General features: G+C 45.0%; 6 protein-coding genes and 5 non-coding genes across 17 annotated transcripts; 7 read left to right on the top strand and 4 right to left on the bottom strand.

Annotated features, from left to right (window-relative positions):
* Nucleotides 1–8,788: 8,788 nt before the first annotated feature.
* armc1 (armadillo repeat containing 1) lies at nt 8,789–17,608 on the bottom strand. 2 transcript variants are annotated; one of them, XR_010878343.1, is made up of 8 exons: nt 17,444–17,608; nt 16,561–16,772; nt 15,769–15,860; nt 13,552–13,744; nt 12,978–13,094; nt 12,148–12,222; nt 10,044–11,097; nt 8,789–10,003 (listed from the first exon to the last, which is right to left on the bottom strand). XR_010878343.1 is itself a non-coding variant. In XM_067252266.1 (7 exons), the coding sequence occupies exons 2-7, from the start codon at nt 16,720–16,722 to the stop codon at nt 10,906–10,908; spliced, it is 831 nt and encodes a 276-aa protein (XP_067108367.1). In that variant the 5' UTR covers nt 16,723–16,772; nt 17,444–17,608; the 3' UTR covers nt 8,789–10,905. The 2 variants fall into 2 exon arrangements, 1 of the variants encoding a protein (XP_067108367.1); XM_067252266.1 differs by having other exon boundaries at nt 8,789–11,097.
* A 469-nt stretch (nt 17,609–18,077) lies between these two features.
* On the top strand, nt 18,078–23,435 carry mtfr1 (mitochondrial fission regulator 1). Its single transcript, XM_067251770.1, has 8 exons — nt 18,078–18,197; nt 18,735–18,843; nt 18,966–19,064; nt 20,360–20,493; nt 20,904–21,142; nt 21,308–21,557; nt 21,682–21,853; nt 21,979–23,435. Exons 2-8 carry the CDS (start codon nt 18,808–18,810, stop codon nt 22,024–22,026), a joined length of 978 nt encoding a protein of 325 aa, XP_067107871.1. The 5' UTR covers nt 18,078–18,197; nt 18,735–18,807; the 3' UTR covers nt 22,027–23,435.
* Nucleotides 23,436–23,667: 232 nt separating this feature from the next.
* On the bottom strand, nt 23,668–40,007 carry pde7a (phosphodiesterase 7A). Of its 5 annotated transcripts, XR_010878320.1 has the most exons (13): nt 38,942–40,007; nt 30,738–30,798; nt 29,320–29,409; nt 27,872–28,029; nt 27,632–27,695; nt 27,132–27,328; nt 26,619–26,750; nt 26,384–26,475; nt 26,105–26,249; nt 25,920–26,016; nt 25,744–25,824; nt 25,276–25,635; nt 23,668–25,072 (listed from the first exon to the last, which is right to left on the bottom strand). XR_010878320.1 is itself a non-coding variant. In XM_067251856.1 (12 exons), the coding sequence occupies exons 1-12, from the start codon at nt 39,077–39,079 to the stop codon at nt 25,358–25,360; spliced, it is 1,533 nt and encodes a 510-aa protein (XP_067107957.1). In that variant the 5' UTR covers nt 39,080–40,007; the 3' UTR covers nt 23,668–25,357. The 5 variants fall into 5 exon arrangements, 4 of the variants coding, with proteins under 4 accessions (XP_067107957.1, XP_067107958.1, XP_067107959.1 ...); XM_067251856.1 differs by having other exon boundaries at nt 23,668–25,635; XM_067251857.1 differs by having other exon boundaries at nt 23,668–25,635; nt 29,320–29,406.
* Nucleotides 40,008–43,452: 3,445 nt separating this feature from the next.
* Nucleotides 43,453–47,542, top strand: dnajc5b (DnaJ (Hsp40) homolog, subfamily C, member 5 beta). The gene is made up of 4 exons (XM_067251909.1): nt 43,453–43,578; nt 45,456–45,669; nt 46,246–46,420; nt 47,285–47,542. Exons 1-4 carry the CDS (start codon nt 43,472–43,474, stop codon nt 47,368–47,370), a joined length of 582 nt encoding a protein of 193 aa, XP_067108010.1. The 5' UTR covers nt 43,453–43,471; the 3' UTR covers nt 47,371–47,542.
* A 181-nt stretch (nt 47,543–47,723) lies between these two features.
* trnay-gua (transfer RNA tyrosine (anticodon GUA)) lies at nt 47,724–47,811 on the bottom strand. Its single transcript is given in 2 exon segments — nt 47,724–47,759; nt 47,775–47,811. It is a non-coding gene; the product is annotated as a tRNA-Tyr (tRNA).
* A 207-nt stretch (nt 47,812–48,018) lies between these two features.
* Nucleotides 48,019–48,091, top strand: trnaa-agc (transfer RNA alanine (anticodon AGC)). Its single transcript has one exon. It is a non-coding gene; the product is annotated as a tRNA-Ala (tRNA).
* Nucleotides 48,092–48,372: 281 nt separating this feature from the next.
* On the top strand, nt 48,373–48,445 carry trnaa-agc (transfer RNA alanine (anticodon AGC)). The gene has a single exon. It is a non-coding gene; the product is annotated as a tRNA-Ala (tRNA).
* A 275-nt stretch (nt 48,446–48,720) lies between these two features.
* trnaa-agc (transfer RNA alanine (anticodon AGC)) lies at nt 48,721–48,793 on the top strand. Its single transcript has one exon. It is a non-coding gene; the product is annotated as a tRNA-Ala (tRNA).
* Nucleotides 48,794–49,074: 281 nt separating this feature from the next.
* On the top strand, nt 49,075–49,147 carry trnaa-agc (transfer RNA alanine (anticodon AGC)). The gene has a single exon. It is a non-coding gene; the product is annotated as a tRNA-Ala (tRNA).
* A 1,089-nt stretch (nt 49,148–50,236) lies between these two features.
* On the top strand, nt 50,237–55,407 carry trim55b (tripartite motif containing 55b). 2 transcript variants are annotated; one of them, XM_067251539.1, is made up of 8 exons: nt 50,237–50,506; nt 50,787–50,956; nt 52,254–52,437; nt 52,662–52,757; nt 53,384–53,617; nt 54,159–54,181; nt 54,289–54,413; nt 54,930–55,407. In XM_067251539.1, exons 1-8 carry the CDS (start codon nt 50,387–50,389, stop codon nt 55,064–55,066), a joined length of 1,089 nt encoding a protein of 362 aa, XP_067107640.1. In that variant the 5' UTR covers nt 50,237–50,386; the 3' UTR covers nt 55,067–55,407. The 2 variants fall into 2 exon arrangements, with proteins under 2 accessions (XP_067107640.1, XP_067107639.1); XM_067251538.1 differs by having other exon boundaries at nt 52,251–52,437.
* Nucleotides 55,408–57,150: 1,743 nt separating this feature from the next.
* On the bottom strand, nt 57,151–58,837 carry crhb (corticotropin releasing hormone b). Its single transcript, XM_067251540.1, has 2 exons — nt 58,757–58,837; nt 57,151–58,263 (listed from the first exon to the last, which is right to left on the bottom strand). Exon 2 carries the CDS (start codon nt 58,241–58,243, stop codon nt 57,743–57,745), a length of 501 nt encoding a protein of 166 aa, XP_067107641.1. The 5' UTR covers nt 58,244–58,263; nt 58,757–58,837; the 3' UTR covers nt 57,151–57,742.
* Nucleotides 58,838–69,304: the final 10,467 nt, after the last annotated feature.

The raw sequence follows: 69,304 nt of genomic DNA, 5'->3' as shown, positions 1-69,304 counted from the left end.
AGGAGAGACAGAAAGATGGAAAGCCAAGAGATGGTGGAGGAAGGATTTGAGATAACAACCGGGAGACAAAAAAGAGAGATGGAAAAGGATGGAAACTGATTGACAGAGAAAGATATGGAGAATAGGAAAGAAAGGAAGAAAGAACAAGATGGAGGTATGAGGAGAACGAGGGAGGGAAAGAGTAAAATATTGGTTTAGTGTATAGCAAGTTTGGGACAGGAGGATAGGAAAATGGAGCGGAGAGGAAGAGATAGGCAGACAACGTCCTGGCAAACAGAGAGAGACTACAGTTTGTAACTACCGATGTTCTTCACTGAATGTTGAATTTAGTGAAGTGCAAATCATGCCCCTCAAAATTACAGAACTGTGCACCAGGGTGGAGACTGAATGAGGATCACAACAGAAACACAGTTTTAACAATCATCCCAGAGAGGTATCCGTGACAACACGTCTCTACCCTGCCTCTCCATGTTGGTTTGTGTCAAGGAGGGAGGCGAGCACCAAGCCAGCCCCCCTGGTGCCACCTCACCCCCTGACCCAGACCGTAATGGCTTACATGTTTGGGGGATGGGGAAGGGGGGAGGGGGGTGGTTGTATGGGTGAGTGAATCGGTCCTACCCTCCTTTTCATCTCCCATCTCTCTCTTCCTCTCTCTCTCTCTTTCTCTCTCTCTCTCGTTGGTTCTCTCTACAAAAGAGGACACTTGTCAGGAGGATTTTACCTCCAAGAACCCCCCCTTCCTCCCTCCACTTCCCCCGTCCTCTCTCACTCCCCCACCCACCCACCCCCTCACATCAGAAGCCATTCTCCAACCCACCACCCATAGAAGCCCCTCACATGCAAATCCGGCCCTTTTATTTCACTTTGAGAGATTGTGAGTGGAATAGTGGAGTGTGCCCCTGCCCTCTGGCACCTAACTCCCCCGCCACCCTCACCCACCTCCCCTCCCTCCCCCAGCTCTTACCCTCTGGATGGGGCCACTCCTCTGAGTCGATTGACTGGGTTAGGATTTAATTAATGAAATGTATGATAATGTGATTTCTTTAATAGAATGACATAGTCTAATGGTGTTGTGTGATTATGATTAATATAGTACTTTAACACGGAGAGGACCTCGGCCAAGGGCTAAACGAGGCCCTCTCCTCACTGTGTTCCAACCCTGGATGTGTTTTTGGGCAGTCCTGGATCCACCCGCAGGTCTGGTGACTCAGTCCCTCTATGCTGCGGACTAAAGAATACAGGCACAAAGGTATATTCTCCTCTTTTGTTTCTCTAGAACATCAGAAGATATCAAACTAGTTGTGAACTCCTACAGTCCTACAGTACATGTTCTGCTGTATATCATCATGCTAGAGCTCTCAATCCTACTTCTGCTCTCTGCGAAACAACTTTGCTTGTCCTAAAGCCCTGATGAACTTATTAAGCCCTGTGATGCATTTCTTCAACAAATGAGATGGGATGTATGTCTCAAACGTCATATCCTGTGATCTGGATGTAATGAATGTTTAACTCTCTGAACACACTCTCGTCCCGTGTCTAACCCCAGTGGGTGATTGCCAGCAGGTCAAAGGTGCCTTAGTCCTCTTTGAAGCACTCAAGCATGATTTCTCTTTTCGTGAGGGTAATGATGTGAATCTTTCAATAGCTACTGTAAGTGACAATAACATTCACAGGCTATTTGATGACCCTTGCATAGAGACTTTGATGAGATGAGACCTAAAAATGTGCTTTTAATGTTGCGGGGGGGGACTTTTTTTTTATTATTATAAAAAAAGAAAAGAAAATTGGTGGGTAAATCAGGATTGATGTTCATTTGGATGGATTGCATTTCAGCAACTTCCCCGACCAACACTGTCCATCATGTCCAACTGTTTGAAGGTCGGCAGAAGGACGCAGAAAGCTGTCGTCTGAAGAAGCAGGAGGTTTCCGAGAGGAGAGTTCCTCGAGAACAGTTTGTCACTATGATACCTGGTAAATGTGATAATTAATACTTTAATTTAACTAAACCCACTCTCCGAGCTCTGTAATTAGAACTGATGTACCTACTTAGCACACCAAGCATCACAGGTGGGCCCAAATTAATCTGCAAATAGAGCTAAATTGCCTCCGCTTAGCGTTTTTCGTCAACGTCACTCAGTTTGGGGGGAAATATCTGTAATTAATTCTGATATAACAAAGTCATAAATTTGAGGTTAAATGCTGCCTTGCCAACAGATGCAGTGACAGAGAGAGACCTCATCTGACGATCCCAGATGGGACCCAAAACTGCAGTCTCTTGGCAGAGACTTACAAAACTGTGGTTTACTATTTTAAGAGACGGATATCTTACATTTAACATGTCTTGTATCTATCTTTTCACAGGCTTCATTCAAATCAGTTTGTCCTTTTTTACAGGGCAAACATAATGTATTGCAATGGATTAATGTGTGAGGTAAAAAGTGAACTAGATCTAACAGTACATTACTCATCTATAGACTTTAATATATATGTCGTAAGACTTTTAGGCAAACCATTGTTTCAGCAGTTTACTGACAGGTCATGTAAGACTGATAAATGAAACATTTAAGTATGGAACTCTGACAGTCGTCATGCCGATGTGCGTTTGATGTTTTTCAGCATGGGGTGTTCTTGCATATCATGAAATAATTTTGTTTTGTTTGGCGTACACAACACTGTTACGGTTTACCCCCCAAATTTAGATTATTCTGAATCACCATCAAATCAAGAAATAATCGCACATTTATGAATATTTAACATGGTCATGGCAAATAAGGGGAGTAATTAGGAGTTTCCGGAAAAATTAGCAATTGTTATTTTATGTTAATGAGAAATCTTCCGATTTTCTTATGAATAATTTATGAATCAACAAGAAGTTTAACTGGGGAAAAAATTAAGTCTTGAATGGTATGTCCAGACACACATTCACAAACACATACAATGAAATGTTGCAGGTTTCAGTGGCAACAAACCAACTCATTCGTACACACTGAACTACCAGTCCTTGAACATGCCTCTCTTGTCATTTCCAACTAAATTACACCAAATAAAAGAGAAGCATAAACATCTTGCAAAGGCCTGGGCCTGCAAGTGGCTGTGAGTTGTGGTTGTTGAGTCGGGTTCAGTCCTTGAGCAGAGAGAATGTGCGGAGCGATGCAGGAGGGAGGCTGTGAGAGGTGGCAGCTTTGGGGCAAGGCGAGGTCAGACAGGAGACCCAGTGGGGTGTGGGGGGGGAGGGGGCACGGGAGGAGAGCTTCAGTCACACAGGGATGATGGGAGGAGAGGGGAGGGGGGGAGAAAGGGGACGGTTGTAGATTGGGGAGGGAAGACCGGCAGGCGGTTTGGTGAGGGGTGATTGTGAGGGTGGAGTGGATGGGAGGTGGAGAGGGGAGGGGGGGTCAGTGAGTCAGAAAACAAGAGCAAAACAAATCTGTGATCTGGAACTTCCCAAGCAGCCACTCAGGGGGGGTTAATGAGGAGTAGGAGGCTGTGAAATTACGTGGCCTTTGAGTGGGGAGAATGGCCCTAGCAGAGCATGGCCCTGAAATGAGGTGAGACAAACTTCACCTGATCCACAATTAACGGCGTCACGCAGCCCGGGGGGTGGAGGGGCTGAGCTGGATGTGTGGGGGGGAGGGGGAGGGGGAGGGGGGGGTCACAGCAGGCAATAGGGTGGGGAAAAAATCACAATTCACAGTGTGGCAAATCATCACCCTCCAAACAGGGGCAACCATAAGAAACTGAGACTCGATCAAGGGAGGAGAACGAGAATTTACACATCCGTTTTATTACAGTGATGGAAAGACAGGAAAGGGAACGGGGGGGGGGGCAGAGATGAAGACAACTGAAAAGTGAGAGCGAGGAAGAAAAAAGACAAAAAAGTAAAGATGGAATAAGACAAGTTGGACAGCAAAGACAGACACAGAAATGTGTGACGAAAAATAGGAGAGACAGAGAGGGTGGGGGGGGAGGCGGGTGGGGGATAAGAGAGGCAGACATCATGGGAGGGGGGAGGGGTGGTGAGCGTCTATTCCGCGGACATGGGAGGACTGAGGAGCCACAACAGGAGCACACATGATTAAATGGTGTTAGGGACCAGGAACACTTGTTTGCCAGGACGATCTTTGTGTGCCTTTGTTGTCTGGCGGCCGCCTTTATCTTTGTGTAATTCTCCGTCTGATGAAATGTGTTTAAAGAGATGAATTGGGATCGGAGGAGCCGTCCTGACGTGATTATGAGGGATTCATCTGCAGCCATCTGCCACCGTTATGAAATGGGTGGGGGGTGGGGGGTGGGTAGCAGAGACAGAGACAGAGACAGAGAGAGAGAGAGAGAGAGAGAGAGAGAGAGAGAGAGAGAGAGAGAGAGAGAGAGAGAGAGAGAGAGAGCAGAGTACAGACCTTCTGTTCAGCAGCTCTGCCATCACACAGGCCCCTGGCTCACACTTCAACATTCGAGCCTCCTTCAGAGTGGAGTCTGGAGGTTAGCGTGGTGATCACTTGGAACATGACCAGTTGGAGCACGTACCAACTGGAATTCATTTAGAAACCTGTGAAAAAGTAAGTAAAGACAGAAGCTATAGTATTGTCTATTGAATTGTATCTGTCTGTATCTACATTTCTCTCTCTCTCTGAATGTATATATACCTACATGGATATATCTATACTGTACAGTTCATACACACACACACATATACATGTTTATATGGGAATTATGTGAAACTTTCATGATCTCAACAGATTAGTACTGTAAATACAACATTTTCACACTGGAATCCAAGGTGTGATGAGTGCGTCTCTGGGCATTTAAAAGATATGAGATCAAAAGCCAGATTGTCCATAAGTCTCTGTCAAGAGTCACAACACCCATGTTTGAAAACTCTACTCCAGGTACCACTGCTACCCTCTGTGGTGGATGGGAAATCTAAACGCCACTTTCACACACCAGTTGGAGGAGAGACCACACCAGATGGGTCCTATGCTCAACTCACCACCACGTCCACTAGCTGTTCTGCGGAAGGCGGAGGCCTCAGCCAACAGCCAGGAGTTGTGTAACAGGCCTCCATGTCACATGTTAAAATAACTAGCTTTCTTTCTCTTCGTCTTCGTGTTTAAAAATGGAAGACTAAAAAAGGCAACAATCCGGGCGCAGGAAATACGCTCGAAGTACATGAAAAGATCTGGGCTTGCAAACATAAATCAAATGGATATGACTGTGAGGTGATTTTGGTTCGCAGAAGCAGGTATCTTCCTCAGGTTTCCTGTATTCTAACAAACTGCCGGTCACACCTCACACCCCCCAAGCCCCCACCTCAATACCCCTAACCCCCCCCCCCCCCCCCATTACGACTCTGCCATCACTTCACATTACAGGTCAACGTTATGGAGCTTAATTATGTGCCGGCTGCTTGGGGCTCCTAATAACCTGTCATTGAGGGGAATTTGAATGTCACACCATATTGTTGAGCCCTAATGGTGGCAGGCAGATCCACTGATGAGCCATTTTGGGACAATTACAGAAAATATTCAAATCACAGGTGGGGCATAGAGTGACCCACCCCACACATGCAAAGACATCTACATTTACATTTAGTCATTTAGCAGACGCTCTTATCCAGAGCGACTTACAGTAAGTACAGGGACATTCCCCCGAGGCAAGTAGGGTGAAGTGCCTTGCCCAAGGACACAACGTCAGTTGGCATGACCGGGAATCGAACTGGCAACCTTCGGATTACTAGCCCGATTCCCTCACCACTCAGCCACCTGACTCCACATCTACACGCGTGTGTTGCCCCACATCAACCCACATGCAGAAAGAGAGACACTGACACACATTGGCCTGCACATGCCTTATTTACAGTACCACGAAATTCTGTCACACGCGCAAACTCTCTTAACCTTTCCTAAATGCGCACACACACACACACAAAGACACATCCATTAAATTTGCACACACACATACACACTTGACATCTCTTGACCTCATAATCCACTGTTCTTGACACTGATAAAACGAATACCTCCCTCCTGGCAGCTGAAATAGTTTAACTGTAGACCTGATCGCTTTTATTATCCTCCTAATCCAGATATCAGCCATTTCATCAGGGCAGCAAGATATGCATATCATGAATTATTTTGACACTGGGACCTTTTAATTTTCGCCGGCAATATTTCATCCCACCAATCAGTGCCTGGAGTCGTTGTCGCCGGGCGGACGTGGTGGTGTCAGAGGACGAGGCTCCCCCTGTGGCAACAAATCATCCAGGGGCTATAATGAGCTACAGACACAATTATGAGCAGTCTGTGTGCACGCATCTCATCAGGGTTTCAGTCACAGGAGGGGGGGATTGCTTCAAATACACACACACATGCACACACACACTTACACAGGTAGTAGAAGCACAATTACAAGCCCACACACAGCAGGCAAGTCATAAACACACACACCCACAGATATTATTCTGTACATAGTACGAAGATCCACACATTTAGCGACCACTTAGCATGGCAATGACATGAACCTAAGCCATCTCTTCCTTCTGTGTCTCTGCCACCCATGGAGACTGAAAGCTCCGTGGGCAGATTGGATCCCTTCAGATTCAGCCTGCGACCTTCCCTCATCCTGCATCTTGACCCCCGTCTGAAGAGAGACATTACATCTCGTTACACAACAACACGCGGCTCGCTCTCCGCTCCAGATAAAGAAAAATGTCTCAATTAAATTTCCACCGGGGCCCCCTCTGCCAAAGAGTTATCGCACCCCAGTAACGCTGATCGCTCCACTCTCACATCCTCAGAAGTTATTTGACATAAATTGCGGCAGTCACATCATTTCCTGCCAGACTCTGAGTGGGATTTACGGCTGATCCCATTGACTAGGAGCTGAACCACCAATAAAATCCTCAAAGAGCCCAATGCAGCCTGGGATATTCTCATATCAGCTCTCCATCAGGCCCTCGTCCCTGCTTCCCGATTAGGCATGCAAATATGCAGGTGGGCTGGTGATATGGACTACGCAGTCACACCAATAAGCAACTGGGATGATATCATCCAGGAACAAGGAGTGTGTGTGTGCATGTCTTATTTTAGACTATGTGAGAGGAGAGCTTATCTGAAGTTTTGTTTTTTGTGGAATCGACTTTGCTGAAAATAAGAATGGAGAACGGCAGACATTATTGGGGAACTCGACATAATCTAGATCTGTAGAAAGGTTTCTCCAGATTAAGTATTAACTCAGCCTTGAGTCAGTTGGTGCATGTGTTAGTGATGCCGCTTCACGTACCTTAACTTGAGGGACTTTGCGGGATCATTTGTTGGTTTAACTTAGCACCTGTTTAGTCAAGGTCATAGGTCATCCTGCAGACGTTCTGTATATGTATTCCACAAGCTATCCGACAGTAAGGAGACAGTAAAGACTGGTATATAAGGAGTTACGATGAGAAACTAGATCCCCCAATGCATGTACCCCTAGAAAGAAAGAATTCTGTGGAAACTATATTTGTACAACTCCATTGTATATAAGTGACTCTGTAAACCTATCCATGTTAATCATTCGACCACCTAGCATTAGGCTTTGATGGACTAATGATCCAGGCATGTCCTGATAAAACCTCTGTAATCAATTCTTTAAATAGGCATCTCGGTTCTTCCTCGACTACCGACATTTACTTCCTGTCAGAAATCATCATAACAGACTACAATAAGGCACACTCGCACCGTCAGAATTTTATCGGATGAGGTTATAAAAACTGGTCACTGATTATAAAGCTAACACATTGTCTAACACAGCAACAGCGTTGCAAAGCTTTTTACTAAGCTAACTGGCTCCCTCTAGTGTCGAGTTCTTGAAGGACTTAGATCCAATCTCACAAATCTGAAGTTTCGCACGACCAAAACAATTACACACATCGTTCACTCTGATCTGCATAAAAACCCACAGATTCATTCAGTCTGATTGTACTCTCTCACACACCCCACACACACACACACACACACACACACACACACACACACACACACACACACACACACACACACACACACACACACACACACACACACACACACACACACACACACACACACACACACACACACACACACACACACACACACACACACACACACACACACACACACACACACACACACACACACACACACACACACACACACACACACACACACACACACACACACACACACACACACACACACACACACACACACACACACACACACACACACACACACACACACAGCATCCAGGTGGCTCCTGAAAGCAGAGCTGCAGACTCCATCCACGCCTGTGGGGGCCCCTGCGCCCTGCTAGACCTCCTCAGAGGTGCAGAGTGATGTGGACCAACATGCCCCCCCTGGGGTGCAACAGCTGGGTCTAACTGCCTCAGCCTGGTTGTCTGGATGTCTGGTTGACTGGATGTCTGCCTGCCTGCTACACCACCAGGGCTGAGGGAGGTGGTGTTGAGCTGGATATTGATGCCCTCTGGCACATCCACTTGCAAGGAAAACAGATTTCTTCATCTGTCTCTCTCTCTCGCCTCTCTCCATTCCAAGTGTGGCTGCTGCCCTCAGCGTTTTGAGCTCTATAACAGGGTGAGGCAGGTTCACAGCTGTTCTGTACTAGGGCTGCCATGACAGCTGCCTAGGTCTTAGGTGGTGGATGTGGCAACTTAGGCAAGAAACAAGGTGGGATACAAATTAAAAGACACTTGAAACTAAATAACAAGTCAGCTTTCCTATTCCTCATTCAATAACAATGACCCACACGAATATATTGAATTTGAAGTTCTTTAATTGCCATTACAGTAAATTGGAATGAACCGTTTCTTGAACTGTATTGTATAATACATTAGAGCAGATACACACTCTACACGAGAAGCTTCCATTCTGAGGATGCTACATGGGTCTCTGCCAATCATCCTGATGTAGTGACTACCAAAACTAATTTAGTAAAATTAAAAGCTCTAACTTGCACACAAGAAAGAGGATTTACAGGTTCCTGAAAAACAAAAAACATGTTCAAGTGTTTATGATATACAGTATAATGTATATCAAATACCAAAATATGTTTCACATGGCAGAAATAAAGACATTGATTCGGTGCACATTAGACAAAAACAAAGGAAGACGAAGGGTTAGATATTAATACTGATGATCTCAATTTCATCCTGTGACTTGTTTAGGATCGTTCTAAAGTGAGGGCTCGAGGGCCAGGTAAGGAGCCTTGTTCAATGTGGCAGCCATGCTATTTTTCCTGCCCCCAAAATTGGTTAAGATTTTACCTCCAGTGATTGTGACATCACAGGACCATGACAACAACGAACTGTCAAGTTAGCATTTTACTCAATGCAAATAATAATAAGCTATGGTTCAGTATGAGTCAAGAGGACTATAAGCATGATGTGAACATTTTACTTAAGATAACCTTCCGCCATCCTTAAACAGACTTTGTAATGGGCTGGTTTATGGATCAGGAACCTCCACTGTCTGGGTATCATTAGAAAACTAAGTAAAATGGCGTGACCACTTACAATGTATCTGAACAAAAAAGTATTCTCTTCAAATAAGAACTAGGATCCCGGGGAATGAGGCACCCTATACAAACATGTACATATCCACAGCCCTGAACACACCGTGACTAACTCTGGTGACAGCTGAAGGGATATGTTGGCATACACGTGTATCTAAATGGATTGAAGGACACTACCGGCTGATGGGGAGGACTCAAATAAAAGAGACAACCGTGTGTAGTGCGTCAAACTACCATGCAGCGACAAAGGATTTAAGGAAAATGAATCACTACATATACTATAAAATAATCATAGGGTTTCCCAAGTCCAGAAGAAAATACATGAATCAATAATTTCCCTTTTCTTGATGTATTAACAGTCAGTGATGGCCTGGCCTGTGTCTATGCTGGTGTCTGAATTACCGTTATTTGACAGACCTGTACCCGGTCTCAGAGAGACCAGAGCTGGAGAACAGACCTGTGTCCCGTCTCAGAGAGACCACAGCTGGAGAACAGACCTGTGTCCCGTCTCAGAGAGACCACAGCTGGAGAGACCCTCTGCTGTCTGGAGAGCCGAGCACCCACCTCGATGAAGCACGAACAGAAGGCTCCGAATCAGAGAACTTTAAATTAAGTTCAAGTAAATTACTAAATAAATAACAATTGGGGTGAAGCATCAAAAAAGGCACACACACACGCACACACCAAAACGACAAGGACGTAAACAAGATGAGGAGAGCAAGGCAGCCAGCTAGATCGGCACACAGGAGAGAGGTTCAGTGTGCATTCAAAAGCGAGGGACAGGAAATTAGGGATGATCAAATAATTGGCAAGAAGAGAAAAGATTATCAAAAGAAGGATGAAAGGTAGAAGTCAAAGACCGAAACAGCACCCACACTCATGCAAAAAAATAAACAAAAAATAAACGGCCAGACTCAGGCATTCCAGCACCATGCACCCCCACACCGTCATTTGGTTTAGAAGAGAACAAATGGACCCACTGGGCGGACCAAAAAAAAAACAAGCTCCTTATTGTTAACATGAATCTGTAGTCCTCTTGTCTATGGCTTGTGAGGTGCATAATGTGCAGCGATAGAGTGTATAAGTAGTGCAGCCTGTGAGAGGGTTTCTAGCTTGTTTCATCTTACGGATATATAATATATACAAGTTATGGTTATTGCAGGTTGCGCTTGGCAGTCCAGCACTCGCAGAGCACACAGCACCAGGCCCTGAGTGGCTGGCAGCAGAGGATAGTCTACTGTAGAGCAGGGACCGGTTGACCAGGGGTTTGGGACTCGGGTGGTGTTGGTGGTTAGGCCGGGCTATGGCGTCTGACAGGAACGGGACGGGTGAAGCCGAGAGCGCTGGCACAGGAAGTGGTCACCAGTAGAAGGAGCGTGTCAGGAAGTTGGCGGCGGTGCTGAGCCAGCCCGCGCCGTCGGTGATGGAGCCTACACGCGTCACGGCCTTGTCAGGTTCCTGGGACGGGCTCTCCTCCTCGGGAAGGTAGTCTGGGATGTATGTGTTCTCCTCCACGACCACCTCAGAGCCCTCCTGGAACGGCAAGATCAGCTGGATGGACAGGAGAAAGATAGAGAGATAGAGAGATAGATAGAGAGGGGTATGAATAAAGTACAAACAGCGGGAGGATTTGAGAACAACTAGAGAATGGACCCTTTTAGAATTTACTAGCGCCCACTGAAACACGATTAAGACTACTCTGCCCTCTGCTGGTCTTACAGTGTGTATGCTCAGAGCTTATTAAGGAACTCAATCATTCATTTGGGGTGGAAATGCTACAGAATAGCAATATAGAATCTAAAATGATATCAGGTTTTACTAGATTTTAGTCTGTTTTGATTGAGGATGGGGGTCTGTAGCTAGTGGCCCACAGATGTAAAGGGCATGCTGGGATTTTTTATGTGAGAGGGGAAGCACAGGAGTGTAACTGCCCCCCTTGCCTGGGGGCAGAGATATGACCAGCTAATCACGTCACTAGAGATAACTCAACACACACCACAGGGTCAGGGCTGCAACATCCTGGTCTGCACACACACACACACACACACACACACACACCAAACAGACAGGCATCTTCTCAAATGCTGAAAATGCCCCCAGAGTAGGGATGCTCATAATTAATCGTTAACTGACAATATACTAATGTTTACCGGTTACTACTATCGGTTAAACAGTGTTGTCATATAGCGACAATGTCGCTACTTTTCACCTTCCCTAATGACACAAAGTCATTAGCGACTAGCGACAAATCTAGCGACTTCCTGCTTTGAAAATCTCAGTTTTTGTTGTTGAGCAGCAGCAAAATAACTGCACACTTTCGTGTTATTAGCTATAGGTAGGCCTACCGCCAGCGCTCTCGGATTCAATGCGTTTTCGTTAATCTGTTATTTTCTGTTGTCGTTTACGCCGCTATTTAAAAATCAACTTCTTATGGGGGGGAGGGGTTAACGATTAATGGTCGTTAACGTGCGCCGCTTATCAGCCAATCTTTCTTTCCCCAAATGAGCATCACTACCTGAGTTAAGCTGCACAACAGCACAGATGTACGTAGCACAATCTCTACTCCTGTTACTCTTTTTGTCTTTCCTCCACTCCACTGACCTCTCCTCCATCCTCCCCCTTCACCACCTGCTGAGCCTTCATCACCTTGGTGGAGTTGATGGCTGTGCCCAGGGCCTGGGGGGGGGGAAGGCAGATGTTTAGCATGCTGTTTATGAACATAGTAACTGTCCTGAGCAACTGTTGACGGTTTGTTCCAAGGGCAGGGAGAACATCTCAGATCTGTTGGCAATGAGGATGAAGCATTGACGTGTAGGGCTGTAACATGGAGGCTGTAAGATAGAGGCTGTAAGATGGAGGCTGTGAGGGATGTAAGATGGAGGCTGTGAGGGAGGTAAGATGGAGGCGGTGAGGGATGTAAGATGGAGGCTGTGAGGGATGTAAGATGGAGGCTGTGAGGGATGTAAGATGGAGGCTGTGAGGGATGTAAGATGGAGGCTGTGAGGGATGTAAGATGGAGGCTGTGAGGGATGTAAGATGGAGGCGGTGAGGGATGTAAGATGGAGGCTGTGAGGGATGTAAGATGGAGGCTGTGAGGGATGTAAGATGGAGGCTGTGAGGGATGTAAGATGGAGGCTGTGAGGGATGTAAGATGGAGGCTGTGAGGGATGTAAGATGGAGGCTGTGAGGGTTGTAAGATGGAGGCTGTGAGGGATGTAAGATGGAGGCTGTGAGGGATGTAAGATGGAGGCGGTGAGGAATGTAAGATGGAGGCTGTGAGGGATGTAAGATGGAGGCTGTGAGGGATGTAAGATGGAGGCTGTGAGGGATGTAAGATGGAGGCTGTGAGGGTTGTAAGATGGAGGCTGTGAGGGATGTAAGATGGAGGCTGTGAGGGATGTAAGATGGAGGCGGTGAGGGTTGTAACTGACTTCGGCCTTGAGGTCGGAGCGGATCCTGACCACACATCTCTTCACAGCCATTTGGAAGGTGAAGCTGATGACCCCTCTGATCTTCAGCAGGGCCTCCTCACACAGACTCCTCCGAGTCTGAGGGAGGGAGGGAGGAATAAAGACATTAAATTAATGTGACAGCAGAACCAAATCTTTAATCTTGATCTATAATCACATCCCAGTCTTTATCACTGCAAACTGGGTCCCTCTCAAACATAAGATAGAAGCATTTATGAAGCCAGAGATTTCACAGCTACAGAGCTATCTAGAGTCTTCTCCTGTGTCTGACTGCTGTAATATTGGTGTGGTGTGTCTGCAGCAATGTCATAAAAGCCGTTTGTGTGCTGTAATGTGATCTGTCCAGGTGCTGCACCCCCCACGGTGCAGGTTCAGGTCTCATCTCAACATCACGCTGTTCGACGGCTGACATTTACAACACCGCCCCCCCCCTGCCCCCCGTCCTCCCTACACCTGACAGCCTGCGTTACAACGTCTGGTCACCGTGGAGGCGGTGAGCGGATCCGTCTGTGGTGTGTCCGTTCGTTGTGCTTACAGAGTCGTCCAGGCCGTCGATGTGCAGAACCACGGTCTTGGCTCGCTTGTTGGTGGCGCCCAGGAAGAAATGGGCCTTGCGTCTGCAGGAGGTGGCGGCCGCCTCGGCCTGCTCCGCCTCCTCGTTCCCCGCAGCCTGGAGGATCTCATAGATCTCAGAGGCCAGCAGCTTGGTCTCCCCAGGAGACGTGCTCCTGGAGGGGGGGAGGAGGAGGGTGAAGAGAGGGGAGGGGGGGGGAGGAGGAGGGGAGAGGTGAAGAGAGGAGGAGTGGACAGGAGAGGTGTTGATGACAAAGACATGCATTATACACAAGACTGACGACTACTGAGAACTGTCATGTTTCAACGGGTGGATCGGGCTGCTATCCCTAAACAAAATATAAAAAGAATAAATAAATACATAAGAGAAGGGTGACTGAATAGAAAGACACTGTCGTCCTGCCTGTCGTCCACGGCTGTGTGAGAACTGACTACATGATATTTCTAAAGGTCGTCGTCTGTCGACCAGTGGTAGGAGAACTGTCCAACTGCATAGGAGGGCTCGCCTCGACCGCCCCCCTGCTGAAGGGGGGCCGCACAGAGCCAGGGTGACAGCCATGCTGCCAACTAACCTTTTCACTGCAAAAATAGACACCCTCTTTAACGACAGCCATACATTCACCAAGGTCCCCGAACCCCCTTCAGTCTCTGAACGAGGTCTAAAAAGGCGGCACTATCTACGGACACATTCTCAGCATTCCATTGTCTCTCAACCGGCTGATGATTTGAGGTTTCAGGATTCCACAGGAGAAATTGTCCAGGTCACACAGTGGTGTTAGAGGACAGCAGTTAGCCGTCCCCCAGCCAGCCACATGCGGTCAGCAGGAGCCTCATACTACAGGGATCCTGGGCTGCCCCGGCCCCTGGGCTATAATGCTGCACATGTCAACGAGCAGTCAGTCAGAAGACTGTAACAGTGCAGGACATGTGCTGTCTGGCATGGTTGAGCTGAGTGACTCTCATATCTATGGGCACAATCCAGAACAGCCTTCCTGCCCTGGGCCTATGGAATGGAATACTATGGTTATGCTGTGTGTGCGTGTGTGTGTGTGTGTGTGAGAGAGTGAGAGAGTGAGTGAATGAGTGAATGGACAAAGCTTCTACTTATAAAACAGTTACTGATGCCTACTCATCGACGTCAATCAAATATAATAGGTAAATACTTAGACCAGAACAAAGGCTGGGGAGGCAGTATAATTGCTATGCAGAGACTGATCCAGGCCTTTCCTTTCAGCCTCATGTTTAGAACCATGAATGACCTCTGTCCAAAGTCACCGGCACAGGACTGGGGGCCGGAACAGCTACCTCGCCTGTAGGCCCCTTCTTGACCAGACCACACTAACCAAAGTGACTGGCTAACTCCTAACTCGTAGCCGTGCCGGAAGAAAGGGGTGGGGGGAGTGGCATAGATTCCTGACAACTGTTGGCACCTTTATATCTTGGTGCCAGTGATAAATAGCAGTCACTTTGCTGGCGTGCCACACGCCATCTAGTAGCACTAGCTGATACTGTAGAACACCTATATCAGACCAGTAAACACACATTAACCATGGCCTGGGTGCCCACAATGTGTTGGGATTAATGGGTAAGCAAAGCATTCATGGACATTCTAAGAGTACAAGTGAAACGTGACATAAATAACTATCAAAAAGACTGCTGAGCTCTGTTGAGACTTCTTCTGGCATGTCCATTAAAAACAAACTGCCAACCCAAGCATAATACAATAACACTTAGGTAGATATATTCAAATATGCAAAATAAGAATTAAAACTCGGTAAACAATTAATTTGCTGTTTGCGCATGTTTCAGATGCTAATAGAACCTGCCATTTCATTAAAATCTTCAACAAGCAGAAGCAGCAATTTCATTGTTCGGCTTCTGCTTTTAATTCAACATGAATCACGTTAAGCCAGACATGGCAACCTCAGACAACTTACTGTCGAGAAAATTTGCAGACAGATATACATTGGCTCCTCAAAACAAAAGAAATCCTAGGATCAGGTTTTCTGTGAAAAGTGCACAGCGAGCGTGTGTGCCTGTGTGGATGTGTGTGTGCGTGGGCGTGTGTGTGCACGCGCGTGTGTGTGTGCCTGTGTGGATGTGTGTGTGCGTGGGCGTGTGTGTGCACGCGCGTGTGTGTCAATTACAATGCATTCCAGCGGCGGTGACCGGAACTTACTTCTGCATGACATTCTGCAGACTCAGTATCATACCCAGCTCCCCCTTCATCTTCTCCCTGTTCGCTCGACATTCAGCCAGGTAGCGCACCGCCTGGACGGACAAGGGCAGCCATTACAGCAAACAGCCAGTCGCTCAGGCACAGCAAGAGCCAGCATGGTGTGTGCAAGTGCTCTTTACGTTACATAACCAATACAAATACACAAGGCCCAGTGTGTGCTCTTCACAGGTCGCCACTAAAGAACTATTATATAAGACACTCAGATGTTTTCATTCTTGGTTAAGTTCTATAGGGGAGCCCTGCTCTTCTAAGAGCCCTGATAAGTGACTGCATACAAGGCTAGGGAAGCTGTAAGCAGCTGTAATAAAGGCCAGTGTCACCACCCAGACCAGACGGCAGATGTCCCCGGTCCTTCACTGCTGACACTGGCCACAACGTTGCTGGGTAAATACGGCTGTGTTTCTGCCTGGGCCTGGGACACAGTGGGAGGGTCTGCCCTTCGCACAGTCACTGTAACCTGTTCTGACATCACTGAACAGCAGGAGGGGCACATGACAGGAACATAAACCCAGCGACTCTCGAGAGGTCAACTACATTAGCTGAGTCCTATGAGACTATAGGCTAGACATTGTATGTATTGTAGGAAATAATGACAGTGCAGATTACTGTGACAATCCTCCTTGACAGACACTTTCAAAAGGGTTTGATAACAATTACTGCTGTATAACAATGAACTATCTGTACAACAAACCCTCTCCTGTCAATACAAATGTAAAGGGAGTATGTGCTTACCAACAGTGCAGAGTAGACAACCTGGGGGTTTGGGTGGTCCAGGAAGAGGATAAGACCGGGTAGACAGCCATTGTCCTGTACTATGGCTCTTCTGTTGAGGGGGTCAGCTGCAAGATCTCGCAGCTGGTTAACCACAGTCAGCGCATCCAGCTCCCCACTCATGGTGTCTCCACTCCTGGTGCCATGCACATCCAACAGCCCTCGTTACCCTACTGAGGACAGAAAGATACAATGCATATCCGTTAATGATAATGAATTATTACAATAGATTGGTGTAATGTAGTCAATCTTTATCCAACTGACTGTTTGTATATATATATATATATAAAGAAATGAAATAATTCATGAATAGTGACATGACAAAGCTCAAGGCTGATATTATTTCTACTGTGACCTACATTTTCTGAAAGTGTACACGTTTCCATAAAGTCCATACTCAACTATCTCAATCAAGTGGACACAGACAGCTAAAAATAATATATAATATATAATGTTGGCTGGCTGTGTTCTGATCTATTTCCAGAGCACAAAAGACTACATTTTTCTAGAAAGTGCATAACGCCCGTCTTAATGCTAGCTAGAAAGGGCAGCTATAGTGGTTAGTAGGTCACTTTAAATGATAAAAGATTAGCAATGCTTTGTCATTGACAGCAGATCATGATCAGCCACAACGAGTTTGTTCGCTACTGCTAGCTGACTGAGAACACATGAGAGTCCGCTGGCGTGGAAAGCCATCTGCACCGACAAAATGATGAAGGTTGGGGGCATTGTTGTCAATGCTCGAAAGCTAAAGCTAGCTCGACAGCAAGCTATAGCCAACCTCCGAAAACACGCTCAATTCTACGAATTCTAGCAGCAACCCGGCTAGTTAGCAATAGCATACCTTTTCAGCAAGTAGTCTTCTTTCTACTCAATCATAAAATGTATTTGAACCCTGCTCACACTAAAATAATGAAGGCTATGTTATAAGAGCCGTAATTAGGTTTCAGTGACACTATGACAAACCATAGATACAATGTATGGAAGACTTCATCAAACGTTGGCAGATTAATCGTCCCCTGCTAGCTAACGAGCTACCTAGCTAACTGGTCAGTGTTTGGGTCGGTGTTTAGCACCTCTTCCGATGGTGATATATGATTGGACGTTGCATGTTGATTGACAAAAGGTATATCCATTTAGAATGAATGATACTGTGGGGAAGGACTGTACATTAACTCGAGTCATAGTTGAAATGAACAACAATAAACTCAATATAATTTCATTGATACAATCGCCACCTAAAATAGTAGTCTACTTCAATGTCAAAAACTCTGGTTTGCCCTCCACCTCGTTGAATAAATAAAACGTAGTTTGATTGGTTATTGGATTGAATAACTCAATTTCCTATTGGTTAAGAAATGTTCCACATCGGTGGAGGTTCTTTCGGTTCTTTCACTAAAAAGAGAAGAGTCGTTTACGTTTTTCCCTGAACACTTTTGATTCATCAATCCATAGGATCCCATCAAATAACTCAGTATATTCGGTTCACTGTAAAGATTTGAATTGTTTAGCTGTTTCAACGCAGTTCTCAACCAGCAGCACCGGGTGAATTGGAAAACAGAAAATATATCCTAGGTTGTCGACTAAAATTTTATTCGGTAAGTGTTTTTCCCTAACCCTAACCCGATTCAGCTGTTTTTCTTAGTAAAAGAACAGCGAGGTGACTTGACTCTAAACGTTACTTTAACTTTCCTTAGTTTACCAAAGTTAGCTAGCTAACTAGCTTGCTAGCTCAGTACTACTAGCACTAGCTAGTTGTCAACGGGATACTGTATGCCTGGGAATTCCTTCCCCACCTACGTTGTTATGTTAGCTACAGACTTGTTGCGCTAGCGGATGTAGTTGACGTTGGCTTACCTAGTTTGTTAGCTAGCTACCACCAGTCATGCTTACCCAATCAAATTTACACTTTCCCAATATTCACCTGCTTGACTTGAATGTATTAGCTCTATAAACATGGACGAAAGATTGGAGCTTACTATACACTTTGATAATGTATATTTGTAGTATGCTGGGAGTATGTAGGCTGGGTAGCTCACGCTACAAATTGTCTGTGACAGTATGGGTCATCAGAATAAGTTTTACCCCGAATTTTCCCCCATGAACCCATCACCAACTTGCTTTTGTTTCTTCAGACCTCTGCTACTTAAGAAACAATGCTGTTATCTGGAGTTTTGTTCCACTACCTCGGTAGTACAGTACGTTAACATGACTAAAGAGTATGCAACCATAGAAATGGACCTGGTATGTGCTCTATTCATTTATATACCATATATCTAGTTGAATCATTGACAATTAGAGCTATGTTGTTGGAGTATGTATAGTTATAAAATGTAATGTCACCAAATTAATCTTTGTTTCTACAGGCTTTTGGTTCTGCCAAGCCGTATGGATCCACAAGAAGTATTGTCAGAAGAATAGCCTCCAGTCTTCCTTTTAAACCCTGCCCCAGGGTCCATTTTCAGGTAGGGCAATGTTTTAAAAAGAGACTCAAGTGTTAGATTGTTAATTACTGTATATCCGGACTCTTAACTAAGTGTGGTGTATGGTCAGGATTCCCATGGTCATTAGAAAACCTGGAAAAGTCAGGGATACAAAATGTAAAACATTGTGGGCTGGTCCTGGAAAAGTAATGGTCATGAGGCAAACAGTGCAAAATAGTTAAACATGGGCCCAACCACATGCGCACAGAGCAACACCTGTTTGAAGGCCAGTATGGTTTTGAAACACACTTTTAGACAGCACACACAGAACATGTATAGAAATGTGCATTTGTGGTTACAGATGAGCATCCTAGACTACTGTCAATGTCCTTTAGCAGACATGATATTCTGTCTGCTCTTTTGTGATGTTAATGGCAAAGCCACCTTCATATCAACGTGGTTTACCTGTTTGAGCTGTGGCCTAAACAAATCTTAGAATATCACATGACTAGTGATGTGTGCTTGACTTCTTCAAATTGCAGACAGTGATAATAAATGGCCTACTTCAATTGAAGACACACGAGTTATGTATATATGATGCTCTTATGTATATATGAACTAGTTGTTATACCAATGAAGCCAATTGTGTGTAGTTATTAATAAGTAAACACCATAATTCTGGATGGTTTAAAGTTCATGAAGGTAGTTTGGTAACTACCTAACTGTATTGTAACTTTGCCCTGCTGTCAGAATTCTGCCTCTCATATACTGTCTCTGTCACCTATGTTTTCTCTTCTCTTCTCTCCAGCTGCCCATTCTAGCTTAGAGGAATGCAGTAGGTCTGCTTTAGGTCAGTTTACCTGAAACCTGCAATAATAACCTTGTGCTGACAAGCGGGCAGTGTAATCAGTCTCGCACCTTTTCTTTTGGAAAATGCAGTCTTCATGTTTATCTCTCATTCTTTTCTTTCCTTTGTTTCCTGTCCTAACTATATAATAAAAACAGGGAAGTCAGGTGGCTGAGCGGTTAGGGAATTGGGCTAGTAATCCGAAGGTTGCTGGTTCGATTCCCGGCTGTGCAAAATGACGTTGTGTCCTTGGGCAAGGCACTTCACCCTACTTGTCTCAGGGAGAATGTCCCTGTACTTACTGTAAGTCGCTCTGGATAAGAGCGTCTGCTAAATGACTAAATGTAAATGTAAGTTTAGACTCAAAATGAAAGTTAATTCAAAACGAAAGCTCAAATGTCAATGTCATATCAAACGATGACCTGTGTGTTATGTGCTATCTGATGTGTTGTTTCCATCTAATTATTAACTCTGCCCTGCCTCCCCCCAGCTGCACCCTTACACTGAGGAAGCTGGCTTGTTAGCCGGCTCGCAGAGTCAGAGAGGGCTGGTGGCCTCTCTGGCCGATGTGGGCTGGATCGACGGGGAGGACGAACAGGATGGTGGCCTCAACGGAATGCCCAGGTGAGTAGGGGGAAGAGGAGCCTCGGGTTTAGACCGTGACATGTTTTGTGACCTGATAACAACCCCATAAATGGGCAAACTAGTTAGTTCCCAATTAGGGATGCTCATTTTGAGAGGAAAAATGGACCGATAACTGACACTCATTAACGACCATTAACCGTTAACCGACAAGATTCCTTTTTTTGGACGAGTGTCGGTCGAATTTTTGGGGATCAGAATAGCATTTTTCTGGCTCAAATGACAAATGTTTTCAGGCAAAAATCTGAATATAAATTTCACAATTCTTTTCGTTTCAAATTTTTCATCTCAAATTGATTGAGAAAGCGGTTGTTTACTAGCAGCTTGTGGCATTCATTGTCATTTTCCTCAGTAACATTAGGCTTGTTTGTTGTCTTGTCCTGTTCTGACAGGTCAGGGGCTCCTTCAGGACTTGTGTTCCGCTCCCAGCAGTCTCAGCCCAGCAGACGTCCTCTGACTAGGCAGAGGTCATTACCCAGCCTGGGCCTGGGCGACCTGGACCCCCAGGGCCAGACAACCGTCAACAATGAGGCCATCCAGAAGATCAGTGCTCTGGAGACTGAGCTGGCTAAACTTAGGACCCAGATAGCACAGATCGTTCTGGCCCAGGAACAGAACACACGGCCAGCCGGTACGAGACAGAACAGTCACACAAACACACAGAGGGAGTAGGAAAACCTCTCATCTCAAGAGGATGACTCCTACTTTTTCCACTGTAATGACCTGTACCTGCCTGGAGGTGGCAGCATTTTTAGATTAATCTCATAGATGTTTCTCTTTCTCCCCTCTTGCTCAGCTCCTTCCGCAGGTGTACCTCCGCCTCCCCCTCCCTGTGGTCCTCCTCCTCCCCCCCCGCCGCCCCCTCCCCCTCCTCCCGTCGGTCTCCAGAGGAGCTTCTCAGCTATTGACCTCATCAAAGAGCGCCGGGGGAAGAGGCCTGATGGTCTGCTCACAGTTGTGGATGAGGGGCCTAGGCAGGCAGATGTCCCAAGCATGCTGGATGTTCTGAAAGACATTGGAAAAGTCAAACTGCGTTCAGTCAAGAGGTGAGGACCGCCGCCACCATAGACGTGCATGTGATGGTCAGCCTTAGGAAGGCTTGACAGTTGTGGTATTTTCATGGTTGATGAGACTCCATAACCAGATTGTCGTCTACGTCTGTTGTTGCAGTCGGTCTGAGGAGGGCAAAGCCAAGGCCTGTGACCCCACAGACGCCGCCTCGCTCATCGCCGAGGCCCTGAAACGCAAGTTTGCCCACCGCTATCGCCACGACAGCCAGGAGGAAGACCAGGAATTCAACCTCCCGGTCCCAGAGGTCAAACCTCGCCCAGAGGCACCGCTGGTGAGACAGCCACTGGCGCTCCCTGACTGCCTGTTCTCTCAATGTCCCATCGCTGAAAGACAGATGGTGCATGGAGTGTTTGTGTGGTATAGTAACACAGTTCTATCCTTGTCTTGTCTGTGTAGTTTGGCCAGCACATGCTGAAGTCCACAGGGAAGAGACGGGTGCTCTAAGGAGCTGTTGAAGACGAGCAAGGAGAGGTCTGGGAGGTCCAGACGAGCGGGGACTTCATCTCAGCCTTTGTCAGCTGTATCTGTAGGAATACGTTCATCTCTGCCACAGCCGTCGTCAGCCTGCCCACCTGTCCTGTTCACCCTCAGTGCTGCATCTCAAGACAGCCTCATCGTTTTTGCACTTTTGATAACATACAGTATCACTGCCCAGTTGGACCAAAATGTTTTTATTTGTACTCAGTTGCTTGGTGTGAAATTTCCTGATATTGAGGAAAATTCCTGTTCCGATAGGCCCTCTGTTCAAAATCTTTGAACATTTTCTGTGTGAGGTGCATAAGCCATACTGTATGCATTATGAGGATGTTGTGGACCCACACTATTCACTTTAGTTCACTACAGAATCCTAATAGCCTTCCTGGTCTATCTGTTAATATGTGGGATTAGTGCACATTATCTTCTTTGTTGTCCCTTTTGTTAGGAAGGTGTGCTTTTCCTCGGAGCAAGTGTCGGCTCTAAGCTTTGATCTAACACAGAGGAAAGGAATCCTTTTCTGACTTTTGGTCTCTAGTGGAGTAATGTGTATTTTTGTCTTTGTAGTGTAATTTATAATTTGGGATACTTATTTATGTTTTGGTTTTAGCAAATCATTTATTTTTTAACTGAACGCAGAAAATGATGTTATTGCTCTAACCCATTGCTGAGTGCATTGAGAGAATAGATGGCAAAATGTATTTATATTGGAATTTAGCCTGTTTCTATTTTAGCTGTGAGATTTGTATTGAGAAAACATAACAAGACCAGTTTCCAAGCTGAAACCTGCCAGTCTCAATACCTCAGGCATGATTGCTGCCTGATTCCAGGAAACGACCTTGACCTTAATCTGTAGCAGGTATACACTGCTTATTGTCTAACCTTGCCAGTGGTAGAAGTTGTGTTGTCGTTCAACAGTAGAAGCTTTCACCTGTTGTTTGGGGCCTTAACTCTGTCCCACAGTTCAGAGACAAAAACATTCCATGAGGGATGTCACTTAAGTGATGACTTACGTGTATTTCTATCATTATGTTGTAATGAGATGGTACCTTGGTGCAAAGGGAAAGCTGTTTCAAACAACTCTAACCATAGTTCCAATATCATAGTTATGCCAGTAATACTTGATGTTTTGAAAACAAAACTGATATCCTTGACTAAAAGCAAATAGCAAATGTTGAGAACAACCTCAGTGTTTTGTATCAGTATGACACTAATCATAAGGATTCCAGCTTGACAGAAGAGGTCAGTGTTTTATATATCATGGTTAGTTTCCATTGTTCTGTCAATGGTGATTCAAGTGTGCCTTCAAACTACACTGTGACACTACATTGTTTCTTATCTGTTAAAAGTTCTGTACCTGAACTGGAATCAAATTCATTAATAAAAGAAAAACAAAAGAAAACTGTGCACTGTTCTTACTCACGCCAAGATTAGGGGGAGATGTAGACTACTAGATTGACACAGGGCATAGAAACTAGCAACTGATTACATTTGTGGGGTTATTACTAATCACAGATGAGATTCTTTTTGCTTAGATTCAGATATAATATCAGGTTGTGACTTACCAAGGTCAAAGAACATGTCAGGCCTATAATTAAGGATTTGGGCACATTATGTCAACTGGTTTTATTAATCAAAAGGCAACTGCAACAGGCATGTATCAAAAGGTGAATATGGCTAAGCCTTCACAAAGTCTGGCTTGAAGCTGAAGTCTTCATCCCAAAATGGCTGTTGCGACAAATTGTAAACAGTTATTATCAACAGTCTTACAGCACTTTCAACAAAAATACAAGTCAGCTAAAATCAGAAAAGCACCTGTTATCGTTCAGAATGTCAAAATACAAACACCTGTTTTTGTGCCACTGTACAAAATCAAAGTAGACGAACTAAAAACATCAGGAAATGGAATGTTCAAAAGTCATCTTTTTTCCCCCATATAAAAAAGGAACTGGGAGGGGAGGGGGGGGTTCAGTATTTTCTCCTTACAACAAAAGGCAAAAGGACTGGACAGTGCATTAAAAGGGACAAGCCACTCCATGCACTTCATGGGAGGAGTAGGAGCTGGTTTGGTCACTTAGCGTAGTCTGTGCATAGTTATAAGGCATCAGTCGAGCAGGTCTTCTTGGTTGCATGTGGTTAAAAGAGACATTCTGTAGAGGGAGGGAGTCGCCTTCAGTAGTTGTAAACGAAACCAGGCTGATCCTCTGGAGAGGGCCCCCGCGCATCTTGCAGTCCATCCCTCCCCCTCCGGGTGGCGATTGGCGTACCCTGAGCCAGTGGAGTTGTGGTGAGATGCGTGTGTGATGACTGAGGGGGGTGATACAGGGTTCAACGTCAGGTTTGGGAGGCACAGGTCCTGCTCCCAGCTCTTACACCACTGACTGACTGTCGCTTCATCTTCAAAACAGCTGAACTCCTTTCAGAAGAGCAAAGAGGAAGTGGAGTTGTGAAACACCTTTGTTGACTGTTCATCACGCCTCTCCTGGTGAGAGCTGCGTGTCCGACACTGTCCCTGTGAGGGACTGAAAGGGGGGCTAGGAATACGAGGGAGCAGAGGTGGAGCGATTTATGGCATCTGGTGTGTTTTTCCATCTGTCTGACTGACTTAGGCGTTACTCATGGCTTCGACGGTGACAGTTTAAACCTAAGTGGTTTTTTCAAATCTGTGCTTACAAGGCAAATCTGGACATTATTTGTTAGAGGGACAGATACAACGAACAAACAGGACACCTGTAAACAGTCTTCATAGAGGCAGCAAAAGGACAGGGCTTATCACATTATTTTTCTCACACAAGGAAGAATATTCGGTACGAATGCATTAACACACACTGCATTTTTGTCAAGTCTTAAAGCGAGGCTTGTCTCTGAATACTCAAGGTGTTTTCAAATCAATTTCTTCAAAGTCATTCAATACGTTTGCAAATGGCACTTCCCATCCAGGTGTTCATCCGGTTCTTGTTATTCCCTTAAATTTGCCATCCAAATAGTGGTGTGTCAAATCAGTAATGCCTACAAACTACAGAGGAAAAATAAATAAAATAAGCAAATTAAAGGAAATACAGCAGTAGCCAAATGAGGTATCTATGTATTGCTCTATGTCAAAGAAAGAAAGGAATTAAAATTAAATAAATAAAAATCAGTGGTTTGTCAAAATGAGATGGGGGGGAGGAAGCAACAAAAGGTTTCAGGTTTTGGTGGGGCAGTGACTGGTACACTCACTCCTTCCCCACCCTCTTCCCAGTGTGACAAAGACCCAAGGCCATGGATCAGGGGTCAAAGGTCAAAGGGCAAACATGGAGTGTCAGGACTCTCTGCTTCCCTGAGGTATTTCTTTGGAGTTGGTTTTGTCCGCTGCTGTTGTGACATTCGACTCCGTGGTGGCGGCTGTGGGTTGGGATGGGGTCGCCGTGGCAGCAGGGCCTGGCTCCGCCTCCTCGCTGCTGGTGGACGGCTCCTGTACAAGCCCCCCCCAGCTGGCTTTGTTCAGCCCCAGGTGGCCCAGCATGGTCTGGGAGAGGCGTGTGTCGGAGAAACGGGCCCACTCTGCAAACAGAGGCTCCACTACGTATGACATGAACCCTGAAACAGAGACAAACACACCCACACAGATTCATTGATTTAGGGAGGGCCTTGATGTGGTGGACAGGTGTTCATCCTAACCGGACAGGACAAAGTCCCAATTCTTACCAATCTGGATGTTGCCAGTGGAGTTGGCCTCGTTGTCACACAGTGGGCTGACTTCAAGTTTGTGCTTCTTCTCAACGTCCCCTATAGAGGGCGAGAGAGACCGTAAGAAGGGATGGAAGAGGAAGGAGAGGAGAGCAAGATGAGAACAGCAGTGATGGAAGAGAAGGAGGGTGTACCTTGACGGAAGAACTCTGCTGTAACCTTCTCGCTCCACTGTTTGCTGAGCGCCCAGGGTCGGCAGGGGTTGCAGATGTCTGCACACTTCAGAGCCATCTGTATGGGGTTAGAGCCACAATGGATGGTTAGAGCCCGCAGTTTCCCCAGAGTCAGCTGTATGGCTGGTGGCCAACTGGAAACTGACCTGTAGGAGGAAGTGACGGTGGCTGGCTTGGCTCAGACACAGGTCTCCCTGGTCCAGGTGCGTGCGGAATTTGGACAGGTACTCGTTCTGTCTGCTGATGTCTGTGGCCAAGATCAGGGAGCCCAGCTGCCTCTCCATATTAAGGCTGACGAGTCGAACACAGAGCGGATGGATTATAACCACATTAACACCAGTTAAAAGCTAACGTGAATGGTAAAAAAAGAAAAGAATGCTCTGAATGCTGATTGGCCAGTGCGGAAGGACAGCTGAGTAGCAGACCTGTCTTCTGCAGGCAGATGGGAGAAGAGCCCAGTCTCTCGGATCAGGCCCACTGCAGACCTCCAGTGGTGGTTCTCCAGAACGGAGGTATTCTGCTCCTCAGAGAAGAAAGCACAGACACACACACACACACGCACAGACACACACACAGTCCCCTAGTTAGCCGGTGATCCGGGAAGCTAGGTTTTTGTTCCTGCATGTGTCGGTGTGTGTGTGTTCGACAGTGTGTTCCTACCCTGTAGAGAGTAGCCAGGTAATGGTTGGTCTTGATGAGGAAAGGCTGGTTGACCCCGGGGTGGTCCAGGTCGTGAGTGGCGGCCGCCAGCAGACCCAGCAGGATGTCACAGGAAGTGAGAGACTTGGCCAGCTGCATCACAGGAAGCACAGATCACCACGTGACCACAGGTTCCAAGCCACAGCAACACCATGGAACAAAACCACCTTGCAGGTCGCCCTGGCAACCCTATCAGATAGGTGTGGTCCCTTCGCACCACACTGTGCGTGTTCACAGTGCTAACAAGGAGGTCAGATGGCTGAGCGGTTAGGGAATCAGGCTAGTAATCAGAAGGTTGCCAGTTCGATTCCCGCAAAATGACGTTGTGTCCTTGGGCAAGGCACTTCACCCCACTTGCCTCGGGGGGAATGTCCCTGTTCTTACTGTAAGTCGCTCTGGATAAGAGCGTATGCTAAATGACTAAATGTAAATGTAACAAGGTGGTGTTCCCTGGGGCTGGGCTCCCCGGCTCACCTTGGGCTCCCGGAGGTAGCAGTACATGGCCTGTGTAACGTCGGCTGCGTGGACAGCGTTGTGGTAGGGGTTCTGGTGGTGGTAGTCCTCCTGGACCATGACCAGGAACCTCCACAGCTTCACCATGTCCAGCTGAAAGAGCTCCACCAGGCCGTACTGGTTGAGCAGGTGGAAGGTCAGTGTGACCAGACTGTTTCCTGGGGAGAGAGAGGAGCAAGGACGAGAGACATACACAGTCAACACAAATACGCCGCATGATATTCACACACGTCTCAGGAGGCAGACATGTGATCTAAATATCACAGTGTAGTCTGCGGATCTGTTTTCTGATCTATTGCAACTGTCACAAAGCAAAACCTCTTGCCAATATTAGCTGTTGGAAGCCACCAGCAGATGGCACTGTTGTCTGTATGTCTGGTTTGATGGTGATATGATTGACAGGGACGCTGTCACAAACAGTATCACAAGTGAAGGTGTTGGGAAAAAAAAAAGAGTCTCACCATTGGTTAATCTGTTGAAGAGGAAAATGTCAAAATTCCAGCTCCCGACCTTCTGCAGCATGCACTGCAGGGACACAGGAAAACCATGGTTACAGTCAACGTCTGGGACAGGTGGGGGAGTGGCCTCCACACTTTCCTTCTCAAAAACATATTTATTCATTTCCAATTTGCTCAGAACTTTGAAGAGGAGAAGAAGCGGTGCTGTCTGGGGTGTGTCCGTGTCCGGGAGGGAGTGCGTACCCTGGCCTGTCCTAGGTAGTCCTCGTCCAGGAGGGGGAGGTGGTTGTGTTGGGGTGTTCCCCGGAGCAGGCGAGAGGAGCGGAGGTTCCTCTGGAAGCTCAGAAGTCTGTGGATCCTCCTGTCAGACACAGGACCTGCCGAGCTGGACCCGAGCCGGGCTACACACACACACACACACACACACACACACACACACACACACACACACACACACACACACACACACACACACACACACACACACACACACACACACACACACACACACACACACACACACACACACACACACACACACACACACACACACACACACACACACACACACACACACACACACACACACACACCTCTTAGTAGCTGCAATTAAAAATGTTGCAGCTAGATATGAAACTCAATTAAGTGGAATGAGTGGATGTAGAAAAACTTCATACACAGACACACATTGCTGATACAGCCACCCACTCTAAAAGGCATCTGTCTGGACACACACAAGTCGTGCGGTCTATGGCCACCCTGACACACAGACTGTGGCTGTTTGGGAAAGCCATGGTCCCATTCCGGAAGCACGTCAGCATTCTAAGGAAGGCCATTATGTTTGAACCAGGAAGTGAGCACACACACTTCAAGTGTCTGAGGTGAAAACAGCCGGGCTGGCAGGGACAACATGAAGCAAGGCTCACATTCAGACTGGGCACTTAGTAAGCCGCTCACATGAGGTCGTTTTGTGAGGTATTTTAATCCGAACTCTGGAAAATCTACTCAACTCTGGGGAGAAAAGAAATCAAGAGGATGCAACTGTGAAAAGAAATGGTTGTTGCGAGGCCTGTCTGTTCATGACGTAGAAGTCACATATTTATGCCCAACACGCACATGCTGTGCTTTATCAGTGTGTGAAAGAACTGGGCTATGTGACAACATCTGTCAGTGAGTCTGGTGACATCAGAGGAGGGTTGAGGAGGAGGTATGAACTCTAGACAGTGTACAGGTGGGGGATATCTCTTCATCTCACTCTGGTTATCAGTGAGCATGCCTGCTAGGCAGGCAGACTGGTTCAGCCAGGCAGGGTTGGATGGGTCCATCTAGCCAATCTTTTCTCGGCTAGGTAGGGCTGGGCTAGGCACGGCAAGTTTTTTTCTGGGCTAGGCTAGGCAGGTCTGAGCTGGGCTAGGCAGGTCTGGGCTAGGCTAGGCAGGTTTGGGCTAGGCTGGGCAGGTCTGGGCTAGGCAGGTCTGGGCTAGGCTGGTCTGGGCTAGGCTCGGCTCGGCTGGTCTGGGCTAGGCTAGGCAGGTCTGAGCTGGGCTAGGCTGGTTTGGGCTAGGCAGGTCTGGGCTAGACAGGTCTGAGATGGGCTAGGCAGGTCTGGGCTGGGCTAGGCAGGTCTGGGCTGGGCTGGGCTAGGCAGGTCTGGGCTGGGCCTGCAGCAGTGTGGGGCTCTTCATACTCACAGTGGAGCGTTCGGAAGTCGATGCAGAGGTATGGGTGGGATCCTCTTCGTTCCGGTTCGAACCCGACTTGGCTTCTTACTCTCACATCTCCTAGAGGGAACCAACACACACGTCCTCAAGAGACAGGCTGTACGCCGAGCACGGAAGCAGACACGTGTGTGTGTGAGAGCTGGATGACATTGTGTTGTGATGAGAAACAGACAGGCCCATTTTTCCTGTGTGTGTGCGTGACCATGGCCCTGCTAGAGGAATACGGTTCAACTCTTTACCCAGAAGTCCTGAGCTCTGCCTTTAAGCTTTCAGGCCTCGCTACATGAAAACACCCAAATCGACTTCTACAAACAACCATGACCTCAGCAATACCCCTCCTATAACCTCAACCAGACTGGACTGCTGCCCATTTCATACCAACACAGATATGACATTCACAGATATGACATTCACAGAAAAGTAGCTGACTGCATTGCCAGAAGCACTTTAGGCAGCTGAAGGTCATGTAGCTGTTGAAGGTCGTTGACAGGAGGCCCAGTGTTTTGGCCGAGGGAACGATCCTGGTTTGAGTCTGTCAGGGTCGCTGCCTTGTTGACTGGCTGTGTGTTCCCACAGCAGGTTCTATTCTATGGTTAGATCTATGAGCCGCCACACACACACACACACACACACACACACACACACACACACACACACACACACACACACACACACACACACACACACACACACACACACACACACACACACACACACACACACACACACACACACACACACACACACACACACACACACACACACACACACACACACACACACACACACACACACACACACACACACACACACACACACACACACACACACACACACACACACACACACACACACACACACACACACACACACACACACACACACACACACACACACACACACACACACACACACACACACACACACACAGACAGGCCAGGGCATTCCACTAGCTTCAGTACCCAGTAGCACTTCACATCAAATCTCCACCGGGGTAAATCTGATAAATTCAAAAAGCCGTGTGGCTGGAGGCTTAAGCCCTTTGTGATTGAGAGATTATCAACGGGCCAGGGATTGACCATCCACTCTGGGTCCTTGTCTCGGTTTTATCCTCTTTACCCCTCTCCCTTTGTCTCAATCTATTCATCTGTCCCCTAGCTCTGTATCATGTTGTTTAGGTCATTGTGTTATCGGGTGAGCACAATAACATCGATAAAAGATACAGAGGCCCTTTTCCCTCAACTCTGCTTGAGATTGCAAGTGGTGTTGACGTGGAATGTGTTGCGTGTGTGTGTGTGCCAGTGGGAGCCGACACACTGTGGAAAACAGACCCAGTTTCTCCACTGTGCTGGTGAGGGAGTGTGTTTGAGGAGGTGGGCAGTACTTACCTAGCATACGAATGTACAGGGCCGTCTGGTCAGAGCTGTCGTAGGAGATGGCTCCTCGTCTCTGGGGAGAACAGGGAGGAAGAAGAACAAGCTAAAAGACCAGAGACGTCATCCTCTTGTGGTTGAGAATGCAAAACAAAAAAGGTGCAGAACTACTGCGTTAACGGCATCACAAACAAGACGCTTATCGTGTGTGTGTGTGGACTTGGGGGTGAAGCGTTACTGATAAACAGTGTTCCCATGCCGTATCTCAAGGTGCCTGGTGAGTGCGTTTCTGTGTCTCCCATCCAGCTATCTGGGAGTGTGAGAACATGGCACGTGCTGCACCCCCCCTCTATGTACTGCTCACACACACACACACACACCCACGTGGTGTAGAGTTTCATGGGGATTATCGGTAAACGACCCTGTACTTACGATATTTGAAAATAGAACTGGCCAAATAGGTTACACACTGCAGGTTCTGTGTTAGTCAGTAGTAAATATACTGTTTATAGCTACAGAACAACTCGTAGTCCCACCTACTCACTGTAAGCTAGGCCGGCTCCCTGTGTGAAGGCCCATGTAGCCTGTCACTTAACAGGAAGTGAGGCCTGAGGTCTGAAGCTGGAGGAGAAGGGAGCCTTATAGAGTTAATCACACCTCACTTCCTGCAGTAATAGGCTCCCCATGTAACGATTAAATTGAAGCAAAGCAGCTTGACGATCACTAAGGAAACAGACACTCACACCAGCTCTCCCTGAGCTTACTGAGCACGCGAAACCAGAGAGGGGGAGGGAGAGAGACAGAGACAGAGACAGAGACAGAGAGAGAGAGAGAGAGAGAGAGAGAGACAGAGACAGAGACAGAGACAGAGACAGAGACAGAGACAGAGAGACAGAAAGAGAGAGAGAGAGAGAGACAGAGAGAGAGAGAGGGAGACGTAAAGAGAGCAGGAAAAAGGACGGCGTGAAGACAAAGAGAGAACGCAGGTTCATCTGTTCTGAGCAGAGTTGATGGGTTTAATGTAAGACTACAAACGGACAACGTTGTGGTACTGCATCAGCAGGAGAGGATCCGATCATCTCCAGTGAGCATACATGTAGGGTGGGGGTTTGTAGTAGCTGAAGTAGTAGTAGCATTAATAGAGGGCATGACCTGTAAGGATTTCCCTTGGGGATAGCTGAGACAGTTGATAGAGGAGCCAGAGCATGACCTACAGACAGATGGACTGACACTCCTATCAGGGTTTTGGCTCAGCAAACTCACCACACACACTGGCCCCCACCCAGAGCAGGTCTAGTTTCCACATGCAGCACATTACCTCTCTCTCCCTCTCTCTCCTCCCTCTCTCTCCCTCTCTCTCCTCCCTCTCTCTCCCTCTCTATCCCTCTCTCTCCCTCTCTATCCCTCTCTATCCCTCTCTATCCCTCTCTATCCATCTCCCTCTCTATCCCTCTCCCTCTCTATCCCTCTCCCTTCCTCTCTCTCTCTCCCTGTAGTTGGGCTAGCAGTCTGTTGGCCTCAATCCTTCTCTGGGTCAGGCTGGGTGTGTGTCTGACTGTCCCCAGCTCTGGGCTCCATGCTCTGGGCTCCATGCTCTGGGCTCCATGCTCTGGGCTCCATGCTCTGGGCTCCATGCTCTGGGCTCCATGCTCTGGGCTCCATGCTCTGGGCTCCATGCTCTGGGCTCCATGCTCTGGGCTCCATGCTCTGGGCTGACTGTCCCCAGCTCTGGGCTCCATGCTCTGGGCTGTCTGGACCACAGCTATGGAGGGTCAGACTGGGTCTGTGTGCTTTTTCCTCTTCCCATGCTCTTTTGTACAGTGGGCCCTGGTAGGAGAGGCTCTGGCTGGGCTGGCTGGTTTTCAGGCTGGCTGGCTGGTTTGCTGGCTGGCTAGGGTGTCCCCAGATGGCACAGCACTCTGGCTGTGACGTCAATGGGCTCAGACGATTTGCATACATGATTTTTATCCATTATCATTCCCTCGCTCTCGCCCTCTCTCCCCCTCTGCCTCTCATCCCCTCAGGCGCTCCTCGCTTCTCTCCTCTCGACTGAAAAACAAAACGCTTTGAAGCCATGTTCTCCCACTAACCATTGTGAAAGGCTGTAAAAACATCGACATGCACAGAGGGTTTGAGAGGGTTCGGTGGGGCGAAAATCCGCCTGCGTTAAAAACCGTTTTGATGGGAGGGCGATAATCCTGCCGTGGTAACCATAAAGAAGCTGCTTCCAGGCTGGAGGGGCAGGGTGTGTGTGGTAACTTAATGACCCCTTGTTACTGATACACACTCCTTAACCACTCGTCAGCCATGATAAGGATCAGGGTGTGTCCTACAGGCGCACAAGGGTACGTGTATACACACACACACACACAAACAGAGAGGGTCTGGAGAGGGCCTGTGTCTCTGACCCTGTATGTCCTTTAAGCCCACATGACAGTGGCCAATCCAAAGCTAATATTTTACTGGCTAGCAAACAGCTTGACTCATAGTGGGTAATCTGCCAAACTGTATTTTACTGTCAACAGGCCACTGTGTTTACACACACCACCGGTGGTTAGCATGTGAGTAATACAGCGCGTGTGAGGGTGTGTGTGTGCGTGTGTAGGCTCAGTGTGCAGCGATGCACAGTTCAGTCCCAAGAGAAAACAGCACTGGCAAGGTGAAAGGATGGGGAGGGGACACAGGCTGGCACAGGTAAACCTAGGATCCATATCTGACACATTCAACCCTGAGGTAAACAACCCTGAAGTAAACAAGGATGTGATGGTGTGGGCAGCCACTCTGTCACCAACGTAACAGTGGGTATTGAGTCGAGTAGGGAAGGCTAAGCCCCCTGCATGCCCGTTTAGCCATACCTGCCACACCTAGCTGCTTCGTGCCAACAATCTCATCCACACACACACACGGACCTCAGACATTTTGGGGTCTGGCACACTCATCTCTGACCGTCAGTCTGTGAGCATTTATTCATCATTCTCCTTGAGTTGAATGTGGAAGAAATACTGCAGGATTCCCTAACCCTAATCCTAAACCTAAGCCTAACCCTTCCATCTGTTCCCAGGAGGGAGGTAGGTCAGAAGAGCGGGCAGTTTAGTTAGTGGTTGTCAGCAGCTGACCCCAGCTGGCCTTTACTCCTCCCAACCACTGTCCATTAGCAACCTACTAGCAGGATAACCCTATTTACTACAGGGGTCATGACCCTGGCACATGCTATGACGTCTGGGGGAGCCGATCTGAGACGGGCCTTATCCATCAGATCACTGCCCTCAAGTTTAGTACCATGTGCCGGGGTCAAAGAACAGCAGCTACCGAGTTAGCACCTTGATGATGTCACAGGCAAGGCTTGTTCCAGCCTGCCATCGGTCTGTAAATGTTTGATTAAATCACAAAGCTGAGAACATGCTGAAGGTTTGGTGTTACTGCCATGGGTTTGCACAGGTATGGTTGAATCAACTTTGACTTTGAACATTATGGTTTTGGTTGTTAAACTGTTTACGGATAAGACAGTAAATGACTGCTTCCTTGGGTAAACACGTCTGTCCCTGAAGACAGACTGCTGTAAAACTGAGGTGTGTCTTCAGGCTTTTGTCTGCAATAACATGTTTCTTTTCATCTGTTTTCGTGTGTGTGTGTGTGTGTGTCACTGTGTGTGTGTTTAAAGCAGACAGGTTGAATAGGCTCCTTGGTGCACGTCATCCTAACTCTCACACGTGAGTAATCATCACAGATCGAGATCTGGGACATTCGCATGACGAGCACAATCGGTTAAACCCTCCAAAACTGATAGAAATAGCCAAGGCTGCCTATGTGTTATTTATACTGTTGTGTTGGAGGACAGTACGCTGGTGTTGGCAGTTGGCAGTCAATCCCACACTTCCCTATTTTAGCCACAGTGATAAAACTCAAACTTCCCCATGTAACTAGTCATAAAGACTGAGGACAACCAGTTTACAGACAGGGGTCATGCCAAGTAGGAAGCCAACAGTATTCCCATAAACTCATACATCATGTCACACACACACACACAGGGTTAGTAAACTCACAGAGATAAAAGAAGCTGGACTTCATAAACGGAATGTTTCCTCCTGAGTAATGGCTACTGGCTGTGCAATGCTGTGTAGCGGAATAGCACATTCCAGAAACTGAGTGAGTGCTAGGCCATAACCCTGGACTTCACTAGGAAGGGTGCGTGTGCATGTGTGTGTGTGTATATGTGTGCGTGTGTGTGTGTGTGTACAGTAGCTGCTGCTCATAGAAAGTCTGACCGCCAACAAACTCTAGAGAGAAGATGCAGGGTGTGTGTGGAGGGTACCAGTCTGTCAGAACACGTTCCCTTTGCAGACCGCCCCCCTAATCACACATTTGAAATTGTTTCTTTTTTTTTTCTTTTACCGTCAGGAGAAGTGTCATAAACTAATTTAAGGCTTCTTTAAACAAGGCACTTTAAAAGGGGCTTGTATAAATGTGTTTTTAATGGCCGCTCTCTCTAACCAAAACAAGGAATGTTTGAGTTTGTACGTGTGTGTGTTTGTGTGTGTTGATATGTTGAAACACATTCTCACAGCCTGATGCACTCAAAACGGCAGCTTGGAAACAACGATGGTCATGTGACCGAGGGCCCCCCCTGAGAGAGGGGGAGGGGTGAGCGAAAGAAAGAGAGAGAGGGCAGCATGCCTGTATCTGAGGAAACAAAGCTTTGCGTCCTGTTCACGAAGAACCCAAATCCTGAATGAGCTTCAGAGCTGCAGCTAGCCACCACCCTCCTCCCCTGTAAGTCACACGGACCCAGTCTGGTTCAGCGCAGGCTCTGGTTTCTGGCAGCGGAGAGGTTAAAGCAGGGCAGATTGTGAAACGGCAAGCTCCTTCAGCATTCTTACCACATCCTGAGACTACGTCAATCCAACGCCACTGGCCCAAAACCTTATCGTCACAGTTAAGATCAACAAACTGACTCCCTTCCAATAAAAGCGTGCCGTTTTAACACTTGCTGTTCCTACGGTACCCAGAAAAACGAACCTGTGCGGACAGGAAGACTTCTTCTGTGTATTTAAGAGTTTCACATTATCTACAAATATCTCTCTGGGTCGTAAAACATGTGACCAACTGCTCCCATCAATACTGGGCATCTGTTTACAAACTGATTATGATATCTCAGTTACACACAACATGACAGATGTCAATAACATGGCTTTTATCAGAGGAGTGGTGACAGGCAGACAGACAGACAGACAGACAGACAGACAGACAGGCAGGAAAATGGCAATGTGAATTGCCCTGCTGGGTAGGATTCTGCATGTAAGGGTTCAGTGTGTGTACGTAATGTAAACCACATGATTCAGAGGCTGTGTCCTACTCCATGCTCTATACACCAAGACCTCTACATAGTGTGTGCCAATCTAATCTGACGAATTTCTCTCCCTGGGTGTAAAAAGCACCCTGTTTAAAGTTCACTTTGGCAATCCGAGAGTAAACAGCAGCTTGCATTTTCTAAACCTGTGTCACGAAGTGAAGCCATTCACTTATCAGGCAGCTTCTGATATCAGAACCCTAACAGCAGTATAATACACTTCTAGAAACTAGCAACACAACCAATGTGTAAATGAGGCCTTTCATTTGACGCCACGGACACTACCCCTCTCCAACAGCATATTTGACACCCATTCACATCCATACCAAGCACAAAAAACACATTCTTCGGTGACTTCATCTTTTCTTGAACCCTACTCTTTTCGCCCTCTGTTTACAAGAGGAAATGTCTTCATCTGAAAGAGGGGGGTGAGAGAACGCCAGCATGTGTGAGAGTCAGAGAAAGAGAGAGAAAGAGAGAGAAAGCGCCAAAAGAGAACTGTGTCTGTGTGTGAACGCCTGAGCCAAAGAGAAAGGGGGATTGAAACTCCGACCATCTGGGAGTTTGGCACAGGGCCAAACCACTGCCCCCAGAGCCCGGGCACATGTCTAACGGCCTCTCTGTAACGGTAGCCCGTCCTCGCTACCACAAACAGTGCTGTGGAACCACAGGGAAAAACACCCAGTGGACACTGACGACCCCCTCGGGCCCTCTGGTCCCACACAGCACCGGGAACACAAACACAATGTTTAAAGAGTAAAGTAATTGCTCCTTGGCAAAGGACTACTTGTGACTGTCAAGAGCTGGGCCCAGCCTGTACAGTACAGAACACTCAGTCACTGCAATGGTGTTTACTTCATGTGTCAAGTGTGTGTGTGTGTGTGTGTCATTGCTCATCCCCATACTAACCAATGAAAAAAATCGTTCCAGGGGGGAAAAGTAGGAGAGGGGGTCTGGCAATGTGACTTCCAGCTTGTCTGGGAGGAAAACAACCAATGAAAAGTTTCCTCTCCATAGCCTTGTCTTCGTTTCCCCTGACCCTGCAGGAGGCCTTCATCTCAACTTCAATATTCAGTATCACCTTTACAAAAATGATATGCAAGTGATCCTCGTTTCCTGGGGAACCCCACTTAACACTACAAAGCCTGTTGCTCATTGCGAGCGCTTTTTTCTCACAACAAAAGGAGCACAATGAGAGCACACCCCACAGATTAGAGATGAACTCTAGCCCACTCAGGGGGGACAACGGACAAACATGACCCAGAAACACAATGGACCCCAGTCTGTGTTTGTAAACACACAGTGTGTGATCCAGCCTTCATCTGGTATGGGTCTCATCCTGGGGGATGGGAGTTTGACTGTGTGTGTGTGTGTGTGTGTGTGTGTGGTGTGTGTGTGTGTGGTGTGTGTGTGTGTGCGTGTGTGTGTGGTGTGTGTGGTGTGTGTGTGTGTGGTGTGTGTGTGTGTGCGTGTGTGTGCGTGTGCTGTGTGTGGTGTGTGTGTGTGTGTGTGGTGTGTGTGTGTGTGGTGTGTGCTGTGTGTGGTGTGTGTGTGTGTGTGTGTGTGCGTGTGTGGTGTGTGTGTGTGTGTGTGTGTGTGGTGTGTGTGGTGTGTGTGTGTGTGTGTGTGTGTGGTGTGTGTGTGTGTGGGCAATGTGGAGGTTGTGGTGGCATGTGGGGGTGGGGCCAGCTTCGTCACACTGCTGGCCCAGAACAGTCCTCCTAATGTGTAGCCAAATACCAGAGCCCCATCGCTATCCCACAATCCCCTTCTGGCGCATATTGCTTGAAATGAAGTGGAACGACGAGTTGAAAAGGATGGAGTGGGAGATGGCAGACGGATGGACAGACAAGTGAAGCACTTCTGTCATTCAATCCATCCACTCCACAGTTCCCTGACCGATGGCTGTTTCTCTCTCTCTCTCCTGAGAGCCAACATCAGCCCCCTAGGCCCCTGGAGACCAGGATGCAGGTCTCTCTAACAAGGCTTCCTGCCCACAACTATGTTGTGTCAGACACACATGGGTGGTTATGTGGAGCAGAGTGCTTGACAAAGGCCTAATGGATGGTCGTACACTCAACACTACCGTCTCAATGTCTGGTAAGACATTTGAGATAGGGTTCAATGATTACGGTTGGAGCGGAAAGCCTACAGTCCAGATCGAATGTGCAAGTCAATGTTTGAAACCATCCAGTGTTGACTCCACATTCCCTTTTTCATATTTTAAATGGACAAAGATATGGACAACATTGGGGAGCGGTTTTGAGATCTACATTTGAGACATGAGTCAACTGTTGCAGAGTTGGATTATTGGAACTTCCTATTCAGTGACCAACCAATAGAAACTCTATTAACAAAAGGAAAGCTTTCAAACAAACTTTCCAACGAAGTGCAAAGTAGGGTTCTAATTTGGTTAAATCATTAAACGTCGTGCTACCTGAGGAGGCAGAGCACCAAAAGGGCACACAGTAATCGTGCTTCCAGTTCCTCATGGCCACATGTTGCAGTCGAACAAGAAAACTGTAAGCTAAGCAGTTCAACGCAAGTGTGTCTGCAACAGCCGTTGTGGTGGCTTAAAGGGAAGGTGACACTTTCGTCTGTTGCTAATCGCCAGGCGAGTCCACTGTCTGCATTGAACAGAGACTAGGAGTTTAAACTGACGTTGATATTTCAGATTCACACAAAGTGACGTGTGCATGGTGGGTAAACGGAAAAGAACCACTTGCAATATTTTCTGATGAGAATTTGTAAAACACTCCACAGCCAAGGCCTAAAGAACTAGCACTTGTGCCAACGCCGGCATTTACCTAATAGGCGATGCGAAATCATTGAATATAAAACGATACCGGTGCAATAGTGAGGTTAGTTATACCTGTGACAGCTGTCTGGGATCAGGGGCGCCGAAGAGAGACGAGCTGGAGCTGAAACTGATGGCTCCCCTCCGGCTGAGAACATGTTTGGGAACCGGCCTGTCTAGAGGCAAGACCGGCAGCTGATAACATACTTCCATTGAACTAAAACAGAGCTCAATCCAGATCAAAATCAAAATGGAAAGAAAAAAAAACCCCAATGAGTTAAGAGAGCTAAAATGTGAAGAATTAAATGGAAAGCCAGGCAATGGGGAATTGTTGCAGAGTATTTATCCTTTTGCGTGTTAGGAAATCCTCAATGCTTGCCCTGTAAAGTTATTTTGTTCTCATTGACTTTAAACTTGACAAAATCCTCGTCATTAATATAGTCTCTGTATTTCTCTTCTCGCGCGTCTCCTTTGGTCTCATTCTATTCGAATTGCAACCATGCTGCTTTTTTTCTTCCTTTTTTCACACAAATCTGGGCCTTCAAAGGACAAGGCCTGTTTATTCTCTGTATGTTTATAAAATCGCTTCCTCATTTTTCTTTTCCAGGAAAAAAATCCTCTCATCAGACGTTCTTCATCGTGGCATGGCTCCCCAGTGTGTCTCCAAATCAAAACAAAAGGCACGACCAGCGACCACTTCAAATGGGATATCTACTGATGCACGACACCGGTGAATGAGGTGAAAGAAATCCTAGAAAAAAATATATTCGACTTGCCTTTACAGTGGTTCGGTGGTTTTCATTCAGTGTTTTAAAACTAGTAGAGTCACTGGTAGCATGTATTCTTTCTTTTTTGTGTGTAAATTAAAGGATTATTAGCACGAGTACTTCACCACGCATCGGACTCACTCAATGCAGCGCTGTCATTAAAACAAAGTGTCTCAGAGGGAAACCCGACGTTCATCAATCAGAAGCACTAGTCCGACGTAAATTGTCACATGGTGGAAATAACTGAAAAATAAAACAACTGAACGTGAAACAAAAGACACGTAAATTGCTCTACCACTACCTAATCTTTCTAAACAGTCTCGTTTCAGCATACACCATAACCTCCTTGGCATACACACCACCTGCCAAAGATGGAGCTGTTGAAGCTTTCACAAAAAACGCCCTTGTGAGGCTTATCCAATCGCAGCAAGGCAACGTATACAACGCCAATAGAGATTAGACTGTTGTATGTCATTCGTTTGTAAAAGGATACGCTATTGGCTACGCGTTCAGGGTGATCCCGAGACCGATTTGAGCAGTCATTTGCCGACGGCACGGACCTCCACAAGGGTATTCCACCACAACGGGGTTTGCCCTACAGCGGTCCACATCATTGCCTGTGATTACCTTCCTTGCATGAGTCATCCAGTTGTAGACTACTTCAGTGGGACTCTCTACAAACAGTTCTCTAACGCGAGACAAAGTTGGAAAGCAACAGTTTCTTGATGTCGTTTTTTTTCTTTCTTAAGAACCACAGGCTGGACCTAATATTGTCTGGAAATGGCTGCTTGTGGCTATTTGGCAGCTACCCACAATGAATCAACTAGCTATTGTTTTGCTATTGTTATGCTATTTATTCTGGAATTGCCTATCGTTGACTATTGTAGATGTGAGGACAAAGGGGAGAGGGAATATTATCACTTAAGCAAACAGGACACGAAACAGCTCAGTCAAAAATACACTTTAATATACCTACTTTCTTAAGGCTAAGCTAATTCATCAATCCTATACTACCTGGGAGTCAGAGGCTAGTCATTTTCCATCTTAAATGCTTTTCCAAGAACCAAGAATGTAATTTCTTGCAATTTTCCCAAAACCATCTTCAACCTTTTTTTTATTAGAAGTTTTTTTTGTCTCGTGCCGGGAATCTGGTGGACAATGGTGAGCCGCGCCATGGCAACAGTCAGGCTCACTGCCAGTTGAGGTCATAATGAGAGTACCACCCCCTTCCTTTCTACCCCCCCCCCCCCCCCTTCCCTCCATGGCTCACAATGCAATTCCACACAATCACACCCCCTGCCACAAGGTCCTGTGTCTTTTCCAGGCAACCAAGGCAACATTGTGGAAAATTGCAGCCGAAAACTATAGTCAGTCGTCCTCAGCAAAGACAACACCGATGACAGGGGAGAACAAAATCACCCTGACAGTCTTGGAAATAACGTTGAAGCGTTATATTTGGTTAGTAGTGTACTGTAAATTTACATTGCAGAAATGAATAAAGGGAAATGTCTCTCAATATCAATGTGAAATATAATACAGTGCTGTTGTTGCTGTTATTTAGTCTATTTGTTCCAAGTCCTTTCCTCTAAGCCGCCATGAAACACGACTCTCTGGTATGTATCCCAAAGTGTAGATTAGTGAACACATGTGCACTCCTACTGATGCCTGTGTGTGTGTGTGTGTTTGTGTATTGTTTGCATATGTGCATGTTTGTGTATAAAAAATATTAAGGAAGCCATTTTGTAACCACATATCTTCCATAATCAGTAAACATCACACACACACACACACACATGTCCCTTGACAGACATAGTTAGCTGCCACAGTCACAGCTGGGGCCCCAGGGGGGGTTTTAGTGAAGGGGATGAACAGGTGAGTCGCATACCTGCTGAAACCCTCAGGGGCTACAGGTATCTGCTTGCAGTCCTGGCCCCCCTCTCGGCCCCTGGGAGACTTTCCATGAGGTCTGAGGATCTCCCAGGATCTTAATTGATTTACCTGTTATAAAACCGAAGTTATTTGAGATTAAAGATAATAGTGCTGTCAGCCTAACTGTTTGCAAACCAGCACACTGTTATCAATGCACACATTGTAAGGCGACTGTTTATTTACTATAAAACAATCACCCAATAGTTTAATTTGTACTGTTTGTATACACAATAATAAGAATAACATTACTGAATTACAATTTAGTAGATGTTTGCAGTACTCAGCCAGACCTGAGATGCCAAAAAATCTGTAATTTAATGAAAAGGTGCAACCCTCACAGTTCATAACTTGATTTGTAGTGTTGTTGGAATCCATCAAATGTGAGCTGGATCACGAGTCTTGTTGATTGTAAACGTTACCAAGTGTGCAGAGCCATCTAGTGGTGAAAGACCACTTTTACAGGCAACACCCTCAGGGTGGCCCCCTATAGAGGGCAGCAGAGGCATCAAATTGGTTGTTTGGCGTTTTATGGGTAAACAGTACAATACTACAGTACAATTTTAGCTATAGATGTTTAGCTGTGACTGAATAAATAGTAATAACGAAAATTATAATAAGTACAGTAACCAAGTTAAACATCATCACTAACATATAGATTTGAATGAACACATTATCAATATCCCCACCTGATCCTGCACCGTACACATTTGCGTTCATCTTTACAGAAAAGCTTACCCTTGTCTGCCACCAGAGGATACTCTTGTGCTGTCTGTTTCTATTCTCTTTTATGTGTTTTGATAGCTGAACAAAAACATATAGAACCTTATCAAAGACCAAGGACAACTTGAAAATCATACTTTCACTGACACACATCACTGTGCAGAATGAAACCTTTTCATGCTCAGTGAATGATTCAGAATCAGAATGATTCATTCAATGATTGAGGCCACAGAGGCTTCCCTTAGATTCAACAGGACATGAACAGCCCTGAATAGTCTGGCATTGTAGAACTGAATCATATTGGAGAACTCAATCATGTTGGAGACCCAGTAAGAATATCAGTGGCAAATTAACACTCATTAGCTAGCCCTGTCATCGCTAAGTTCTCCCAGTTCACCATCTACCATTACCATGGGCCAGGGAAACTTGAGGCCATGACAAGCATAATGTTTTATTCATCCCTCAGCCTTCCACTGATCCAGAGGGCCTGAGAGTAGATACCCGACTCCATTGACCTGACAGCCTCACCGGGTAAAGGACTGGAGCTCTGGACCCGAGGGAAAGAAACAGGTAGGATCAGAAGACGGCGAGGAGATCTCCAGAGCACCTGCTTTGAACAGTCAGTTAGGTGTGTTTGTTTGTTTGTTCTTGTGTTGTTTGTTCAATGAGAACGTCAAATTAATCACCGAATGACATATTCATACTTCTGGTCTCAATATGAGACATTGTTTTAACAGATATTGACAAAGCACAGGACTTGTAGTGGAAATAGAGTAAGTGGGTGAAATGTGTGTACAAGTGGTAGCTTCTTTGTGCTGAGAAAACAACGTGGTTATTTATAACATCTCTGTAAATAATGAATAGGCATGATGCTCTAACAGTAGACCGGCAGATCAGTGGAGCTTAACAACCACATATCATGGAACTGTATTGCGTCATGTGTTCGGAGTACACTCTGAGTGGTGCTCATACAGGTGCAATAGTGGCATTTGGTCACTAATGGGGTCCCTGATACAAGTGTGACAGATGTGTACCAATCCGATGTTGCTGTGGAACATTAGACCAACTGATGTTTAGGCATCATGCTGTTATGAGTGGTTGAGCTTTCAAAAAGGATGGCTGCGGTCCGATGGGAAGTCTTTGTGGTGATGTCTCCCCACCTGTGCTGAACAGGTGCTGGTGAAGTGAGATGTCAGAGCAGAGGCAACGCACTCTCTCCACCTCAGGAGAAGCTCTCTATCTGGTTCTGGGTCTGGACAAGACCTGCTCACAGGATGACATCAAAAAGTCTTACAGGTAGTAAACACATCTACAAATGGACAATACGACACAGCAGCATAACATTGACTGTGTCATGAGAGGTGTAACCGCCGATGTCGACACAAGGAATTAACAGCCATACGAGCATCTCTATTGGTTGACGGATTACTAACATTTAGACAATTAGGGCTGGAGTGACCTTTTCTATGACATTTGCGATGCACTTGAGCTCATGTGTTGCAGGTGCAATGTCATTACTGAGACGAGGAGCCGCACAGACTATTTAATGGGGAGATGAAGTGACTGTCCGTGTTTGTTGATTGAAAGAGGTTACCTTGTTTCTGTTGACTGTTGAATGAGGTTACCGAGGTCTGTTGTCTGTTGAAAGAGGTTGAAAGAGAACAGAGCAGACACTGAAAGGTAGCAACATCAACAGAATCTTGTGTAATGACTTGTGTTTGGAGGTAATGGGAGAAGAAAACCGAAGAAGAAAAAATACTTTTGGAGAAAGACTAACTGATACAAGTCCTTTTATAATCACAGCCAATGATTGTCTGACAGCTGCATGAATACAATATGACTTCCACGAAACTGAAATATTAATACTGCAGAGCAGATGGCAGCCCTTGTTCTGCGTAGGTCAGGCCTTATAAAAGACTCCCTCGTTTGCTCTGTGTGCCTGTTGCTGCGCTTTTTACCTTTATTTCCTTTCAACAGACCCTGAAGTACCTAACTGTGTGTGTGTGTGTGTGTGTGTGTGTGTGTGTGTGTGTGTGTGTGTGTGTGCGTGCGTGCATGTACATGTGTCTGTTTGCCCACCTACGATTGCTTGAAAACAAATCACACCCCCCATTGGGAATTGCATGGCCCTGTCAGCATGGCTGAAGCCCTACTTTCTATGCACACACTATCACTTCCTGTACTACACAATGCAGCCGCAGGAAGCATCAGCTTTACCTGGGAGATCAGCTATAATGGAGGCCCACAGGGCCTGATGGTAGGAGTAGAATAGTGCTGCTTTTATATGGCTGCCATGCGGTGTATTGTTACTTGGTGACAGGTAATATATTTAGGAATATATTGTTGTCACACTGAGTTCTTAAGCCGTAAATGCTGTTAGTGCAATTATCTTTTCTCATAATCTATATCTGAAGAGTTATTTAAGGCATGAACCTAATTCCCTGCTGTATGGATGTTTTGAATCCTAGACATTCATATTTTCAGTAATCTTGAGTTTTTCAGCAATCAATTCTCATCGCAGGTTCTTAAAACAAGTCACATCCTTATGGCTTAGAAAAATGAATTCCTTTTCGAACTCATACACATGCCTCTGCATAAGTACTCTTTAATTGATGTAATTTAAATTCACTTTTGGGACAATTCAGATGGTTAGAGTTGGAGCAGCACTTGTTTGTTGTTAATGAATATGTAATCATAGCAGCAGTTTGCGAGCCGGTTGCCTTGATTAAAAATGAACGAGCATGCATGCTCGTGGCATCATAAAATGTTTATGCAAACATTAGAAGTTGGGGTGGAACTTAAGATGTAAAAAGATATTGCTAGAATTTGTTTTTTAAACAACCTACAAATATATGTTTATTAAATACTACAGTATCCGTGAACTGTTGGTTTGATCCATGACAAGCAGATTTATGTCTTGTCAAACTGGAGATCCCCTTACCACTGACATATGTATGAGCATCACTATAATACACACTCACAGTGGATGGCTGTTGACAGGAATTTGGGCCCTAGGAAAAACATGAATCAGCCGTGGTCAAGTTACCCATATCTATTCACTCTTCCAGGCCTCACTTAACCCCTATCCCCCTTTTTGCCTCTTTGTGACACCTCTACAGTTAAGTTAAACTTCTTCATAAACGAATTCCCGTTAATATCATTTTTTTCTTCAGAAAACTTGCATTAAGATATCACCCGGATAAGAACCCTGAGAATCCTGATGCCACAGATAAGTTCAAGGAGCTGAATAACGCCCACTGTGTCCTGTCTGATGCCACCAAGAGAAACATCTACGACAAATATGGTTCACTGGGGCTGTACGTGGCCCAGCAGTTTGGAGAGGAAAACGTCAACACGTACTTCCTGCTGTCCAGTTGGTGGGCAAAGGTCTGTAGATCTCTCTCTTTCTAGATCATTCACATTTTACATTTAGTCATTCATCAGACGCTCTTATCCAGAGCAAATTACAGTAAGTACAGGGACATTCCCCCCGAGGCAAGTAGGGTGAAGTGCTTTGCCCAAGGACATGTCATTTTGCACGGCCAGGAATCAAACCGGCAACCTTCAGATTGCTAGCCCGATTCCCTAACCGCTCAGCCACCTGACTCCCGGTCATGAAGATCATTAACGTGTTTCCCATTACATTTCTTGGCTTCAATTTGAGCAGTTTTAGCTTATCATAGATGTAATCTATATTCTTAGTACTTGTTATATGTTATGTTATGCCAGGTTGCTTACGTTGTCTTGTCCCAAGAATTTCAGTGCCAAGTCTGACCTTGTGTTGTTCTGTGCACCTGACAACAAAAACTTGAAACTTGAAGATTTCACATTCATACAGCATGTATCGGACTCCCATAACATACATGTTTGCTCGTACACTACACTCCCTCCCTGTGCATCCAGTTATAGAGGGTTGTTTTTGGCGTGAATTTTGAACTGTGTTTTTGATCTGGTCGTCCTCAGGGGTTGTTTGCAGTGTGTGGTGTCCTGACAGGCTGCTACTTCTGCTGCTGTCTGTGTTGTTGCTTCAACTGTTGCTGTGGGAAGTGTAAACCCCACACACCGGGAGATGACGACCCTGACAGCTACGCGTCTCCAGAAGACTTGGAGGAGCAGATACGCACAGACATGGAAACGGGTGAGTCTCACGCACACACGCAGAAGCTTGAGTCTGGAACCACATCACGCTTGTGTGGTGAACAAGCCTGCTTGAAACATTCCAGATTCCCAGCTTCATAGTCTCAGTAACTCTTTAATAAACTCGTAATCTCAATAAGTCAGCTTGCAAACACCATTGAATAACACAATTTAATTTTGAATATGTGGAGTTGATACTTGAGCCAGATGTTTTGCATGTGATCCATTGTTCTAGTGCCAGTTAACAGTGGGAGGGCTTTTAATGTTTCTGCAGTCATCAACATAACTAATAATTACAGTCTCTGCGTCACCTCGCTAAATGTGTTTCCATGGCAGTTATTTTGAGCCATATCTTGATAAAAGGGAAACAATGGCTTTTGTTTCCGGCAATCACTGCAAACTAATTTGACACTAAGTAAGCATTCAACTTCCTTTCCAAACACTTAGCTTGTGACAAATTTGTTGTTTGTGATCACTTATTTAATCTAAACCAAGAAGAATCAAGACATTGCAAAGCAAAAAAGTGTTCTACTCAAATGGTGCAATGTTTTAAGATTTAACACATAATAACCAGGCACATATTCGCACCTGTGTCATATTTGTAAGAGCACACTGTAGACTTAAAAAGGCAACACCTGTATAAGAAGCTAATAGATCCATACATTTGACAAGAGATAAAGACATTACTAGACATTGTATTGGCATCCGAAGAGTACTGAGATCTAACACCAACCAGGATGTATGCTGGTCATCTCCTCCTGACAAAGAAATAGAGTTAAGTTAAATTCCAAAGATACATGTATGAATGAGGTGGACTGACAAACCCCCCAAACAACACTTCAAAAAAAGCTTGTCTCCTCTCCAGATGTTGACACCCCCATTATAACTCAGCCAGTCAATGCAAGTGAGAAGACCCAGCTGATTGGTGATGGACGACGAGCCTACACCTGAGCAAACATCATGAAGAATACAGGAATATGGATGTGCTCCAGCTTATAAGCCCTGATAACATTTACAACTCCAGGATATTTGTAAATATGTTATTTAAGTGTGTCAATCGTTACTGGACAGTTATTTAGTTTTCTGGACATACACAAATTCAATATTGTTAAAGTTGCTTAACTGGAGGTTATTATGTCTAGAAAGTCATATATTTTTTCTGCAATAAAGACATTCAGTCATGTACATATATCTATTTTTTGTATTTTCACTTGTAAGTGACCAAATTGTCTCTGAAATTTTCTTCCACATATTCTTGAGCAATAAAAACAGGACGTTCTAAGGGGAGTAAAAAAAAAAAACCCTCCTTCGAGCCGGATTTGAACCAGCGACCTAAGGATTACAGTTTAGAGACTCTACAGTCCTCCGCTCTACCAACTGAGCTATCGAAGGGGCCACATTCCTGTGGCAAAAACATGGCTATTTAAACTATTAGATAGTGACTAAATGATATATTTCTTAGAAATATCTTATATATATATATAAATATATCTTGTTTTAAGATTTTTATATATAATAGGCCTATATGTTTTCGATTAATCGTGAGCATTTTTCTTTTGAGCTCGTTTGTTGTGTGTTACCATGGTTACAGTTTCACACGGGGAATTAGCTCAAATGGTAGAGCGCTCGCTTAGCATGCGAGAGGTAGCGGGATCGATGCCCGCATTCTCCAATTATTTTAAAAAAAATAACTCATGTGTATCCATATGCACCCATTAGGCTACGTTAACAAAATCATTATCTATTGGCGTAGAGGCAAAGTAGCCTATGTTACTGTATTTCAACTATTAGATAGTGACTAAATGATATATTTCTTAGAAATATCTTATATATATATAAATATATCTTGTTTTAAGATTTTAATATATAATAGGCCTATATGTTTTCGATTAATCGGGAGCATTTTTCTTTTGAGCTCGTTTGTTCTGTGTTACCATGGTTACAGTTTCACACGGGGAATTAGCTCAAATGGTAGAGCGCTCGCTTAGCATGCGAGAGGTAGCGGGATCGATGCCCGCATTCTCCAATAATTATTTTAAAAATAACTCATGTGTATCCATATGCACCCATTAGGCTACGTTAACAAAATCATTATCTATTGGCGTAGAGGCAAAGTAGCCTATGTTACTGTATTTCAACTATTAGATAGTGACTAAATGATATATTTCTTAGAAATATCTTATATAAATATATCTTGTTTTAAGATTTTAATATATAATAGGCCTATATGTTTTCGATTAATCGGGAGCATTTTTCTTTTGAGCTCGTTTGTTCTGTGTTACCATGGTTACAGTTTCACACGGGGAATTAGCTCAAATGGTAGAGCGCTCGCTTAGCATGCGAGAGGTAGCGGGATCGATGCCCGCATTCTCCAATAATTATTTTAAAAATAACTCATGTGTATCCATATGCACCCATTAGGCTACGTTAACAAAATCATTATCTATTGGCGTAGAGGCAAAGTAGCCTATGTTACTGTATTTCAACTATTAGATAGTGACTAAATGATATATTTCTTAGAAATATCTTATATATATATAAATATATCTTGTTTTAAGATTTTAATATATAATAGGCCTATATGTTTTCGATTAATCGGGAGCATTTTTCTTTTGAGCTCGTTTGTTCTGTGTTACCATGGTTACAGTTTCACACGGGGAATTAGCTCAAATGGTAGAGCGCTCGCTTAGCATGCGAGAGGTAGCGGGATCGATGCCCGCATTCTCCAATAATTATTTTAAAAATAACTCATGTGTATCCATATGCACCCATTAGGCTACGTTAACAAAATCATTATCTATTGGCGTAGAGGCAAAGTAGCCTATTTTACTGTATTTCAACTATTAGATAGTGACCAACTGATAGGCCTATATGTTTCTTATACATATATTTTGTATATATATATCTTGTTTTAAGATGTTAATATTGACCTTTTTTTATTAATTGAGAGCTAGTTTCTTTTAGCGCGCTTTTTCTGTTGCCATGGTGACGGTCTTACATGGGGAATTAGCTCAAATGGTAGCGCTGGCTTAGCATGCGAGAAGTAGCGCTATCGATACCCGCATTCTCCAATGATCTTTAAAAAAATATCATGTGTATCCATATGCACCCGTTTGGCTACGATAAAAAAAAATCTTCATCTATTGGCGTAGTGGCAAAGTAGCCTATTTTACCCGTGTCAAAATTAGAGACGTTAACCAACTTTCAGAGTTTCCTGTCAGGCCTAAGCTACAGTACTGTAGGCTACAACAGGCCAAAAGGATAGTTTGGATAGTTATTCAACATCGTTTTTTCCTTACCTGGATAGCTGAACATAGCGTAAAAGGCTTCCAGTAGCCTAGAGCAGGCTCTACCAGCATCTAGTAGACTTACCCGGAGTAAAAACGGAAGCTTTACAAATGTTGAAACCGATGCAGAAGCGTAGGCTAACTACATTTCTCACAATGGCGTGCAATTCACTTCAGTGAGTGAGTTAGGTTACTGGCGGTAACAGGCGTGGAAGGCCATACGGAAGCCGACAAATTAATTACTTCCCCATATTTGTTTATATTTATCAGCGGTATTGTAGGCAATTTATTTGATAAATACGTTGTAAACTGTGTCATCTATGGTGTCATGGCCTAGTCATGGCGTCGACGTGCAGGGAGTCATCAGCTGCTCAAACTCTTGCCCCAAGTTACTAGTAGTATCAGTTTCATATATGGGCATGTAAACATGGCAACCTTTCACGTGACAGGTTCTAAAAACAGCTCTGACACCAGCTCGCTGTGAGATTGGGGCCACGCGATATAGAGTTTGAGGCACAATTTGCACCGGAGCGAATGTGTTGGGGGCTTTGTCGTGTAGCATGCGTTACGTAAAGCAAGAAATTGTGATTTGACAATGCGGAATTGATTAAGTCAATTTGACTTTTATTTCAAGCTCACTGTTACAGTCAAATTAGATTCGATTCATCAGAAGATTTATCATGGACAACTTGGAAAAGCAACTGATCTGTCCAATATGCCTGGAAATGTTTACGAAGCCTGTGGTCATTCTACCATGTCAGCACAACCTATGTCGGAAGTGTGCCAATGATATATTCCAGGTACATTTCTTTAATCACATGCCCAGCTCTTAAGATGTCTAGAGCTAGTATGCTGATTTCAGGTTTGGAATTGAGAACCCACTTCCCTTGATATACTGGCTTGGCCTACATAGGCTATCTATTTAGAGTTGTTATGATGATTGAGCAAGCATTTCAGTCTATCAGTAACTGTATGTCTAAATTTTACCATGTTGCCATACTGTTGCCTAGCTACCAGCAAAAGCATGTACATTTATACTTTGATATATTTTTGATTACTTTTCATTCTGCTGATGTCAAGGCTTCCAACCCCTATCTTCCAACCAGAGGAGGGTCGGTAACTTCCGGTGGCCGCTTCCGATGCCCCTCCTGTAGGCATGAGGTAGTGCTTGATCGGCATGGTGTTTATGGGCTCCAGAGAAACCTGCTGGTGGAAAATATCATTGACATGTTCAAACAAGAGTCCACCAGGTGAGGCTTACTGAAAGGAACCTCACCTTTCAGTACTGGTGTGCTCTACCTAGAACTAGGACCGAGGCTCCAAGGTCAAAGGTAGCCTCACAGTGATATCAAACAACTCATGAATACTGTTCAGAGATTTCTTCCGGTGTCCTCCGCCCTTCATGCCAGGTTTAAATACCCCAATATGAAAAAGACTATATAAAGAACATGCAGGTCTTCAAATAGGCTTGTATAAGACTTGACAAGTGACACGGTATGTGACGTCTTTTAACCATATGGTCTCTGTCCCGTAGCAGAAACACTAACAGCTGTCAGTATTTGGTGAAGGAGAGCACATCACTCTATTGAAAGAAACCCTCCCTGAAAATAATGTTTATATTCTTTGGGAGTGCCATCTTGTCTTTGATCTGTGGATTTGCAAGCAATTTTCACTCATGAAAATGCAGCAGTTGAACACGGTGCTTTTAAGAATAGTGAACTCCCCTTAGGCCATGTAATCTAGCTCTGCACTGTCCTGTCACCTGACATCACGCTCTGAGCTTCAGACTTAATTTATGAGTCAAAGCTCTCTTCCACTTGGAAGGAAGATGAGAGAGATAGGGGAAGGGGGGGGGGTGGACCGGCCGTGTTTGTGCGGGCACTTACTTACTTTCATGTCTCATGTCGTGTAGACAGGGAGCGGTGAAACCGTGGTGCCCAAGTGAACATAGAGGGGTTATGTATCTGGAGCTGGCAGGAGATGATGATACAAGTAATACTCTGCGCACAGATGTAGCTACACTTCTAAAAGACTCGGAGCTCGTCTCTGGAGCGGGTGGACAGCCACAGGGCAGGACTACTACACTACACTTCCACCCATGCACTACATTCAGGATGTGACATATTTTAACCTTATGACGTCATGACGGGGCCTGCTTGCTTGTCCATTAAGATCAGGTTTGTCACTTCTTCCTCGTCTGCAGTAAGCACCATCCTCAATACTAAAACAGTGACAAAACTTTTGCTCAAGCCAAAGCATTGATATCTGCATCCCTTTGGAAGGATTAGGTAATTTACAACATTGGTTGACGTTTTTCCCAGTTCTTCATAGTAAGTATTTCATCATATTTGTCTCCTTACCAGTTTTGCTGAACAAATCTGAGACACAGTCAAGCATGCTCCTGTGAATAATTTACAAAAATGCCACAAGTATTGTCAATCTCCACCTATCCAGCTCAATGTAGGATTTAACAAACAGAAAACAGAGGCAATGTACTTCTAAACACCACCCGTTAAAAAGCATTTTCTGTTTCCCCTGGTCCAGCAGCAGCAGCAGCAAGCCCACCACGGAAAGACAGGAGGACCAGCCCATGTGTGAGGTCCACGGGGAGGAGAAGATCAACATCTACTGTGTGACCCACGGCGTCCCCACCTGCTCCATGTGCAAGGTGTTCGGGGCTCACAAGGACTGCGAGGTGGCTCCTCTCACCAGCATCTACCAGACCCAGAAGGTGAGTCCCACTGTTACTGTGGACGGAGCTGATTGAGCGATCAGGGAGAGGACGTTGGGTGCTGTCCTGTCACTTCCTGTATGGATGTACTGGCTAATGGCCAGTGACTTCCTGCCAGTTTTTTAGTTGGTGTGTCTGTTACTGTAGAAGTTTTGTGTGTTCCCAAGTGCATCTGTGCATCCCTGTCCATTATCAAACAGTGTGTGTGTGTGTGTGGCCCCCAGACAGAGCTGTCAGACGGCGTAGCGATGATGGTGGGGAACAATGACAGGATCCAGGGAATCATCAGTCAGTTAGAGGAGACCTGCCGGACCATAGAGGTGAGAATCCCAGTGGTGGAGAGAGCCTGGCCCCTCACTCACACAGCCAGCAGTCACACACACACACACACACACAACTGAAACGCATTGCATTATTCATTCTCTTCCTCTCCCCTTTTCCTGTGTTTTTCTTTGAACTTTTTCTATGCTCTTAAGTTCCTCTGTCTGTGCCACACACATAAATGATGGCTTCAGAAGCAAAGTGGGGTTCATTCATTCAAAGAGGATTCATTAACTCCCACACGCAATCGCACGCACACTTTTACAGTGAGATTGAGAGTCACATTTTCTCCTCGCTCAATAGGAACCAAGGAGCTAATTGATGGGAAGAGAGCAGACACTCATCCCGTGGTGCACACACTAGAGGTGATGAGGCTCCTTCAGCACTGTGCAGCACAGGATGCTGGAGCAGGTCCAGCCCTCTCTCCCTCTGTCCCCTACCGTGGTGTCACTTCTGACTGCCATGCTGCTTGAACTGCACTGCCCTCTCTGCATACCAGCCTGAAGTGCTTAATACCCTGGACCCCCACCAATATCCTGAACTTCTTATCTTGCTTTAGATTGTGAATTGGGAGAAGGATGAATAGTGGTTTTGAGTGTATATGTGTGTGTGTGTGTGTGTCTAGGAGAATGGTAGGAGGCAGAAGTCCCAGGTGTGTGAGAGGTTCGACCAGCTGTACACCCTCCTGGAAGAGAAGAAGAGAGAGATGAGTGGGAAGGTCACGGGCGAGCAGGAGGAGAAGCTCAACTACATCCGCAGTCTAACCAGGAAGTATGGCGACCACCTGGAGGAGTGCTGTAAGGTTGTGGAGACAGGCATCCAGACCATGGAAGAGCCTGAGATGGCAGTGTTTCTACAGGTGACACAATGTTTCTACAGGTGACACAGGCAGTGTTTCTACAGGTGACACAGACAGTGTTTCTACAGGTGACACAGACAGTGTTTCTACAGGTGACACAGACAGTGTTTCTACAGGTGACACAGGCAGTGTTTCTACAGTTGACACAGGCAGTGTTTCTACAGGTGACACAGGCAGTGTTTCTACAGGTGACACAGACAGTGTTTCTACAGGTGACACAGACAGTGTTTCTACAGGTGACACAGGCAGTGTTTCTACAGGTGACACAGACAGTGTTTCTACAGGTGACACAGGCAGTGTTTCTACAGGTGACACAGGCAGTGTTTCTACAGGTGACACAGGCAGTGTTTCTACAGGTGACACAGACAGATGATCTGAGAGCTGTGTTGGAATTAGGTGGGGGGCTAGGGGGGTTCCGAAACTCCCATATGATTTAGGTGACCCCTTAGAGGATACATGTTCCACCATTTTCTTTATTTTATATATATTTTTTGCAGTGAATTCATGGTTAATAAATCCCCCTCTTTTTGCTGTTTTACAGACAGCCAAACCTCTTCTCAAAAAGTGAGTCCTGGATGCTTGTGATAAGCAAAGATGGATTCAAATATACACTGTAAAAGTACAACATAATGTATTTCCAAGGAATAATTTGCCTCTTGTCCTTTTGTGAGGATTGGGGAAGTGTCAAGTACATCTCACCTGGACAAGGTGGAGCGTGGCTATGAAAACATGGATCATTACAGAGTCAACTTCAAGAAGGAGGGACTGGCTATACAAAATATCGACTTCATAGAAGGTAAGGATTGGGCCGGATAAGTTGTAGATGCTGATGATGTCATCAGAACATTGTGTTCCTGAGGAAGTTCACCGAATCACACAACATTCAGCAACCAATGATAGTGTTATGTTAACTGATGTGTTATGTGATTTGCTAATATTGCAAACCCGACATTGTGAGATATTCAATCCAGTTAGCATCAAACTCTCAGAAAATAACTTGCTTTGTAGAACCATTTGTGCCTGTAACAAAATCTCCATTGCAGAATGTATATAAACAAAGTATAGCCCATGGCAAACAATTGAAATATTACATTACATTCCAAATAAAAGCCTCAGAATTATGTTGGCCTGCTATTAATTTGTCCTCTGTAAAGAGTAAAAATAGTAACCTTATCAAAGAAGTTCAAAATTGTTCCAATTAACCATTTTTATGAGAGTTCTCCTAGACAATAGCACTCTTTTTGCACAATGTAGCCATTTATTACACTAGTTGTTATTGTTTAGCTCTCTCACTGCCCACCTTTTTCTGCAGATGATGATGATGAAGAGGTGGTGGATGAAGGAGAGGAAGGTGTCGATGCTGGATTGGGGACCCAGGGAAGTGGGCTCACAGCACCCCCTCTGGTCACCTCACCACAGAGTGCTTCCAGGAGCGCTGCCCCGCCCTAGCCACCTGCCATGGACCCAGGCGGAGCTAGACCCACCTAGGAGGACGCGACCTGTACACTCTGATCTGAGTTCAGTTCTGAGGCGATTTTCTTTGGGGGATCAACACAGGTGAATCTCTCTGGTTTCCCTCCTCAGCGCTGTGGGAGGGTGATACGCGCCTGCGGGCATCTTCTACCTGGATCTGAGAGTGAACTCGGGGACAGATGGAAATGTCTGGACAGAAGTTTTCCAGTTTTCCAGGGATGGACTAGATTGTTTACCCAATTAATTGCAACCATTAACCTGGTCAACGTCACGAATTGAGTTTTTATTTGGGGTAATTAAAGCATGTGTGAATCATTCATTACCCACTTTTGTTTTTCTTTAGATGCTTTATAGAGAACTATAATTTTTTCTCTGCTTAAATGTTTTTCTTTGAACCAAACACAGCTAATTTGGGTATTTCTTCCTAGATTTTTATTTCGGGGCTTCACTTACGCAGGCAGTACTGTTGTGTGTCTTTCCATGTCTTTTTATGAAGTAGGCATGCCACCGTCTTTGGATCCACATCGTTAGAGAAGGATTGAACTGGAGCTTTTCAACTTGCTCCACGTCCTCTGCTGTTTTGTGTGATTTCTTTTACATGAAAGCTGATCAAATCATACAAGTCATTAGGATAGAACAAATAATTATTCTAACGTGTGAAGACAGATAGTTGACGTTACCCCCACCGTTCTAATTAACGCGGGAAGCAGGAAGGTGTCTCTTAATACAGAAATGTACCATACATTTTATGTTTCCAAATTGAAACAATAATCCTTCCTCCATTGACACCCCTTTACCTTCAGGTCTTGTACTTGTAATCCAAACTATTTTTGAGGTCATTAGGCTGACATGAAGTCATTTCCTGTGGGCTCCAGTCCCCTTTATCCATGACTTACTCCTTCCCTTCCGTCTCTTCTTCTTGGCTGACAGTGGACAGGCCTATTTCACATGTCTCAGTGCCTAAGCTGAGATAACAATGTGAGTGGGACTGTGTAATAATCCTCTTCACCTTCTCCTTCCAGACCAGCGGAGTGTGTGTGCGTTTGTGCGTGTGTGCGTGCGTGCGTGTGTGAAGTGGACCCTGCTCATGGGGCCTCATTATACTTCACACACACTGGACACACACACACAAAGAATCAGACGATTAAAGATTGTTTAGATGCCCAGGCTATTCTGTGTCATGATACATGATGTGAGAGCGCATTGTCCCACCCTTCTCACGCACTGCGATGTATGCCTGCTCATCTCCTCTAAAGCTGTTTCTAATTCATTTGACACCAGTTTCACAAGAAACAAAACCGTGGTGTATGAAATGTGTGTTTAATAATCTGCTCTCTGGGCTGGATGGCAGTCTACCTCTTACCATAGGTTATACTTCAGCTACCCTGCTGAGCTTACACCCTGCAGTCTTCTTGATGTCTTACTGAAGGTGACTTGGCTGGCAACAACTGGATGCAGAATCTGCCATTGACTCCTATCCAATCACTGGAGAGCATCTTTCAATGCCTACACAGTGTTGTGTCCAGGCTATAATAAGCTCTCTGTGGCTGTCAGGTTGAACAGTATGTGATGACTCACACACCCACGCACACACACACACACACACACACACACAGACTGTGCACTTGTTTTGTTTGGTTTATCCTGACTGTGAGGGTCAAGGATCGAGACACACACTTCATCTCTGTTCTTTTTGGCAGATTGTCTCATTCAGTGAATGCCAGTGTAATTAGGTCTACTCTCATGGATCTAGTTCTTTGAAACATAATGGCTGATGTTTATTTGAATAACTATTTAAGGATTGTAAGTGACTTTTATTCCCCAGGTCACATCATGCCTTATTGTTTTACTACATTTACACTGCTTTTAGAATATGTTACGAAGTGTTCTGGTAATAATGACTTGCAGGATTAATCAGATAACAATTATATCCAATTATATAGGCCGACATACTTAAAATTGAAGTTGGGTAATGGTTGATTTGACCATATTCCTGTGGTGGAGCAGTTGCATTTTAAATAATCAATTAACAAAAGACAGACCAGTAATTCTATGTTTTTGCAAAAACTATATTTCAGAGATTTGATAAGCAATTAGATCCCTTTGTCAAGTCCTTACAGTTTAGCTCAACATTATAAAATGAAATGTATGGCTATGCTTTGTGTTCCACCTGTGAGTTTTAATAATATCCACAAAGAAGTGTAAAACTTGCTTTTCATATTTTATTGAAAAATATAAATATAAGACATTCTCTTGCACAACAAAAAATTACTGGTTGCTCATAAGTTTATTAACAAACTTAAATAACATATAGTACAATGGAACTCAATTTCAGATAAAGTATCAATTTCTAAATGCGTTACTAAGAATATCATTCCTATAGCCTATAATCAACCCAAAATATTTCCTTTTAAGAGTGAAAGAATGGTGTATGCTACAGTTTTGAACACTTACACAAGAATAGAAATTGATAGTTTTTCTTTGCATGATACAATCTGATTAGACTACAAGCCCATTTACTCTCCGTCAATTTAAGTTAAAGCTATAAAATAAATACTTTTAGAACAATGATGTAAAAGCAGCACTATGGTACAGAATATCATGTTTGTGCTAAATGTAAAAAAAATCTTTGGTGGATGAAATGGTGATTATTTATTTTCCGAAGATCTCCATCATTTTTCTGTTGTTATGCGCTTGTTGGGCTAACTGTTCGGCTCTGGACATCTCCATCATCTCTCGGAGCAGGTGGAACGTCAGATCCAGCGATATCGGCGGGTCCTCGGATCTCCTCTCCCTCTCCATCGAGTCGTCGAGTTGGTTTGCTAAATCGCTGATGGGCCGGTTGATGTTCCCAACTTTGCCTTGTAGAAGACGCTGCGTCAGTTGGAGTTGTAAGGCTCTGTTGTAGATTGCCGGTGATCCCTCGGAGAACATTTTCGATGCGGTCCCTGCTGAGTTTGGGTTCCTGTTTCCCATCCGGATGAAGTATTCCTCTCCTACACGCGCTAGGATGGGAAGAGATTGATGCTGAGGGTCGGTCTGCGGCGCCAAGGCGCGCTGGATAGCGCCAGGGCTTTCAACAGCCCTACATTCATAGCGCGGTAAGAAGGCAACCAGCAGAACCACGGTGGTGACAAATAAATTGAGCTTCATGTCAGGGGATCAACAGGAATCTGAGAAAGAAAAAAGTGAATTAACTTCACCTTTTGTCGCCATTACTATAATTACTGTAAAGTTATCTATTTTCAAAATGCGCACCCGGGCATTTTCACATGGATTTTGACCATTCCATGCATAGAAGCATTTTGATATGGCGAAGTTGCATGAAACAATGTATTACATTTCATCAAAAGTTTCAATGAGAACTAATAGTTCCTGTCTTTTGTCCATGGTCAGACAAGAAATGTAACCTACTAGAATAACAGACTAAATCTTAGGTCTATGTAAAGTAATCCATTTAAGGGTCCATAAATCCAGGGTTTGGTGAAACGTCCACAAAAGCAAATCGACATAATGGCCACTTATGCTCTATTGCCAGGAGAGAATATATCCATCAAGTTATTGTAATGCAAGAAGGTATAAACATCTCTTATGACACCTGTCCGCACAATATATATGAGTACAATAGAAGCGCGAGGGGACTGAAGGAAGTAAAACTAGTCTCACCTTAAACCGTTATTCTTTTGCCAATAGAAGGTTTCAGTTGAGATGTCTCCCTCTTCCAGTGTAGTATCAAGAAATTAGTCTAAACTGTTCTTGAAAGAATGGACTTATATAGCCAAGACCTGCTACAAGTGTCACGCTCTGAGCTCAGAGATTGCGTCTGCGCAAAGTTGCATGGGTGTAACTTGAATGAACGAATCTGAGAAAGTCTAGAGTAGTTCGGATGGGATGAGTCATAAAGGTGGCGGTGTGTGTGATTGCACGCGCGCTTGCGTGCGTGCGTGCGTGTGTGCATATGTATTCTGAATATAGCCTCTTGCAAAGACACTTTTGACAGGTAGTTTGGCCTTGTAGCACATTTCAATTGCATTCCTGTTTGAAAGTGAGGAGACTAGTTATGATTATCATCACTACCATGCACCAGTTCATTGATCAATGCTTGTCAGATATTCGTCCAGAAAAGACACAGTTTGCAGTCAAATTCAATCACTTGCATCATTCAGTAAAAATTGGAACTAGTCGATATTGTTGCTCCTGAATTAAGATGTACAGGTACAACATATTATCTCTCAGAATACATCCTACATTAACATAATTCTCAAGTTCAATCAGCACAGATGGTTCCCCCTCACACCCATTTTTCTGTCTCAAACCTAAATATGGCAGATGCGAGCCAAAATACAGGTGTTTCTGTATATTGAACATGATTAGAGTCAGAGAAAACCTTCTCTCTGGTCTTTCTAACTGTCCTGTCGCACAACTCCCGGGATGCACTTCAGAACAGTCGAAGCAAGATACATTCACCTGTATCTTGCATCTGCTTGTGGCTTCCAGTGATTCATTATTGCTGGCTGAGTTTCTGCGCAGACGTACGTCACTAACCCTGTCATTGACGTCCTCCCCCTGCCCCTGTAGACAGACAGGCCTGGGCCACGCCACCATGATGGAGCCCTTGATTCCAGCAAAACACCACCATCAGAATCCCAAACAGTCTAGCTGTGAGTCTGTTTCTTTTGATTCAGGTCTCTCGCTCTTTGTTTCAGTCTTTCTCTCTCTGTGTCGATGTGTGAAAAGTTATCCCAATTTTCTCTCTCTGTTTCTGTTCATCTTTCCAGTTATCTCACTCTTTTTAAAATCCATTCATTTTTTCTGTTTCACTGTTTGATCCCAGAAGTCGATGAGTCAAGTCAATTTTGTCTCGTTTTTCAAAAAACTGCGATGGTTCTTTCCCCTGACTGAAACTGATTGTGGTATAAAAAGGCAGTGGAAATCAGATTTCAAACTCCTGTACTCTTGGAGAACCTAAAGAGATCATGTTGTCAGGTGATTCAAAAAGGGGGATCCTTCCCAAGAATAGTCTAATGCTATTAAATGTAATAACAACATCCATCTTCTGGACTGAGGCGATTTGACAGTGTACCTATAGAGTGGGAGAGTGTGGAAGAACAGGGGATTTTAAATAGCCTGTGTTATTATCCTCCTGATTTTGTTGTCGTTGCGGTCCCTAAAATATCGTGTTACGGTCAGGTTTTAATTCGTTTTATCAGCACATCCGTTTACAATCTGTCACACGTGTTCCTGCCCTGCCAGTGCTGCGCATGTAGAAGTCCTTCCATCTGGTCTCCCCTTCCTCTCCCATCTCCTTCAGGGGAGGTGTCAGGTCCCATCATGAGAAGCACATGCTCTCCGCCACGAATAGAACACACCAGCAGATGAAGGAACCACAGCTCCTGGTCATCAATGTCACCTCATTTTCAAATCACTGTCCCTAAACTGATCACTCAAAGAGGAGCTGGCCTGCAGTGTGATACAACAGCGGAACAGCTCCAGGCCCATATTATAGAATTCCAGCTTCTTTTTTTAGAGTAATTAGAAGTTTACGCCACATAATGGACTGTGATTGTGAGATAGACACTGACCAGGAATAGTTATCTCAGACAGCATCAGCTGCAGCCTTACGACAAAGACAGAATGTCGTCTTACCCTTTCAAGTGAAAAGAAGGAAAGCAGAGGAAAAGCAATTTACAGGACTTCAAAAAATGAAAACGATCTATGCCAACAGATGACGCCTCTTATTTAACCCTTGTGTTCTCTTCGGGTCATTCTGACCCATCAGTCATTGTGACCCACCGCCGTATTGCGACAACTTTACCGCATACAAAAACAAAGAGAAGCATTTTCTTTTAACCGTTGGGCTGTCTCAGACCCCCCCCATCCACATATGAACCTTTGGGTCATGTGACTCGAAGGCAGCACAAGGGTTAATTGCTCTCTCTCCTAATTGCAACATGTCACTTTGAGGTGGTATAAGCTCATGCTTTCTCTGTACACTCTGTGAAGAGTTTCCACGTTCTTCATTGGGTTGACCCCTGTTGGCCCTGTGTATCCTGCCACACACACAGAGAGTTCCCCCAATAACTCTCCAGGGGTTGTTTTCAGCTTTGACTACCCCATCTCCATATACAAGGTGTCTGTGGCCTTATGAACGAGTGTTAACAGGGACTGGTCGACTCCACAGCACATTGGATGGGTCCAGCGACAAAACCCTGACCTTAGAAGCATAACCTCGTATCTCCCTGCATGACGGTAGGACCAGACGAAGGACCTGGTATAATGAGGGCTGTTATTGGGTTTAGAGTGCATTTGAATACATTGTTCCATGTTAACAAGCTGTTACAAGCAGGGACACAGCCGAGGATGATTGTGACATCACCCACTTTGAGAGAACCGTTCAAACACATTTAGTTTGACAACTTGTTGGAATGAAGTTTCCCCCTAATTCTATATCATGTTTAAATAAATGTAGCAGATGATTTTAACCAGTCAAACAGTGCATGTACAGCAGATAATATAAGACCAGAAGTGCACTACTTGGGATCTACTGAACATACACCTTATCCACAGCCCAAAATAAGCATTATTTATCAAACATGTGACCATAGATTTGAGAGAATACCAGTTTTTGATTAAGAAATGTTCTATTTAGAAATAGAATGTATTTCCAGTTTGTTTATATTGTTATGATGGGAGAATATAAAGGAATCTTAGATCTACTTTTGGAAACCAGGATCAGCATGGATCAGATGTCTTCTCAGTTCTGCTTTCCTCCGTCTAGGGACTTCTGGAGGTCTCCAGTGATTTGAACAACGACCATAATGTAATGAGAGGGATAAAAGTGAAACACAAGTTCAGTGGCAGAAATGATGAACAATTTATATGTGTCTTTAAATGTATGGATTTCTGTTTGTGTGGTGTTTGTGGTACTTGAAATGAATTTAACCTCTAGTGATAGATGTGGGTCTATATACCTCTGACTTTAGTCCCCTTTTTATTTTCTACAAAACAAAAAAACTAGGTCACAATCATTGTAGAGAAATTGTTGCCAGCCAAAAACTTTTACATTATAAAAAGTGACAACAATGATTTACAGGGCTCCATCACCTTCTCTACCGGCACACAAAGTCAATCTGAGATATTTTGATCTTATTCTGCTCATGATGTCATATTACTGGAAACCAAAACTGATCAAGATGTTTTAGATCCAATGTCTTCCGACAGATATAAATGTTTTTAATGTTAATGTTTGTTTTTCATCAAATCTGACTTGTTTATTTCTATGCAACAGTATTTTTTTTATAAAGGAATAGACATAGCCACCTCATTCAGCTGAGCTGTTTCCACTGTAAGTCTGTTGGCTGGGTCCTTACTAGTGACTTACAGCTGGTTTTCACGATGTTGACATGTACTGGAACGATAATGCTGATCGTTCTCCTCCCTCGCCTGCTCCCCCATCACTTCTCAGCGAGGGTTTCCAGCATGAGGTTAATCTCTCTTCACCCAAAAACTTTTTACTAACCAACCAAATGTTGCAGAGAATCTGAAACACCTTGAACATATAAAAACGTCACTGTTGCATTAAGAACATGCTCACGTCGAGCGTTGTTCATGTGTGTAGATGGGAGGCAAGGCTGTATGACAGTTCATTGTAGAGTTTCACATGCTGTCAATGACTTATCTTCACCCAGTTGGGGCCTTTATGTTCGCTATATATGTCACAGTAGCTATGTTAGTATACCCATCAATGAATAGGCTGATTCAATGGAGTGTAAAGCTACTTCAACAACACTGGCATGGAGGTGGCCATCGTCATAGGGATGCCCATCTACAGATGCAGGATCAGTATCCTGCTTCCCTGTTCCTCTAAACTACCAGTACCTAAATAGACAAAGCTGATGCCAGATCAGTGAGGTTCATATGCCGCAAATAGTTTTTCATCATGGGTCAGTGATGGTTACGTAAGTATCAGGATTGGAGCAGCTCAGGGCTCATCAAAGTGACGTGAGGTCCAAGTCCAGGAACACAAGACTAACAGGAATACTTCCTGTTCCCTTCGCTTACACACCATTTGAATAATCCCCATCATGCTTTGCAGAAGATTGCTATGAATATTTGTCTCACGGTGCGTGTAATCTCCCTCACCACATTACACTAGATTCTGGCCAATGAAGATGCATTGAGATGGACTATTTTTTGTTTCTTGGTATTAGGGCCGTGTGCTTTGCTGTTGATCTGACTCTGGAATAGGTGCCTGTCAAATACGAATACACTTAACACGAATGTCTGTTTGTGTGGAGTTTGAAACTCTACTGTGACTTGTCGTTAATTTTGTCCTTATCCTTTGGTGAATAATATTCCGAGTCAGTTGTATGTGACTGTCAAATACGTTTGAGTATATGTCAAACATAATCACACTCAAAAACAAAGTCAATTCACGGTCAGTGTTAAAAGTTTTCATCTTTGATGTTACACAAGACTACACAGCGTTACTTATATTGTATTCTTAGACTTATGACTCTGATACATGGTGCTGCAGACAATCCTTTGCTTTCTTCTTGTAAATTAAACAGAATTGATGGCACATTGTTGTTCTTCCTTTTTCAGGCAGATAAAATGTACCTTGGGGAGAATGTGAGATTATCTCGCATTTAAATCTAAAATTTTTAGATGGTCAGACAAAAAGAAAATATCTTGCCTCATAAATGAAATGAGGTTTGTACCAAGAAGAGAACTATGTTATCTAAAAAAAATCTATAAATATGACTGCCTAGTTACAAATTCCTGAGATAAATTTAAGTTCAACCGTGTCTCAAAAGATCTCCGTAACGGTCTTGATTGAAGCAGCTGATATTTAATTTGATTGAACCTCTGTGATCTAAAGGGTGTCAGAGCTCGACATCAATCACTTATATGAGCAAAATAAAACTAATGTAATCACTTGCAGGCACAGATATGAATCTCAATGTGAAAGCCTTGTGTCAGCGCTCCTCTCTGCACTGGACCTGACATCTGAGACAGGAAGGAGATGATAGGGAGGATAACATGACGCAAAAGAGATAGAAAGAGAGAGATAGAGACAGAGGGACACTCTCATCAAGCGTCAGCTGCAGTCAATTGTAGATGTCTGGAACAAGTGGTGGCTACGCCTGCCCTGTCGATCCAATTACGTGATTCCAACGGACCTATTCAGGAGCACAATGATGTCAAAATACTCACAAAGAAAGACATGTAGTTCTGTACATGAAGAACCCCACATGCAATTTAACTTGGTGTAAAGTAAAAGATAAAACGAGTCAACAATCATCTTGATTGTTTATTTGCTATTAAAACAGTATGGTAACAACCAAGCATATTGGTCATAAAAAAAACCTGCATGTACCTTCTTACTAACCAATTACTTTAATTGAAATGAATTGTTATCAATTAACTTTTTTATATTAAAAAACACTCAAATTAGTGATACCAACCACATACTAATTGGCCACAGCTTAAAAGCAATGTGTGAAGGTAAGTAATAATGAACACTTTTCCAAAATTAGCGTTTTGTTTTGGTTACAATGACTGTCAGTATATGTTTTTAAGAGCCAGCATAATTTTGTCAGTCAAGTCAAATTGATATGGTGATTAATATGGGATTCACTGTAGTTGCAGATCTCTGTTTTGACTGAGGAACTGGCGAATGGGCTTGATAAATAATTGCAGCGACTTTTTAATTGTGCCTAGAAGATTCTCAGATGGACAGGCGGCACAGAACAACTTTTAATGGGATTAGACTGCAACTATAACTTTAAGCAACACAACAGCCTGAAAGTGGAGAGCCATTTTATTGTAATTAAAGTATAGTTTTTCAATCCCTCCTGATTGTGTTCAGTTCACTGGGCTGTGTACAGAACGCCCACACAAGGAACACCACCAGGTGATTGGTCAACACAGGAGGGCTTCCCCTACCCTTCTTGACCTTCCTCCACTGATGCTGGCATGGATTACATTAGCTACACTTAGGCACACATTCATTGGATCAGAGCAACGAACACCTCCTGTCATATTGTGGGTGTGCATGCGTGTGCGTGACATTACACTCAACTGCCCAACTACCATGCATTCATGCCATTTTGTGAGAGTATTGTGATATAACAGCAACAGGAGCCCCAAGGATAGCATTTTTTATTTGACTGGGGTAAGCAATAACTGTCTGCTTTCAAACAGATGAACCATTTCACCATGGGTACATAGCCTTCAGCCAACCTAACAACAACAGGGATCAAGATGCTGCCTCGTCACACTCCTGTAATTGTTTCTATAAAGCCAAAAAGGGAACTGGCATCAACTGTCTGTTCCCACTCGTCTGTACGAATGAATCATCAGCTTTTATTTGGGGCAAAATATGTAAATGAGGCCCTGTGGCCATTCTCCCCCCTGCAACTCTTTATTCAGGCGATGAGGAAATTAATCACGTCACTCACAGATAGTGTGAACTACCATAAATGCTGCGGCTCGTGGATTGACAGTTGGACAGAGCATAAATAGACCAGTGAATTAGCACCAACAACAGCCACAGCTTGAATGGTGAAGGGTGTGTTTCCACAACAGAGAAAAGGAGAGGGTATGGCTCTTGTACTTGTGACCAAAATTGGGAAAAATGCACAAAAAGAAATCTGTGTTTAGCGTCTCTGAATATCCTGCCGTTGCCACCAAACTGTTACTGTGTGTGTGTATGTGTGTATGTGTGTATGTTTGTGTCTGTGTTTGTGTGTGTGTGTGTGTGTGTGTTTGGAATCCAATTAAAGTGAAGGTAAAGCAGAGGCTCTGTGAAGATGACTTCTTTCCTCTTGCCCCAGTTCACCATCACTGCTCCCAACCACACAAAATCCAATTGGGCATCCACTGAGCACTGCCACTGACCCAGCTCTTTATAATTGCAATCTTCTCACAGGGAACCCCTCTCTTACTTTGCTTTCTCTGACTTCCTCTCTCCCTCTTTTGACGTGAGTGAAGGCTCATTACGTCCCCATGGTGTGTATCCCACAATGGATGGTTTTGAGTGTGTGGACTGTTACACTGCACATCAGAGAGAACCGCCTTTAGATGGTCCTCATAGTCACATCTGGGGCATGTAGAAAGAGTCATGTGGCTGAGCGGTTAGGGAATCGGACTAGTTGCCAGTTCGATTCCCGGCCGTGTCAAATGACGTTGTGTCCTTGGGCAAGGCACTTCACCCTACTTGCCTCGGGGGGAATGTCCCTGTACTTACTGTAAGTCGCTCTGGATAAGAGCGTCTGCTAAATGACTAAATGTAAATCAATGTAAATGTAGAAAGCATAGGCCTTGATACACAGAGATGAAATTACAGTCTGGAAAACAGGTTGTAATTAAAACAAGTCATGTCTTAAACAAGCCTGTGTAAACCAACCAAGCACAAGCTGTAAAGCTTGTATATGTATTGTAAAGGTCCATATTGTTCCATTCAACCGAATTGTTACATCTTGTACTTCAAGGGTATATAATCTAAAATTAGCACAACAAAGCTAACTTCCTATTGCTAGAGGATCCTCAAAGATGCCTATGTACGGTAGCCAGTGTTATTTATAGTGACCAAGAGTGTCTCTGGGTCTCATAGCAGTTGGGCATCTTTCATGCTTCTGGAATAGACAGTTTGGTAAGTGCAGCCAGCAATTAGTAAATGAGGCGCCAAGTCACACCCGAGGGTTGTGTCGGGTGCGTGCCGAGCATTAATCACAGAGTAGTATTGATCGCACCACAGTCAGACTTGTCAACTCTGGGAATCAACCGTCCCAGACAGGGGTTAGGGTGTGTGTGGGGGATGCAGGATCCAGTGAGGGAGCACCAGACACAGTCATTAGGGCAGGAAAAGTGTGTTTGTCACTGAAACCAACCATGTGAGGTGTCCTTCCCCCCCCCCCCCCCCCCCCCCCCCCCACCAAGGAGGACAGAGACTGTTTGTTCTCCGCTTACAGCTCAGCTCTGACCACAACACAGACGCATTTAGCATTACGCTGCATGCCGTGCCGCAGTGCCCAGCTCAATAGTGACACCCAGTTAGGATGGGAGTGACAGAGATGCTGGCGTGATGCTCGATGATGGTCGGAGCAAGGTGACTTCTGCCCTTTGGCTAACAAGCCTCTCAGCTCTGACACGCCAAACAACATACTGACGGACTTGCCATGTGTCGTTAGATGTGTCACAAACTTTGATCCCAGGTGTGGGGTCCCCCACTAAGCGCCAGCTCAAACAGCTAATGACAACATATCTAACACAAACCCACACACAAATAATGGAAAGACCAAGACCCCCCCCCCCAAATAGCCTAGCTCTGCAAGACAAATAGGGAGGACTCAGGAGGATAACTAGTGTTGGAAGGGGACCTTTTTAAAATGTGTGGCCAAAGAGACAAGGTAGACAATGGGTCCCATGACCCGTGTAGCCAAGAGCCTTGATCATCCAGAGCAACGAATTCTTTCATTAATAGACATAGCCTGGAAGAGATCTTCAGTTCTCTCCTCTTTAAACCCCAATAGTTGTTAACTTGCCTGAGTCTTTCTCTTATTTCATTAATAATTACAAAACCACTCACATTAAATTTGCGTTTCACTTGGTATTAAAGACAGACTGGACGTTTTAAAGTGAAATTACTTTGATGAAAAGTCTGAAAATGCTGTGAGTTTTTAATCCTCAAAAGTAAATCCCACAGGCATTTATTGTTCCAGTTTATTATGAATGATTGAGTGTTTCAGCGTCCGCCTCGTCTTCACGCGAACATCAAAACGGTCGCCAACGGCTTCCTGAACGCCAGATAGACGGAGAGCCGTCGCCCAGGGAAGAGCAAGAACCTTCGTCGTGTCTGTAGTTCATCTCTCAAAAGACTCATTTGTCACTTGTCAGAATGTAAATTTAGTGTGAACCAGGTTTCCTCTATGTGCGTTTGTTTTTTCTTTTTGTTCGTTGATTCCCCAATGGTCCAAATCAAAAGGCGTCAAATTGAGCTGCGTTTGATGCTAAAAGCCCTCCTGTCTTTGAACGACCATGTGAAGGTTATGTAAACCAGGTTTTTTGTGATGCCTTTTTTTACGCACACTCTATTAAAAGGGTTAATTGGTTCTATTAATCGCAAGGCCTCCGTCCGGTTTACTGCATTTATGCTGAATCCAACACGTTTCCTTGGCTCTATCTGTCACATAGGCCTATATTTCTACTTAACAAACATGTTTGCAGTGCAATCAACCTTCAAAGTAGCTTTTGAATTTTGGAACCATTTCCCCGGTGGCTCCAGAGGTCGTTTCCCCTCATCACATTATAGCCCAGCATCACTCTGATTATGCGCCGAAGTGCACCTATGAGCTAATTAAGCGACGATCAATAAAAGACCTGGATGCTCCTCGCGTTTGGACGTATCCCAGGCTCTCCTATTATTGGCCTTCTGCTCAGGCTTCAAAAGGGATTTCTGCAGGCTATTCCCGACAGAGCTCCGATGACAAACTGAAGGTTTCGGCAAAGTTTGCATTTCCTTCTCTCGCTTTCTTTTTGTGTTCTGAATCTGATTATGAGTGTGTGAAAAGGAGCAGCACCTCCGGGCCCACTTGGGAGAATGGTATATTTACGGACTCTTCAAAAGCACACAGATTTGTCATGCTGTCAGATTTACCAGGTTTATGAAGTGAAACCCTGGAGGGATTTGTGACGAACATGAACCGTACTGAAGGATGGTCGGCTGTGTGTCGCACACAAGGAGTGTAATTATGAATTGAAAGGGTGTGGTTTTGATGTACGTGAGAAATACTGTTGAAGCATGTCATGCAAACTCAGAATAGAGATAAGATTTGCAGGGTGCGTCTTCTAAATATGAGGTTGTGAAAGGTGTTTTGTGGTGATGAGGACAGCAGTGGATGCTTTGACTCAGGTCGCCTTGGCTGCCCTATGATGTCACTGAGATGTGCCCACACAGAGTTGATGACCTCTGCAAGCAAAGGTGAAACAGTCAGTGACCAACTCTCTCTCTTAGCATCCAAACCCCAGCATGGAGTCAGTGGATGATATCATCCGGACACATAACCCCCCCACTCCCCCTCCCCATCACACACATACACACACACACATACACACACACATAAACAAACACACAGAAAACACAAAAACTTGGAATGATATCTCAAGGACTCTCCATCACATGCTGTGTGGTTTCTAGGACCGAGGCCAGGA

The sequence above is a fragment of the Osmerus mordax genome, chromosome 15 (genome assembly GCF_038355195.1).
Source record: "Osmerus mordax isolate fOsmMor3 chromosome 15, fOsmMor3.pri, whole genome shotgun sequence".
Lineage (NCBI taxonomy): Eukaryota > Metazoa > Chordata > Actinopteri > Osmeriformes > Osmeridae > Osmerus > Osmerus mordax.
Note: the sequence above shows the minus strand (reverse complement) of the source record. Positions and strands in the feature narration are given on the sequence as shown.

Bases quoted from the DNA above. Each gene is read 5' to 3' on its own strand.
- armc1 (XM_067252266.1), bottom strand. From the start codon at position 16,722: ATGAGTGGGGAGCTGGATGCGCTGACTGTGGTTAACCAGCTGCGAGAT. The intron at 12,223-12,977 runs GTCAGTTACAAC...CCCCCCCCCCAG, and splicing joins GCTCCGACCTCAAGGCCGAA to GCCCTGGGCACAGCCATCAA. The intron at 11,098-12,147 runs GTCAGTGGAGTG...CTGTCCATCCAG, and splicing joins AGGGGGAGGATGGAGGAGAG to CTGATCTTGCCGTTCCAGGA.
- mtfr1 (XM_067251770.1), top strand. From the start codon at position 18,808: ATGACTAAAGAGTATGCAACCATAGAAATGGACCTG. The intron at 18,844-18,965 runs GTATGTGCTCTA...TTGTTTCTACAG, and splicing joins CAACCATAGAAATGGACCTG to GCTTTTGGTTCTGCCAAGCC. The intron at 20,494-20,903 runs GTGAGTAGGGGG...CTGTTCTGACAG, and splicing joins GGCCTCAACGGAATGCCCAG to GTCAGGGGCTCCTTCAGGAC.
- pde7a (XM_067251856.1), bottom strand. From the start codon at position 39,079: ATGGAAGTATGTTATCAGCTGCCGGTCTTGCCTCTAGACAGGCCGGTT. The intron at 27,696-27,871 runs GTACGCACTCCC...GTGTCCCTGCAG, and splicing joins ACTACCTAGGACAGGCCAGG to TGCATGCTGCAGAAGGTCGG. The intron at 26,250-26,383 runs GTCTGCTACTCA...TCGACTCGTCAG, and splicing joins CATCTGCCTGCAGAAGACAG to CCTTAATATGGAGAGGCAGC.
- dnajc5b (XM_067251909.1), top strand. From the start codon at position 43,472: ATGTCAGAGCAGAGGCAACGCACTCTCTCCACCTCAGGAGAAGCTCTC. The intron at 45,670-46,245 runs GTCTGTAGATCT...GGTCGTCCTCAG, and splicing joins TGTCCAGTTGGTGGGCAAAG to GGGTTGTTTGCAGTGTGTGG. The intron at 46,421-47,284 runs GTGAGTCTCACG...TCTCCTCTCCAG, and splicing joins ACGCACAGACATGGAAACGG to ATGTTGACACCCCCATTATA.
- trim55b (XM_067251538.1), top strand. From the start codon at position 50,387: ATGGACAACTTGGAAAAGCAACTGATCTGTCCAATATGCCTGGAAATG. The intron at 52,758-53,383 runs GTGAGAATCCCA...GTGTGTGTCTAG, and splicing joins AGACCTGCCGGACCATAGAG to GAGAATGGTAGGAGGCAGAA. The intron at 54,182-54,288 runs GTGAGTCCTGGA...TCCTTTTGTGAG, and splicing joins GCCAAACCTCTTCTCAAAAA to GATTGGGGAAGTGTCAAGTA.
- crhb (XM_067251540.1), bottom strand. From the start codon at position 58,243: ATGAAGCTCAATTTATTTGTCACCACCGTGGTTCTGCTGGTTGCCTTC.